At 37.2% G+C, this 55,833-nt stretch overlaps 2 protein-coding genes across 2 annotated transcripts; one reads left to right on the top strand and one right to left on the bottom strand.

Moving 5' to 3' along the window:
* Nucleotides 1-230: 230 nt before the first annotated feature.
* Nucleotides 231-27,008, top strand: LOC115410231 (ubiquitin carboxyl-terminal hydrolase 31-like). The gene is made up of 15 exons (XM_030121783.1): nt 231-1,894; nt 10,942-11,079; nt 11,309-11,397; nt 12,989-13,081; nt 13,353-13,488; nt 13,615-13,765; nt 13,966-14,146; nt 14,237-14,348; nt 15,492-15,586; nt 17,050-17,127; nt 17,282-17,411; nt 20,446-20,791; nt 20,891-21,049; nt 22,920-23,072; nt 23,162-27,008. Exons 1-15 carry the CDS (start codon nt 1,355-1,357, stop codon nt 24,685-24,687), a joined length of 3,927 nt encoding a protein of 1,308 aa, XP_029977643.1. The 5' UTR covers nt 231-1,354; the 3' UTR covers nt 24,688-27,008.
* A 10,145-nt stretch (nt 27,009-37,153) lies between these two features.
* Nucleotides 37,154-44,845, bottom strand: LOC115439213 (heparan sulfate glucosamine 3-O-sulfotransferase 2-like). The gene is made up of 2 exons (XM_030162999.1): nt 44,033-44,845; nt 37,154-38,387 (listed from the first exon to the last, which is right to left on the bottom strand). Exons 1-2 carry the CDS (start codon nt 44,521-44,523, stop codon nt 37,769-37,771), a joined length of 1,110 nt encoding a protein of 369 aa, XP_030018859.1. The 5' UTR covers nt 44,524-44,845; the 3' UTR covers nt 37,154-37,768.
* Between the last annotated feature and the right edge of the window lie 10,988 nt (nt 44,846-55,833).

The raw sequence follows: 55,833 nt of genomic DNA, 5'->3' as shown, positions 1-55,833 counted from the left end.
TATAAAGCTCCAAATTTACATATATCTGTAATTATATATGCCAAATATACATATTAAAACACTGTACGAAGACACAGAATTAGAACAACAATTAGTACAAAATGTACTAGACAGTATATTATCAATATGATCATTAAAGAAATATACATAATACGTGTGCAAAACATAGTTGAGTGTAATTATAATTTTGAGGTTATAATATATTGATATTTTCTAAAAATATCAAGTTTGATGATAATAATAATAATAATGTTAGGATTAATAACAATGCAAAAGGTGTGAAAATCCCTTCTTAGAACATGAAATCCCTCCTGGATGTCCGTCCTGGTCGGAGCCGGGCCAGAGAATCTCCATCCTGCTCCTGATCCTCATCCTGCTCCTGATCCTCATCCTGCTCCTCATCCTCCTGTACCTGCTCTCCTCCAACATGGACCAGTGTCGGGCCCTGACGTCAGCCGTCACCGCCCTGCCTGCAGTATCACTGACTACAGATGATGATGGAGAGCGGACAAGCGGCCTCCACATGAATCCCATCCGGAGGTGGGGGTTAAGACGCACGGACACCGAGATAACTATTTAAGAACTTTTCGGATGGGGACACCGAAACGTGCTCCTTTCACATCTGGCGCAGGAGGAGATGCTCATCAGGCCGTCATCGCGTGGGAGCGGCGGGCTGTGGCGCTCCGGTCGGGGGGTTCCTCACTGTGGCACAGCCAGTGTGCACACGATCTAGAGAAGACATCCACCGGGTAAACACCACCCAGCCGTCACCTTTTTTCGCGTTACCGTGGGTTGGCGACCAAACCGTGAAGGAATACCTTTGACAGGGTGGAGCTGCGGGTTCTTTAATAAATGATGAGGAATTCCACTCGAGTCGCTGTTGAATTGTGAAAGGTCGGTTTGATGCTTATGCCTGATGCCTGACACACACCGTGTCCGCTGATCCTCGACCCCACAGCCTTGTTTTTGTGTCCAAACAATGCCCCAGGTGATGTTATGTCACCGGACAGAGCGATAGGGATGATGTCTGCGGGCTGGTGCGGGACCACAGGCGTTCATGCAAAGCGTCCACACTGTGGCTCTCCACGGAGCCTGTTTATGCAATCCGACGCAGTGTTGCAAGTGGGCTGATTGTCTTTTTCATGGTACTCTCTCCACAGCATCCACGGGATATGATCCCCAGAACTGCCAGGCCTTTGTGTTTCTGTGAAATATGCCCAGGCCTTGCGTAAAACACCCGAAAACAGGAGAGATGGCACCGTGGGATGGCACGGCCGTGGAGATGCGCTAAAAGGGGCGCCCTTATTTTTTTGGATTTAAGGCATAAACACTGGGGACACCTATCAGACTGACCATGTCGAAAGTTGTGACAAACAAAGAGAAGAAATCCTTCAGTAAAAAGCTCTTCCGGAGGAGCTCGGTGCGCTCCGTGGGCAGCTTCATGAACAGAGTTCTCCGGACTCTGTCCACTCTGTCTCATTTCAGCACCGACGAACAGGCCGCCGAGGACGACAAGGACGACGCAACTTTGATCCCGACCACCACTGGGGGGTCGGTCCCGTCAGATGACAGCGACTGTGGGGGGTTCGTGTTCGGGGATAAGGTCCCAGGAGTCGCCGGCCTGAAGAACCACGGGAACACCTGCTTCATGAACGCCATCCTGCAGTGTCTGAGCAACACCGAGCTGTTCGCGGAGTACCTGGCCCTGGAGCAGTTCAAGGGGGGGGACACCACCAGCGGCAACGAGAAGTCCAAGTCCAACGGGGTCCTGGTGCAGAAGAAGGGGATCCAGCAGCTGCAGCAGGACTCCGGGGAGGTGACCGAGCAGCTGTCCGGGCTGGTCCGGGCCCTGTGGACCTTCGAGTACACACCTCAGCACAGCAGAGACTTCAAGGTGGGCTGGGGTTCCTGCAGGGTCTTCAGCTCTGGTTTAAAGGGCACCATTTATCATAGTATCAGATGTGTGGTAGCCTTTAGATCCATAATCCTCATCCTGCATACAGATTTAACACACACACACAGGGGGCCCGAGACTGATCTATGTGGGACACCAACACATTAGTAGTTACGAGGCTCATATTATAGCATATTATTTAAGGATTTTTACAGTTGGATATTGTGCAAACCGATATATGTTTAATCAGAAGTTCAACATATGTTAGTGCTTAAACCTTAAAGACAGACAACTATTTTTGTTGTGATCTAAAAATGTCTATTTCGCTACATCTAACCTTTTTAACCCTTTCATGCATGACTTATGAGAACCTTAGTTGAGTTTTTTTTTTTTTTGAGTGTTTTTATTCCTCCTTAGGCATGAAAAAAACAATGAGATTGAGGTTTTTTTTTTTTCCATAGATCTACAAAAATGTCCACTCAGCTACACCATGAATTTTATTTTTGAAGCAAAGAAACATGTATTTAAAACCCAATATCATAAAGTGATATGAAAACAGTGAAATGAAACCATGTTTAATGCAGCTAATCTGATGTTTTCTCACATTTGAACATATTCTAATACTAGTTATTATTCAGTTCATGAAGATAATATGCAAAAAAAACCAAAAAAAAACAAAACAAAAAACAAGAGTTGATTTCCACTCAAGAACCAATCAAGAACAGCAAAGTTACAGTAACTGTATGAATTGCAGTTTATGAGATGATGCATAAGCGTCCACTGTGTTGGTTGACATGGAATTAAAACAACTAAATCCATGAATATACAAGAGAACAGCTGTGGAATAGCTGTCCACTGTAGTGACCACTATGCATGAAAGGATTAAAGTGATTTATCAGACTTTTTACAATATCATCCCCACCATTCCACATTTTTTTAAATTGAAAATTTGGTATTTTCCCATATTAGTCACCATGGAGAGTAGCCACTATACCTGTGCAGTCTCTACATCACAGGTGTCAAACATGCAGCCCAGGGGCCAAATCTGGCCCACTAATGGTTCCATTCTGGCCCGCAGGATGAAAGTGCAAAAATTAACCTGAACAGTCAAGGCTGTCCAAATCATTTTGGTTTAGGTTCCACAAACAGACCAGTGAGATCTACAGTAAAAATAACAACACAATAACCCATAAATACTGACAACTGCAAATTTTCTTTGTGAAAAATGATGTGGAAAAAATTTAAGTGAAAAAAATAACATTACACTGTGAAAATATTTACATTTACAAAACTATTCTTTCACAATAAAACGCAAATAAATACATAAATAAAAACAAAGATAAACAACCCAAAATGTCCAATTTTAACAATATTCTGCCTGTTACTAAATGTTTTGTGCATTTATAGATCCACTGTGATCTGTAGTTGTGTTAATAATAAGAGACGTAATATTGTAGAAATTGTTCAAATTTTAGTTCCAAACTCCAAAATTTTAACAATATTCTGCCTGTTACCAAATGTGTATGTACCATTGTGTGTAATATACATGTATAAATAATAAGTCGAGGCATAATATTGTTAAAATTGCACTAATTTTTCATATGACATTTCTGTTTTTTCAGGTTATTCACATCTTTTTTGTAAAAAGGAAAATATTTTCATAATTTATTTATTTATTTATTTTTTGTTTTGAAATAATACAACGAAACAATGGTCCGCTTGAGATCAAATTAGGCTAAATATGGCCCCTTGACCAAAATGAGTTCGACACCCCTGCTCTACATTGACCCTTTCCTAAGTGATTTATCATCATTTATTATAATACTACTATTTTACAAATTTCACATTTTCCTATAGTTGATTTACTGATCATGTTGCTGTTCATAAAAGCAACAATACTAATAGTATATACTTTAATATATATTCAGTCACAACTTCAACATATTAGTACTTACCCCTAAAAGATCTACAGCTGTTTTTGTGGTGGCTTCCTCATAAAATTTTCTCTACATTCAACCTTCCTAATATTATTTATCGCCTTTTATTACAATGTCATCCTCAGCATTTAGCTTTTTTGAAAAACTGAAAGTCAGATTTTTTTTCTATATTTAATTTATTGATTATGTAGATGTCCATAAAAGCCAGTAAAAATAGTAAATTCAAGCTAGTAAAAGAGTAAATTCAAAGGTTATCATATCAAAACATGGAGCAAAAATGACTTTTTCAGCAAAATGTATCATAAAACAAGAGTCTATAACCAGTGCATTTGTCAAACTGCATAGGTTTTATTGATGAACCATTGTTGCAGAAAGTGTTGTCCAAATAGGTTGTGTCTGATGCCACTGAAAAGTTAAGTAAAGGCATTATAGGATTTATAGGATTAATGGTTCAAAAATTATTAAACATATTAAATCAGATGCTTTTTGGCTGTGTAGGGTTTTAAAGGTTAAACTCTTATGCATCATCCTTTGGTTCTATTATGATTTTCAGCAATTTCAAGATTTATTTGTATCATGAATATTTAATCATAAAATAGACGCTTCTATTAAAACTTTAACTGCGGGGCCATAGTATATTGATATTTTCTAAAAAGCACTAATTTAAAGTAGTCATTAGCCACACACTTATTGACAAAATGTGAAAAATGAGACTGACCCCATAAACCACATACCTCTGGGGTGTGTCTGTCGCCCAGTCTGTAACATTCAGGTTCATTCGACATATGGGAGTTCAGCAGAAGGATGCGGTCACTGTCCCTGTTCACTGATGTTTGAATCCCATGTAAACACATATAATGTTGCTGTGATAAAGGTTAGAATGGGGACTTAGTTGCGAAGTTGCATATCAAGCAGGATATTTGTTTATTTATAGGGAGACAAAGTACATTCAGGAGGGGAATATTGTCACAGATAGCTTGAGTGGATAAATATAAACATCTGAATCGATCAAGGACAGTTGTATTTTTAACCCTTTATTGATATGTGTTGTGTTTTTATATGTGAGTATACATTTACAGACAGATACTGGCTTTGAAAACACATTTAATACAAGAGCCAGGACCACAGTTTATGTAACATTCATCTTTATAATCTTTAGACTTTCGAGCGAAGTGTTTCTAGTCTGGTCACCTGAGTATAGGGTCTAATAAAACCCCACAGCCTCATTTACATAAGTGCTCCTGTCAATCCCACACACACCAGCTTTTGTTCCTGCTGCATCTGTGTTTTCTTTATTTCACCTTTATCCCACTCAAAAGTTTGCTTGTCACAGCCACAAAGGTTTGTTCTTTCACAGCTCTTTTTTGTCCGCTAACCCATTTTTCTTCTTTTAAAAGTTGAAAATACATAATAGGAACTGAATTAAACAGGGGGCCGTACAAAACATCGCTTATTCTTGACAGTGTTGCTATTTCTGTCCATTTTTTTTCCACCTTGGTCGCCAGCCAGAGTACAAAGTGTCTGATTGGATATAGATTATTCTCTTCAGAGTGAGAGGCCTTGAATATGTTCAACTGGGTAGCGGACTGTCAGGCACTTTGTTGAAGTATATTTTTTAAGATTTTATGTAAATTAAGTTTTCCATCAGCTGATTCAGAGCATATTCGGCGGATTGAAAAGTCTCTCCACAGTTTGTTATTGACTGGATTGTGCTCTGAAACATATACAGTCGCGGAAAAAATTATTAGACCATCAAAAGTCACCAAAAACAATGGTGATGCAATCAACTATTAACTCCTGTGTGACTAAAACAGACAGAAAAGAAAAGATGGAACGCCTAAAAGCACTGTTTTTGGCAGTGCAATGCCATAGCTATTGATGTAAGAAGTGAAGTGATTTTGGCTATTATCCCTATAATGCCAAACGTATCATATTTGATACATGAGTTTTGAAGCCCTCTACATGATCAGTGTGATATTTTTATTCTTGAAAAACCTGATGTATACAATTAGATACATGCAATACACAGATAATCCACCAGGGGGGAAGAATTTGTTCACCAGAGGCCTTTCCAGTGACACTACAAGATTGTCATTAAATGTAGGGTATGAGATCTTAGAAAAACAGTTTGAGCTAGCAACATTTTGAAAATACTCAATTCAAAAGTCCAAACCCCTTTCTTGAGACATCCCCCCGAAGCCACGCCTCCAGAGTACTTGCAAGTGCAATGCTTGTTCTCGAGGGTTCACGAGTGCTGCACAGCAACAATTCACCTGGCTCCGGTGGCTCCAGGTCCGGTCCCGATCCTTGCATACCTCATTCAGTCTCCTCCAACACCTCCGCTCTTACAAAACAGCCCCAGTTAATACTTATCTGGCTAACATTACATTTCCTAGTATTTAATGTTAGTGATAAAACAGTTTGCCAGTGAACTTTCCATCCTAATATAAGTAATATAGCCAAGCTCTGGCTCTGGCTTCATTTCCTGTACAAGTGCTCCAAGCCTCTGAGAACGCACGATTCATGCACGAAGAGCGGTACGCACAGAGGGGGGAAGGACAAATGGCAGTTGAGTTTGATAGACATATCATTGTTCAATCATTTTGATTTGGTGCTAAAAATGATTGGATAGTGTTTTTTCAGTCCTGTGTGTTCCACAGGTGACTACATTTTTTTTTTAATTTTTGTGTTAGAGCATTTAATTAATTGGTTGTAATCGGGGTGTGAAGGGGATTTTAAGTAATACAGTAAAAAAATGCTCCAGGAAAACATCTTGCACCCCTAATTTAATGAGGAAGGAGGCAGAATTTTGTCAGTTTTGAAAAGGAATTACCAATTTGTTAGACATGTTTGTGTCATATTATGTTTTTGTTTGTTCAAAAATAATAATATTTGAGCATTGAGACCTGATGTATCAAATATGATACAAAATTAAAACTCATACATGGAAATTGATACTTGAAAAAAAAAAATTGGGTTGTTCAGAAGGACCAATAAAGGCTCCAGTTTCAATGAACTGGAATTTTCTGTCAGTGATTTAATGGTTCAGGCTTTACAAGGTTATCAAGAAAACCATGGAAAATGGTTAGATATCAGCTCTTAAACTTAAAATTAAACTCTTATGAGCTATTTTTGTTATCATTATATTTGTCCAACCAAATGTACCTTTAGTTGTACCAGGCATTAAAATGAACAAAAAATGGAGGAAAAAAAGGGGTGGTCAAATAATTTTTTCTGTGACTGTACATCACAGCTTCAGATGCAAGTAGCTGAACTTTACTGAAGCATAGTGTACATTACAGCTCAGCGTGTGCTTGTTATGGTTTTGCGCTTGTTGTCTCAGACCGCAATCAGAGCCTAAACTGAGAGCACTTAAGATCATCCATAACGATAACACAGGGGAATTATCCACTGTGTCTCAGAATCCATTTACTCTCCCAGAAAGCCACTGGTTCGAGGATCATGTTGTTGTGCACCATCCAGGCTGCCGGATAGCACAACCTACACACCCTCACAGATGATGAGAGGAGACATCTACTAATTTGTTTGTTAATTTGACAGTATGATTGATAGTACAACCAATCTTGTAAATGGCAGTCATCTGTAATACAAGGTAATAAAGATATTGGAGTGTCAGTTTGCACTTGGTGTTAATAGCCTTCAACTCTTCTGTTATTTACACCCAACATGTACACAAAATAATGTTTAATGTTATATACAGTGTAAGTCTCTATGAGCTCAGTGCTGTTCAGGTTATATGGATCTTCTGGAGGAATCTATGTTTTTTCCTCCGTTCTTCAGTTTTAATTTCTGCATTTTGCTTTGTTTAGTCTAGTGATTCTCAATCTTTTTCTCTTGGACCCCCCTTTGGAGGACCAAAAATCTCCAGGCCCCCCTCAACCCCAACAATATCGTAACAGTGGTGCAATTATAATGTTTATTGAAAGAAACATTAATATTGTAATACTACTTGTTTGCGTTTCCTAGAATAATTTGTTGTGCAAATTAAAAATAACTTAGATTTTTGCTTGAATAATACAAATAAACTCAACAAGACTGCTCCCGGAGACAATATTTTTCCAAATAAAAATAGGAAATGCATAATTATCTTACATCTATGACAATAACGCTACCTTTTTTTTTAGAACAACAAAGAAATATTGGTAACAAAGATTAACATTTTAACAATATCAGTTGCTGTAATGAGCCGGTTTACATTGCACATCTCAGAACATTAAAGTACAAACTGTGCAAAAACAGAAACATTGCACATTTTTCTTTTCCAGTGCAATCCTTGTCCGTTCTCCAAACCTAAACTCTTTGTCTAGTCTAGTGACAGATCACCATGGCAGTAGATTAGTTTGTTGTACGTCCCTAAAATGAGTCCAGGGTGCTCCAACGCTAAAACATTAGTTCCACCTGCTACATGTTTTAACCTGAAGAAAAAAAAAAAACACGCAAGAGTGCTCCCATGCCCCCCTGGTAAGCCCTCGCACCCCACCTAGGGGGCCCACCCCACAGTTTGAGAAATACTGGTTTAGTGTAACCTTCAGAAGGTCATAGTTTGGGACAGATCTGAATTTTTAACACTGTTGCATGTACCATGTAATACTAGTCTCAGTCTTGTACAGTTGCAGGAAATATTACTAGACCACCCTTGTTTTCTTCAATTTCTTGTTCATTTTAATGCCTGGTACAACTAAAGGTACATTTGTTTGGATAAATATAACAATAACAACAAAAATAGCTCATAACAGTTTAATTTACGAGCTGATATCTAGTCATTTTCCATGTTTTCTTGATAATAACCAACCACTTCAGTTCTTAAATCAATAACTCTTGCATTGTACTGGCAAAAACAGTGCTTTTAGACATTCCGTGTTTTCTTTTCTGTCTGTTTTAGTCACATGATTCACACAGAAGTTAGTACTTGATTGTGTAACCGTTGTTTTTGATGACTTTTGATGGTCCAGTATGTGTAAATAGGACAGTTGGACATGGATATTGGTGCAAATAGTGATATCCAAATAGCACCTGCCTAAATATATTTGACTTTTTACAGGCTCTTTATTATAGTAATACTGTGTAATGAACTCAGTCATGTTATTTATCTGGTGATTTTAAATTTTAAAAAAAAAATCATTTTCATTTTTACTTTCAAAATCACAACAAGAAACTACAAGTTATCAGAAATAATAATAATAAAAAAAACAACAGGTAAAAACCAAAACAAAAAAAAAAGACAATAGCCATGAAGGAAAAACAAAAACTGATAGATGACAATAGACAAGAACAAAGTCAATAGGCAAAAATCACGAAAAAAAAAAAAAAAGACAATAGAAAAAATATACATGTGGTGATTTTATAGTAGTGGTGTGTGGTGTGTAGATGAGTATCAACATAGAGATAATGGAATCATTTCTTAAACTACCTTGACTTGGATTCATTTCCTGGACACATACTTTAACCACAGTGTACTTAATCCTATCTGTAAAATAATTTTCATCCTTCATTTTTTTTTATTCAGTTTGAGGACCTGTTCACAAATAACCTAACCTCCTGAGACCCTGCAATGTATTTTTGTCCTCTGTTGGGGACAAGAAAGTCACAGCTTTACTAAAAAAAAAGAAAAAAAAAAAAAAAACACTGTCCACTGCAAAGGATATTCCACAAAAAAACAACATGATAAAAAATGTAGCTGAAAAAATTGTTGTATCATGCTGTTTCTAATCAGGGCAATTATTTACAGAAAAAAACCAAAGCTTTTACTGTCTTGGGTCTCAGGAGGGTAATATAAATAGACAAATACAGATTTAATAGGAAAATTAGTTTTCTGAACATGTTATGTCTTTAATACTCACCTTCTCAAACCATTTGATTTTCATTTCTATTAGGGATTAAGAATCATATGGGATTATTTAACATATATTCCTTTTTCAACAATATTTTGGTGAATTGTTTAGCCTTACATTATTCAGCCTTTTTAATCCTGGTTATGGATGTTTAGCCAGATTCACAGAGAACTGAATTCTACTGAGTGTTTTCATTTTCACAGAGAGACAAGAATCATCAATGATAACACTTGGCAATAGATACCAGCTTCCCCAGAGAATACTGAATTCTCTCTGAATGTACTTGTATATTAACTACAACTCTAATAATTATAATCTACTTCTTGCACAGATATAAGTAAACAATTAAAAACCCACCGCAAAGTAGTAGTTTGGAAAAGATAATACAATTCTACACTGATATTAATGCTTTTTTGTGTAATTATTTTTATTTATTGTTGTTTATTCCCCCTTTTCTCAAGGAAATGAAGATATCTTCAGATAAAAAATAACTGTTAGAAACCTTTCTGTCCTTCATCACTTCAGCATTTTCATCATTTCATCATTTAATGAGTAGATTATCTTTGAACAAGGGCAAATTCAGTCATTAAAAAAACATACAAAAACTTTAAATAAGACACAGCAGATAAACACTGCCATTGATGAATGACATTTAATGAATGATATAACCAATAAAATGATGCATCCTTTATATACACAGTATATATTCTTACATTTGCATTATTTGTGTAAGAGCAAAACACTGTTAGTTGTGTATCAGTGCATGTCTTTGTCTTCGTGGTCCAGCACCAGTCTTAGGCGGGTTAGGTCTTTGTTTTGGTACAAAACGCTGATGCTGCCTTTCTGATGCTTCAAAACTGAGCACGACTATCCCATGAGACAAGCTTGGAGGGCACACAGCGCTCACTTTCCACATATCTTTGACCTTGCGTGACATGTGATAACCAGCGGGCAGAGGTGACTTCATAGCTGCCAGCCTGAGTGGCTCTGTGGAGGACGGACTGTTGTCGTCTCCCATCGCTAATTGTCACTGAGGTTAAGCTGTCGATTCTGAGCCCATGTCCTCCTCCATGTCCTCCTTCATGTCCTCCTCCGTGCCTGCCCCCTCGCCATCATCAGGTTTGCTGACCTTTAGGTTTTTGCTGATGATCATCCCGGTCAAATATAATGAATATTTAATGAGTAGGTGGTGCTGAAAAAAGGACATGTTACACAATGCTCCAGAACTAATTTGCTATGATTTGTTTTTCTGTTGAAGAATGTGGTGTCAAAGAGCGCCCTGCAGTTCAGAGGCAACTCTCAGCACGACGCCCAGGAATTCCTCCTCTGGCTGCTGGATAGAGTTCACGAAGACCTCAACAACATCGTGCACCCTGAGAGTAGAACCCCCAGAAAGGTAAACAGCAACCGGAGTCCATATTACATCTAGTCGAACTCCCCCACCAGTCTTTGTTTTGCGACTGGATGCTGTCTGTTTTGCTGAGCTTCATTGATTAACCATCAAAGTTAATGATTTTTGTACCCCACTATACACTGCGCTGTTAGTGAGCGCCGCTGTAATTTTACATGCATTATGTTTTGCTTGCCTGCCAATAATTATACGACCACTGTCTTTGTTTTTACAGCCTCCAGTAGAGGATGAAACTGTCCCTGAAGGATCTCCACTACCAGCACCTGGCTCTTTTGTACAGGAACTGTTTCAGGCACAATACAGGTGAAAGTGGTATCACCACAGAGGAGACCAAAAGCTTGGATTTATATTTACCAGCAATTCATATTAAATGTCCAGTGGGTAAGATTTAGAGGGATTTAAGAGGATAAAATTGCAGAATGGAATCACTGTGTTTTATCTTAGAATGCACCTTTTACACTGATCATGAACACTGTAACTGCTGAAGTAATAAATATAATAATAATGATGATTTTTTTTTTCATTACAATGACATCTCTTAGTGAGTTTTACATATAAGACAGGAAAGGTGATGTGTTGGAAGCAGCAAAATAGATACATTTAAAGCTGTGTATGACTTTTGTCAACAATATTTCATCAAATCTGTAAAACCCAGTTATAGCCAAGGTATCACAAATCCATAAGTCTTTCAGTGATTACTCACCTGAATCTCTTCCCTCACGGTGAACAATTTCGTAGTGTATTCCACCATAAACAGTCCATTCGTTTACAAACAGAGCTAGTAGGTCAATGGGGCATTTTTGGAAATTTGTCGCAACGTGCATTGGGGGAAGCGGAGCTCCACGCAGCTGTGGTAGCAAGAGGCAATGAAGCCATTTCCGTGTTTGTTGCTGCTGCGGCCATAATGCGGCTGCATGGAGTTGTTGAAAAAGTCACTGTCTCTTCAGTTTTCCCTGTTTTGATATAAAAACCTTTGAATTCACTCAGTGCTACAAGCACCTACTGTACATGGTCAGTAAATTAACCCATAAAGATCCAGTACTACTTTTGCGACAGCTCCCAAAAGATTTTTTTTCTCTATATTTAACCTTTCTGAAGTGATTTATCACTATTTATTGAAATATTATTTTCTGTGTTTTGCCTTCTTTTAGTGAAAAACTGGTATTTTTCTATATTTAATTTTCTGATCATGTAAAAGCTCAGATTAAAGTTCAGGGTTATTAAATCAAAAACAGAGAATACTGAAGAAAAAGTGACTTTTAAAGCAAAATCTATCATTAAACCCAGTGTCTCCATCCACTGTCATTTGTTAAACTCCATGGGTTTTACTGGTGAATCAATGTTGTGGAAGATGACAGTGTTTCCACGGTAACTACGGAGCCTCTGAACATCCAAATGGGTCATATCTAATGACCATGAAAAGATGACAAACTGTATTTTACAACAATTATTTACATGGTTTGATAGGATTAATGGATGAACAGGTATTAAACAGTTTAGATCAGTAGATGGTTTTGGTCGACAGTGGATGTTTGGGTCTTCATGGATAAAATATAAGAAAATACCTGATTTTCAGTGAGAAATGTAAAATACAGAAAATAATATGAAAATATAATAAATGGTGATGAATCACTCAACCAAGGTTAAATGTACAGAAAAAAGCCTGTGGAAGTCACCACAAAACTAGTTCTGGGTCTGGAAGTGGTGATAGACGCCACATTTCATCTCATATAAAGCCTTTTGGAAACATTATGCGAACACACGCCAGAACTTATCACAGTGTGCATTTGTGAGAGCCCTGCTAGATACGTTATGTGATACCGCTCAATTCAATGTGAACCACTAACAGTACTCTGCAGCTGCATTGCTTTATTCTCGTCGTGTCTCTGTGCAGGTCATCCTTGACTTGCCCTCACTGCCAGAAACAGAGCAACACCTTTGATCCGTTCCTCTGCATCTCACTGCCAATCCCTGTACCTCACACCCGGTAAGCACAGACTGTTCCTAAATTGTGACTAAAACTATATCTTTCAGACAAAAAAAAAAACCTGAACTCCAAAAATGTAAGTGACACAAGCTCCGGTCTAATTTTTGCTGGTGAATTTGACATTAGAAAGAGTGTCAAACCCAGCACAAACAAACCCAGTGAAACATCTGACAAGAGCGGCTAAAATTAGAAGACGCCGTCTATCTTTGAAACATCACTTTAGATGTGGTTATGAAACAGCCAATTAATGTGAGTCCCTCTGTTGGCGCAGGCCTCTGTATGTGACAGTGGTGTACCAAGGAAAATGTTCCCACTGTATGAGAGTTGGGGTGGCGGTGCCTCTGTCCGGCACTGTGTCCAGGCTGAGACAAGCTGTGGCTCAAGAGACCAAAATCCCAGCTCAACAGGTGCTGTCTCCTTTCAAAATGTCCCCAAAAGAAACATGTTCATGCTGCATTTTCTCATCTTTATCTTGGAGTTTGTTTATGTGACGGGTCGCTCATTTGATGCTTTCGTCCCCCGTCTCTTCTCAGATCGTCCTCACTGAAATGTACTATGACGGCTTTCACCGCTCCTTCTGCGACGACGACGACGACCTGGAGATCATTCAGGAGAGCGACTCAATCTTTGCCTTCGAGACACCTGAGCTATTCAGACCAGACCAGATCCGCTCAAAACGAGGCGGTACAACATCCTGTTCAATTCTCTGGAAATTAGTTTAGTTCTGTGTCTTATTAAGCCACTAGGAGTTTTAGATTCAATTAGAACCAGACTGTTATTGAGCTAATACCATATTCAGGATGCAGAGGACACACACTGACCAGCAGACAGTGGACGGTTGTTTTACTTGTCACGTCTTCACTTTTTGTGTGTGACTATAACAGGGAGTCCGCATGCAAATCTGAACCAGAACAACCTGAAGTACGGCACTGATAATAACAGGATATCCACACAAATACAAGAGCCTTCCAGTCCACCACAGAGCCCCAACAAGAACACTGGACAAGCAGAGAAGATTGTCCTGTTGGTATGCAACAGAGCCTGCGCTGGACAGCAAGGACGCAGGTACTTTAATAAAAGAAGCCGCGTAAGGATTAGACATGATCAAATAAACCTGAAGCACATGAAACTATTCTGTGTCTTACGTACCCGCAGGTTCGGTAATCCTTTCATTCTGTATTTGGAGCGAACTGTGACATGGGACATACTTCAGAAGGAGATCCTGGAGAAGATGAGACATCTTTTGCGTCCTGGAGTCATAGTGCAGGTACCATCCACACAGATCTATAGAATAGAAAAGAATGGAACAGAATAGAACAGAATACAATACAATACAATACAATGGAATACAATGGAATGTGATAGAATAGAATAGAATAGAATAGAATAGAATAGAATAGAATGGAATGGAATAGAATAGAATAGAATAGAATACGGTACAATACGATACGATTTGATGGGATAGAATAGAATAGAATAGAATAGAATAGAATAGAATAGAATAGAATACGGTACAATACGATACGATTTGATGGGATAGAATAGAATAGAATATTGTACGTTATGATACGATGGAATAGAGTAGAATAGAATAGAATAGAATACGGTACGGTATGATACGATACTATTTGATGGGATAGAATAGAATAGAATAGAATAGAATAGAATAGAATACAATACAATACAATACAATACAATACAATACAATACAATACAACAGACTAGAGTAGAATAGAGTAGAGAAGAATACAGTACAATATGATGAGATGGGATAGAATAGAATAGAATAGAATACAATTGCCTTTATTATCATTGGGTCTAGAATGAAATTAGGAATGTTTTTCCAGTCAGTGCAACAATTTTAATAAAGCACCAATACTTCAGAAAACAAGAATAGAGTAAATACGAAATTACAAAAACTAAAAATAAGATAAGAAAATAGAATATAACATTTTATAAATGTAAGATAAGAATAGAGCTAAGGAGCATAAAAAGTAGAATATGAAAAAATATGTATCGACACAATATTTGCAATATTAACAGAAAGTGACAGTATGTATATCTATGAACAATATTAACAGTATGTATTATCTATGAAAACAGTATGTATATCCATATCTATAAGTTTGTAATTCTGCCTACTTGTTTTCATGGCAAGAAAAACAAATGTGAACATCCCATGTAAGAACTGGGAATGTTTAACATATTTGAAAAAAAAAAAAAATGAAACACTATGTATATCTATAAACTCAAGTCTCTATAAAATAGTGCATTTATGTTTTGATAAATATTGAATAAATATTGCATTTTTATTGCAGAACAGAAGATTTTTGCATGACTTTATACAGTATTTTTTTCGTATAGTATCAGATGTACTGTTTATTTCAGTTATGTTCCTTTTGCTCTGTAGGTAGGGCCTTTTACACTGCGTGTGGTGGGAGTGGTCGGAATCACGTATCTCCTGCCTCAAGAGGAGCAGCCGCTTTGCCATCCCTCTGTGGAGAGGTAATGCCCCTTATCATCACTAGGGGGAAGTGTTAGCATACTTGTTTAATGGTGATTATGTTGTATAAGAGGAATGAAGAGCTGCAGTAGTGAATATGTTGTAAAAATAGTTAAGTTTTTAGTGACTATTATGTAGACTGGTTTAAAGTAGGGGATTCACACAAAATTACTTACCTCTACTAACAAATGAAGAAGAAAATAAGATGTATAAGGTCAAATTTACTATAGTACAGGACTTATTTAGCAGCATTTTTTTTTTTTTTTTTTGCATATTTATAGTTTTATGATCCCGAAGGTTCCATTTCAATATTAATTCCATGAACTTATTTGAACTTGGTGTAGAGATTTTAAGTTTTGATGCCTCATTTGCAGATCAGCGACATTTTTATTGCAGAACAGAAGATTTTTGCATGACTTGATACAGTATTTTTTTCATATAGTATCAGATGTACTGTTTATTATAAACAAATGTGGAACCTGGAACATGAACCTTTATGGACATGTCATACTTTACAGACTGGAAAGAGACAATGGAGTTGACAGAAATGTTGTAGAAATCGGAGAAACCAGTAGTATCTACAGAGTTTAAGAACAGGCTAGAAAGTAGGACAAGAAAAAGTAGGAAGGTAGGAAGGCTGGTTTCACTGGAATATAAGAAAAACTAACAAAAGAAAAGTCAATTCATAAATTAATTCCACCTCTAATTAAATCTTAAGGAATCACTGTAGACATGTCCTCTATTTCAGTGAAGTTGAGAGCACAGTAAAACAGAACAGCTTCATAAAATTGATATTATTCAACAAACTAGAGAGCAGGATACCATGTTTGGAACAGAAACAGTTTTATAGTTAAAATTTACTGCATAGTGTAAAGTGTTCCACGTATATTATATCCCAAGGAACAAAAAACTTAAAAAAACAAAAACCAAAACCAAAAAAACTTAAAAGAAAAAACATAAAGATTACTGAGACTGAAAAAAAAAAACATTGTCAAAAAGCTGAGCTGGATGAAGCAGCTGTTTATTTTTTAATTTATTTTACTATCCATAATATTATTAATGTAATTTGTTTCTGTCATGTGTTGCCTTTTTACTGTGTTAACTTATTTTTGCAAATAACTGCCTTGTTGTTTTTTAAAATGGTTCTTTGTTGCTCCTTTTAACTGAAAGATGTCCTTGAGTCTTATTATTATAATTATGCCATAATAGTATAGTATTGCAAAATGGAATGGAATAGCTGTTTTAATATCATGTCATGTCAAAACAACATACTCCAGCTGGTGTGCATTGCCATTGGACTCACAAAGAAATATGGTATAAAAGATAAAATGTAAAAATGTAAATTATTATTATTGTTCTGTACTCACAATTATTATTACAAATACTAGTATTAGTATTAGTGTCTATCATGTCAATATTAACTGAATTTTAATTGTAACATGGGTTTTTGTCTCTTTTTTAACAGAGCTTTTAAGTCTTGTGGTCCTGGGGGGCCGCCTCATGTCAAAATTGTTGTCGAATGGGACAAGGAGACGAAAGACTAGTAAGTGAAATATTGCAAAGACAGACATGCATAGTTTACCGAGGACACACACATGATGCCTTTGATGTGTAGTGTGTTACGACTCCTTTCAGACCTGTGCTTTTAACAGATACATTATACGTTAGCTGTGATCTTCATGTGCTGTTGTTCACAGTCTATTTAAAAGAACGGAAGATGAATACATCCCAGATGCTGAGAGTGTGCGTCAAGTTAAAGAACAGCACCTGCAGCCTCAGACCTGTTCACTTGCCCAGTGCTTTCAGCTCTACACCAAAGAGGAACAGGTAGGAAAGACCACCAGACCACAAAACCCACTAGTACTGACAAAACCAGAATATCAGATCAGGGTTTTTATTTGTTCAATCAAATTCTTTGATTCCTGCTTATATTCATCCCTAGTTTCAGTCAGTCTCTCCAAATTGAAGTAAGAATTCCCATAAAATAAAATGTACTTGTATCTTAAGGGACGAGGAGAAGCATTTAACCACTAGATGGCAGTAAAGTTTTTCCCATTTCTAATCACAATCAGAATCAGAATACTTTATTAATCCCAGAAGGACATTATTGTGTGTTACAGTCCCTCCATTCAAGTATAATGAAAGTAGCAGGAAAGAAACAATACATGAACAATACAGAAAATAACCAAATAAATTATATATATATATATATATATATATATATATATATATATATATATATATATATATATATATATATATATATACAGTACAGGCCAAAAGTTTGGACACACCTTCTCATTCTTCGCATTTTCTTTATTTTCATGACTATTTACATTGTAGATTCTCACTGAAGGCATCAAAACTATGAATGAACACATGTGGAATTATGTACTTAACAAAAAAGTGTGAAATAACTGAAAACATCTCTTATATTCTAGTTTCTTCAAAGTAGCCACCCTTAGCTCTGATGACTGCCTTGCACACCCTTGGCATTCTCTTGATGAACATCAAGAGGTAGTCACCTGAAATGGTTTCCACTTCATAGCTGTGCCTTGTCAGGGTTACTTAGTGGAATTTCTTGCCTTATTGATGGGGTTGGGACCATCAGTTGTGTTGTGCAGAAGTCAGGTTGATGCACAGCTGACAGCCCTACTGGACAACTGTTAGAATGCATATTATGGCGAGAACCAATCAGCTAAGTAAAGACAAACGAGTGGCCATCATTACTTTAAGAAATGAAGGTCAGTCAGTCTAGAAAATTTCAAAAACTTTGAATGTGTCCCCAAGTGCAGTCGCAAAAACCATCAAGCGCTCCAACGAAACTGGCTCACATGAGGACCGCCCCAGGAAAGGAAGACCAAGAGTCACCTCTGATGCTGAAGATAAGTTCATCTGAGTCACCAGCCTCAGAAATCGCAAATTAACAGCAGCTCAGATTAGAGACCAGATGAATACCACACAGAGCTCTAGCAACAGACACATCTCTACAACAACTGTTAAGAGGAGACTGCGTGAATCAGGCCTTCATGGTCAAATAGCTGCTAGGAAACCACTGCTCAGGAGAGGCAACAAACAGAAGAGATTTATTTGGGCCAAGAAACCCAAGGAATGGACATTAGACCAGTGGAAATCTGTGCTTTGGTCTGATGAGTCCAAATTTGAGATCTTTGGATCCAACCGCCGTGTCTTTGTGCGACGCAGAAAAGGTGAACGGATGGATGCTACATGCCTGGTTCCCACCGTGAAGCATGGAGGGGGAGGTGTGATGGTGTGGGGGTGCTTTGCTGGTGACGCTGTTGGGGATTTATTCAAGATTGAAGGCAACCTGAATCAGCATGGCTACCACAGCATCCTGAAGTGACATGCCATTCCATCCGGTTTGCGTTTAGTTGGACCATCATTTATGTTTCAACAGGACAATGACCCCAAACACACCTCCAGGCTGTGTGAGGGATATTTGACCAAGAAGGAGAGTGATGGAGTGCTGCGCCAGATGACCTGGCCTCCACAGTCACCGGACCTGAACCCAATCGAGATGGTTTGGGGTGAGCTGGACCGCAGAGTGAAGGCAAAAGGGCCAACAAGTGCTAAGCATCTCTGGGAACTTCTTCAAGACTGTTAGGAAACCATTTCAGGTGACTACCTCTTGATGCTCATCAAGAGAATGGCAAGAGTGTGCAAAGCAGTCATCAGAGCTAAGGGTGGCTACTTTGAAGAAACTAGAATATAAGAGATGTTTTCAGTTATTTCACACTTTTTTGTTAAGTACATAATTCCACATGTGTTCATTCATAGTTTTGATGCCTTCAGTGAGAATCTACAATGTAAATAGTCAAGAAAATGCAAAGAATGAGAAGGTGTGTCCAAACTTTTGGCCTGTACTGTATATATATATATATATATATATATATATATATATATATATATATATATATATATATAAATGAACTTATATAACTCTGAATAGATAGATAGATAGATCGATCAAATATACATATTAAAACACTCTATTAAGACACAATTAGAACAGCAATTTGTACAATATGTAGGAGACAATATATTATCCATATGATAATTAAAGAAATATACATTAATAACTGTGCAAAAATATTGTTGTATCCAACATTATGTGGTTTTAATGAAGATCTAATCTTTATTATAATAAAAATATTAACTGGTTATTGTACATAGCAACATAAGAAACATAAAACATGAGCTTAAAGGGGTCATATTTTGCTAAACCCACTTTTATTAGTCTTTGGTTCATTTATTTGTGTATTTGGACCCTAATAGTTCAAAATTTTGAATTTGAACCCTCCAGGTGCTGCAAAGCTATCTTTATATTCATTTCGCAAAAATCAAGTGGATTTCTACAACCTGGTTTAATTCCTGCTTAATTTGTTACGTTTATAACTAGTTCCATCACGACATTTGCACATATAAGGTCAAGACTTCCGACAAACTTTTCTCAGAGTACGATATAATTGTTTGTCAGCAGCAGTGGTTGTAGTAAAAACTAAAAATATGTCCAAACTTTGAGCCGATTACCTAAAATGTTCAGTTGTTGGTTGAATGGGACAGAGCAGCACAGCCAGCAACCTGGAGGGGGTGGGGCATGAAGTGGATCATTTGTATTTAAAGGGCCAGCGCTCAAAATGACCTTTCTGGTGTCATTACTCAGAAATAGGGTTGAAGATGGACCTGTGGAGTTGAACTAATGAAGAATTAAAACCCAAGCATTTACAGTTTACGTAGACCACAGGGAAATGTTTTGAAATGCATAATTTCATTTAAAAAAGCAAAATATCACTCCTTTAAGTTGAGTGAGTAACACCCATTTGTTCCTTGTTCCTCCCAGCTTGCTCCTGATGATGCTTGGCGATGTCCTCACTGTAAGCAGCTCCAACAGGGAAGCATCAAGCTCAGTCTGTGGACGCTGCCCGACATCCTCATCCTTCACCTGAAACGCTTCAGGCAGGACGGGGATCGACGGATGAAGATGCAGAACATGGTGAAGTTCCCCCTCTCAGGCATGGACATGGCACCACATATGGTCAAGAGGAGCCAGAGCAGCTGGAGCCTGCCCTCACACTGGTCACCGTGGAGACGACCTTACGGGATGGGCCGCGATCCTGAGGACTACCTGTATGACCTGTATGCAGTGTGTAACCATCACGGCACCATGCAGGGAGGACACTACACAGGTTAAAGAGCTGCACGACACCGGCACTGGAGTAACTGTGACTCACTGTGATTCACTTTAACCTGATGATGTTCTTCTCTCATTGTCCTTTGTCTTGTAGCTCATTGTAAGAACTCCATTGATGGGCAGTGGTATTGCTTTGATGACAGTGACGTTCATCCCATTTCTGAAGATGAAGTCTGTAAACAAACTGCTTACATCTTATTTTATCAAAGACGCGCCACAATTCCATCTTGGTCTGCCAACAGTTCTGTGGGGGGTAAGATCTGTTGCAATTAGTAATGCATTTATTTTAATTCAATTGACAGCAACAACACATACACCGTTGCCCATGAAGTCAGACATAAATATTTTTACCTTCTTTTTTTTTGTTTGTTCCTTTTTTTTTATTGAAGTGTATACAAGAGAAACAAACGTACATACATATACCAGGGCACACTGATGTCAACATTAACCATGTTTATATACACCATTCGATTTAGATTTGCATATTTTTAAGAGCAAATAACAATAAAACTCAACAAACAATACAATGAAAAGAATACTAAGACATAGTCTGTATAAAATAATTAAACTGGTCACATAAACATAAGAAAATATAAGAATAAATAAAAGAAAAAATAAAAATAAATAAAAGAGAAAAAAGGAAGGGAATTATTTTGTCTCAAAAAAAAAAAAAAACCTTCATAAATGGTTGCCATTTATTGTAGAATTCGTTCAAGTTTCCCCATTTTGAATATCTAATTTTCTCTACTTTTTAAAAGGACACAACCTCGTTAATCCATTGTCTACTGGAAGGGGCTGTTGTGGATTTCCAGTATTTTTACCTCTTCTCATGAACTAATTGACTGATAAATAAAATGTGTCTGGGACTGAATATGTAATCATTGCACCAGGTCAAAGGTTATAACTGATGTGTATAAATAGGAAAAAAGAGAAATCTGAAAACAAAATGATTCTAACTTTATGGGCAAAAGTTATAAACACTGTTAAATCTGAAAAGAATTCAAATCATGCATTGTACATAACGCTTACCAGCTAATTTAACTATAAATAATTATAACCAAATACTGTGCATGAAATAAGTGTAAATCTTTGCACTTGTAGCACACATAGGTCCTTAGAAATACTTATTAACATTATAAAGTGTTAAGACTATAAAAGTGTTATAATAAAATATACAATCATAATAGAATCATAAACATTTTTTTTTTACTTAAAATCTTATTAGAATCTTGCTAACAGTTCATAGACTTTGTAAAAATATTAATAATAATAATTTCACAATATTAAAATGTTTTTGAGTTTTGTTAAATTGTTTATAATTGCATTGCAAACATATATTTAATATCATGGCATTGTCAATGACATTTTAAATGTAAGAATTAAAGCTGCAGAGCCAAAACGAAATGGAAAACACCAGAATGTGAAAATACACGTTTCTGCTGCAGCTTTCTTCAAAATAGAAAGTTAAATATAAATGACCTGATGCTGTTAAAAAATTAAAGCCACTTCTCCAAGTTTCTGTGTCATGACACGGAGTAGAGAAGTAGAACTGTGTCCAGGTCTGATCAGCAAGTGTTATTCTAGCTGTAAATCACATATTTAGACAAATTAGACAAAAAATGAGGGTCACACTAAAAAAAACAAACAAAACTATCACATTTTTTTGTTGATTTATTAAGATTAATACATATACTGTTAGGTACTTAGTAATAATAAACAATGATTTTTGGAGCTGACTGGATCCTTTATAATGCACTTACACCAACTATGATGCTGTTACAGTCAATAAATCTATGTGTGAAACACTTACAATTAAAAGCAGTTCACAAGGCTTTTATTATTATTAAAGTTTCTTATTGGTGCTTGTAAATGTCCTGTAATCGAATAATAAATAAAGCAATGCAGGGGAGCCAATTTTGGCAGGTAACTGGAGCTCCAGTGGTACATACAAACTGAAATGCTTCTCTCTTCACACATTAAACAACCCCCCCCCGCATCCACCTGTAGACTCTAATGGCAGAATTAGTACTCTTCTAAACACATCTTACTAAATATCTAACACAGACTAGCACCTTCTTTATTATCATATGCACATTGTAACCACAGTCTGCTTGGCTCTTTAGGATCAACCAGTTCCTCTTTGTGTGAGCACTGGATAAGTCGGTTGATGGGTAGTCGCCCTCCCAGCCAGGCCTCCTCTGGTTCTTCCAGACGTACCTCACTGGCCTCTCTGTCTGAGTCGGCTGAGTTTGCTGGTGAAAGGAGTGAAGATGATGGTAAGAGACGCATCCAAAAACACTCATTTCCCCTTTCGAATTGCTCGCTTCAGCAGTGAAAACTCCACTGTTTGTTTTCCACCGTGCAGGGTTATCGAGCCGACCAGCCGTGAGAGGCATGCAAAGACAAACATTCCCCTCCAGATCTTCCATTGCCAGCCCATTAGTGCTCAGTGAGAACGGCACTAAACCATCCTGGTCCCACTCTGCTAAGCTCCAGCTCCGTTCCAACTCACCCTCACGCTTCTCCCTCGAATCCCACTCCTCCTCGCCGACCCTGGAGAGGATTGGGGAGGTGGTTGATACCAAGCTGTCAACCTCCTGCTTCAGTGGGTCACCTAAGCCAGACAGACCGTCAGGGGGCAAGTTGTCCCTTTCAGCTTTGGATGGTAATCCAGGCGGTAAGAGGCTGATCGAGCAGGTACATTCCAAGGCTGTGGCTCAAGCAGAGCAGAGGAGCTGTGGTCAGACAGGGGATAACAACAACACTGTCTCTGGTGCTGAATCTGTGAGTCCTCGACATGGAGGGACTGCAAAGGAGCTGAAGCCCAGGAATGGGGCTACAGATGGTGCTGGGGTCAAAAGGACCTCCACTAAGACTGGGATGGAGAGTGAACGAAGTCCCAAGAAACGAGCTGCCACCTCATCAACATCCTCCAGCTCTCTGTCTCCTGCGTCCCCAGCCATCGACAAGTCTCGAATCCAGAACAAGAGCGCAGCATCACCATCTGTCCCCAGGGACAAAGGTGATGTCCCCAAACCTGCTAAGGCTGCCTCCTCTAGAACAGGAACCCCCTCAAAGAAAGGCTCCCCGCAAACCCAGGATGCTTTACATCCTGACTCTGCCCAACAGAGGAAGACCGGATCTCCTGGGTCACAGAGCTCACACCCTCAGAGGAGGGCGTCCCCCAGAGCAGGGGGGGACAAAAGCTCAGCCTCAGGAAGGACTAGAGCAGCAGACAGGAGCGCGAGCCGTGAATCGTCACGGGCCAATGCGGTTTCAGAGAAGAAGGTTAGCCATGGGGGTCCTCCCTCCAGGTCTGGTGCTGCAGGGAAGGCAGAGGGCAGACCGGGTCGAGCTGCAGAGAACAGGGCAGCGGGTCGGAGCTCGAGCAGTAGCTCCTCCATGACCAGTCTTCGATCCTCAAGTGTGGGTGTTTCTTCTGCAAGTGCAGCTCTGCCATCCAGGGCACCTCGAAGGAACAGTAAGACAGAGGACAAAGGCTTGTCCTTCTTCAAAAGTGCTCTGAGGCCCAAAGAGGCACGGAAGTCAACTGATGGTGGGAAAGCAGGGGCTGCCGAAGGTAAGGGGAGTCCAGAGGATGGGGGTGGGGATGCAGGGATCCCACATGGAGCTAGCAAGAAAGCCCAGAATGTGGCTTCAGAAGCGCAGGCTAATCTGACCACAGCCAAAGACAAGGAGGCCTCGAAAACAGCGGCTGCAGCTAAACATTCACTGCTGCCGTCCACAAAATCCAAACTGTCTGGAGCAGAAACGACCACCCAGTCGTCCGCCAATGCAAAAGACGCTTCAAAGAAAGAGCCTGCCAAAAAGACAATGCAGTCTCGGAAGATTCCTATCAACTCTACACAAACTAGCCAGAGGTCGAAATAAAGTTATCTGAAATGGGGTCTGATAACATTCTCTCATGTGCAGCTGTGGGTGTTTTAACCATTTAAAGTAGACGTGTGTCTGAGCAACATCTTTAAAGCACCTGTAGCTTTTCAGTGGTTACTGAACACCAGCTGCCATATCGGACACTTACTGTCCACATTGTTAAATAGTTATTTAGGAATGGATTTTAATGAAGCACTTTGTATGGATTGCAATGATTTTGAGGAATATTATACTGTATTGTAAATAAGCATGGACTGCACATGTATTGAAATTATTGCCTTGGTCTGTCTGTAGCATAGCTGGGAGAAATCCATCTCAATAGGAGGTGAAAATAAAAGTGACTTTGCACAAGATGGAAAGAAATGGTAGAAGGAAACCTTTTGAAATACAAACAAGGACTAATCAGTCACCAAAGGAAGTTTACTGGCAATTTTTAACATGCTGATGCAGTGAAACACTGAATTATTTCCAAAAATCTCTTATGTACAGCTCTCCTTCAATATTGAGAGCTATATGTCAACAACAAACATCAGTGCCTCAGATAATCATAGTATTTAATCTAAATTGTATAACTGCAGGTGTTGGTAAATTTATATTAAAATTTTAATATTTATTAAGCACTGAAAATGTAATTTCAAGTAAAACACAATTAAGCCTATTTAACCTGAACTGCTGTTTACATATGCTCCTTGATGTAGTAATTGTGCAACAGCCTTTAAAGTATTTTTGTGCAGCCACATCAGGTTGTTATGGGGGAGAAACGACAGGGAGCGGTGCAGGAATGAAACATGTTGTTGCTGTTAAATGTCTGGAGACCTTGGCTTGTAATGGCTCTTAAATGTTTGTGTTTATTTACCAGTAATAACCTATTACCCCTCAGACAACCTTCCACCCATCACCACTTCTGCCCTCCAGCTGCTGATGCCAACACTTAACTGCAGTGCCCATGGCCTCATGGGTATCGGCCTCTTCAGACTGCCAGACATCTCCAAACATTCCTCTCAGATGAACACAGGGTTTTATGTAAAAAGCCACTATTCGCACAGGCCGTATATTCACAAACAGCTGGGATGCCTTGGTTCAACACCATACATGTACATAGAACATTATGGTGCGTTTGAGTCGGCCTGTCCTCCGTCTTCATGTATGACATCACAGCTTGCGCACATCTTTAGCTTGCATTACAAAGTAGATGAACACTGAACGCACTAACATAGATTGAGAAAAGAGATCACCCTTCATGAATTATAAGACAGTTGTTGCATGATAAATTGCTTATGCATGCACTTAACTATGCAAGCAAACTCTTGCTAATGCCCACAGTGAGTATGTAGAAGTGCTACTCTTGGATGTGTATATATTTCTAACTGTATATTTTTCCAAATGCCAGCATCAGAGAGCATGTTAAGGCATCCTTTATTAAAGCTTTGTTTGCACATTTCTTCAAAGTAATACACATTTTGTATGAATGATAAGTATTGCTCATTCACCCTCTCAAAGTAAATCAACTCACTTGCAAATGAATATTTTCTGTATCGTATTCATTTGTTTTACGAGTTTTTCCTCACAGTTCCAACTTTTAGGAAATTTCAATGAGAGCTTTTTATATGGATTTGGCAACAAAACATTGCCACGGTTTACAAGTTGACTTATGACTTTCAATAACTGTATCAGCTTTAAAAATCTGAGTTTAATTCGAAACTCATCTGAGAAATTTCAATGTAAAAGTGGGGTTTTATACAGAGCTGTTTACCGGGTCTACGTATGGTTAAGCAGTAGTAGAGTCCGATAACACAACTATCACTGTGCAAGATCTAACACAAATGCTAATAATTTATTTCCAGAGTTAGAATCATGTACGATAGAAGTAGAGGTTTATTGAATGTTTAAGTGGAGTGTTCATCAGTAGCCCGAGCAGTCACACCACAAGCTTTGGATATTTATAGCTGGCACATTTTGCAGAATACAACAAAACCTTCTGCTCCAGTGCCTGGTGACTACAGTGTGTTGACGCTGTGGCATTACAACACATGCAGTACTATGACAATAAACTGACCTTATGTTTGCAACATCAACATTGTCGTTGATGACACGAACGGGATGTATAAATACAGTGAAATGTTTAAAAAAAAAAAGATTTATTTTCAAAATTGCATGAGAATCTTTTTTATTTTTTTCCATTTTTATTCTGTGATATAATGATTTTCTAAGTTTGCAGTGTTCATCTGTTCGGTGGAAGAAAGCTGTGTCTGATGGCATTGTTTTAGGAATGCAAAGAGAAAATAAACGTATGTCATTAAATAACTTTTACAGGACAAGTGTAGGTTTTGATGGTTTGCTTAACATTTTTCATCAGCCCCTTTTATTGTGCGTTTTGTTGTTCAGTTTTATATTTCTCCACTTGGTGGAGCTCAGCATTTGCCTGAATATCTCAGTGGATACAAAACATAATGAGTTGGGCAAATAAGGCAACACTCAACTTGAATTTGTCCCTGAGATATGCCCTTCACTTTGAACTTGTGGGATTATTAAGATATATAGCAGCGTCCAATCTAATACTGTCAGTAAGGGAGATGATATGTTATTAAACCACAGCACCATCATTTATTTAGAGCTGATTCAATTGTGGTTTTATTAGTTTGGCCCAAGGCTGGGCATATTAAGAGTTAATGCTCCCTCTTTGTCTTTCTGTTCTTGTAATTTTGTATAACAGTCATCAGTTGAGGGGAATTACATTTTCACCCTCACTTCTCACCTCTTGAGCATTCTGAGAGGTGATGAAATCTTTAAAAAAAAATTGCCTTTTCCGTGCCACACGTTTTTCTTCACAGGAAACAGGAATCCTCCTTGTTGTATACATAATCAGAAAAGAGCATATATGAAGGGAAAGGATGGGGTTGTTTGATTAATGCGTGTATTAATGTAATTAGAAAATTCACAGCCTGCAACCCTGCACAAGATCATTCTGTAAAGGAGCCAGGCTCATCTTGTGCTCAGATCAATAATCATTTGCCAATTGTATCAGTTCCAAGAGAACATCATTAGTAAAACCTCAACGGAGAATTCTGCAACTTTTATCTGGATTTAACACACAAACGGTGACATTACCCTCCTTGACTCCCTAACATAATGCATCTAACATACAGAATTAGTTCACATGTTTTCCTTTTGGTGCATTAATGTGCTTCATGCGTTGTAGAAAAGGCAATTTAATCGTATTGATCAGTCCAATCTTGGCGTCTCCTGGGGCCGAATCCAGTCCTTAATGCCGATGCTAAGTCTCCAGTTTGAGACGGTGTCACTGGATAGAAAAACACCATGAATGGGGTCTTCAAGATTAGCTTTCAATTTTTCCCCAGCTGCAATTTGGAAGGGTCAAACCTTTGACCGGAGTGGAGACAATATCATTAATAACTCCCAACGACTATAGAACAGACCCACAACATCGCAAAGTTTGGGAAGGTGCAATGTTTTTGCTCAAGGTCAAAGAGTGTTGACATAAAAGTTGTGTGATTTATATTAAAACAGACAACAATATTTGTTGCTTTTTCACCATATCTTATAACAGAGGTGTCAAACATGTGGCCTGTGGGCCAAAACCAGCCTGCCAAAGGTTCCAAACGGCCCATGGAATGAATTTGTGAAGTGCAAAAATTACACTGAAGGGATTAACAATGAAGGGTATCAAACTTGTTTTAGTTCAGGTTCCACATACAGACCAATATAATCCAGTAAAATAAAAGCATAATCTACAAATAACTGACAGCTACAAATTTTCTTCTTGATTTAATATGAAAAAATAACACTACACTATGAAAATATTTACATTTACAAACTATCCCATAACAATAAAATGTGAATAACCTGAACAAATATTAACAACCTGAAATGTCTTAAGAAAATTATGTACAATTTTACCAATATTCTGCCTTTTACTAAATATTTTATCCATTTGTAGATCCACTGTGAACTGTAAATTGTGTTAAAAATAAGCTACGATGTAATATTGTAGAAATTATTCTTATTTTAGTTCCAAACGCCAAAATTTTAACAATATTATGCCTGTTTCCACATGTTTGTGTAACATTGTATGTAATGCACATGTATAAATGATAAATTGATGCATAATATTCTTAAAATTACATTTATTTTTCTTATAAAATTTCAGTTTTTTCAGGTTATTTACATTATTTTGTGAAAGTTTGTAGGTTTTTTTTTTTTTGTTTTTTTTGCACTAAAACAAAGAGGAAATGTTGTCATTATTTATCAGTTATTATGTTATTATTTAACTGATCCGGCCAACTTGAGATCAAATTGGGCTGAATGTGACCCCTTACACAGCATGATGATGTCATACACTAAACACACAATAAAGCCCCTTTAAAAAATACATTTACTTGAATTGTTACTTACTGAATTCATTTGAGGTTGCAGTTCAGGTGTTTATGATACCACTGAATATTTTTACATCAGCAGGTTTTTATGTTTCTCGTTAACAGACCTTTATACGAACCATGGACACAAAACACAGAAAAACAGAGGATTATGGGTCCTTTGAGATGCCTTAAATGCTGCATTAACATATTATTACTGAGTAGAAAACACAGGAAAAGTGTGAAATGAGCAGACACTCAGAAAACTGTCTACTGTGGATACACCTCAAGTCAGATATGATGATATTTATAGATCAGAAAGCATTCTCGTGTTCTATTTATTGCAAAAAATACCTTTTAAGTAATTTAATCATTGCTTGCTTTTCTTAGAACAAAACTGTGAGAACTGTCAGCAAAACAGATTGTCACCTACGATGTGTCATTCAAGATTTTTTTTTTTCCTTTTAGAACTGAATAGAAATTTCAAATGAAATTGACTATAAATATTAATTATTCCAGCACTAAATTATACAGTTTCTTAGCTTTTCTGAGCCTTTTTGTCGCTAACGATGTCTAATTTATTTGATCTGGAAGTAAAGTGGTGATATTTTTATGTGCGGCATATAAATCTAAAAGCATTTCATTAAAAGCCCTTGCAGATTTTTTTTTTTTTTTTTTTTTCCAGCTGCAGAACATTCAGTAGTTACACCGGTGATCTCTGCCCTGCTTTTATTTCTCACAGAAAACCTGTCAAAGCGTCAAGCAAACAACACCTCGTACTTGAGAAATTGCAATAAAACAGCAAAATGTGATGGGTCACTGATGGATCTAACATGCTTCACATTTGTCTTGTTATTCTTATCCTACTCTCCTGGATTTCTTCATTGAAATATCTGAAAATGTATCACATTTAAACAACAACCCACACACAGCTGAATGTATTCTCCATGTGAGACTTGTCTTCACCAAACGAAAAACAAATTCAATTATTCACTTGTTTCAGGAGCAAGGATGTCAATTATTTCTCTTCTCTCGAGTCCAGTGATGCAGTACTTTAGTTTGCTTTTAATTGGAGATGAAAAATCTAGCAAGCCTTGAGTGCAGTCGGAAAGAGCTGCTTTTTAGGCGATGTAATATACATGACCTGTCATGTGGGACGTTCACGGCTGAATTACATAACCTCCAGCAGTGAGTGGTGCCTTGAAAACAACTTTAACGCCCAGTGAATGTGTGTTGTTGTTTTGCGGTCCGCAGGCGACTCCCTTGAGCTGCGGGATTAGTCCTCGTAGCACTTCTCAGGAACCATTTGAGTTCTTCATTATGGCGTCACAAAGCGAAGCAAGCGGCACAAGCGGCTTAAATGGGACCCGTATTTCCACTCAAAGCCATTTTTGATTTATTAATTCATTCATTGACATTTTAAGTAACTAGTGTTCTTTCTGCTTAAGATGGCAGAAGATGTACTTTCTAAAACCCCAACCTGCAAAATGTCTAAAACCCCGCAGCCATGTTCCTCCCACACACCGAACATTCATTTCTCCTACATAATGCACAGAAGTGGGTAGCTGGAATCCCAAGGCCTCGCCAACTCAGAGGACTCATCAGGATGCTAGAGAGCAAGGTGCGAAGTGTCAAAGTTGGACATACAGCCAGCGCATGTCTGCTACGCTTCCTCTGACACCCATCCTACACCATCGGCTGTGAGAGGAATGATTGACTGAGAGCTTGATTATGCTTTTTCCAGCCAGGTGGTTGGCAGGCTGAGAGGCGCATATCACCAGATTGCTGCATCAGCCAAAGTGTGAGGCCACAGTTTCTGGCATCAGTGTGTCTGGACTAACATCACAGGAATAATAAAAAGATGCAGGGATGTCAATCATCAACCAAAATGTGTCTGTTTAGTTGTTGATCCATTTTTTTCCCAGATTTTGTTGGCAGCAGTCTCTCTCCGTCTCATATCTTGTATCATTAGAGGCTTTTGCCTTTTGAGTAATGCTGAGATGGAAGACAGGCGAGGCTGCACGGCTAAAAAACTCGAGGTTCTCCAGTTCTTGTGGGAAAGGAGGAGGAGGGGGGGGAGTCTTTGATGTTGTGGAGTTTCATGGAGGCAAATAACACACTTTGATATTTCATAAGCCATCTCTGCTCAAAAAAGAGGCAAAAAAAACACAAACAAACACACAAATACATGCGCACATCTGCACACACACACACACACACACACACACACACACACACTGTCAAAGAAGAGGTTTGAATCGCCGCCCAGCTGGAAGATTTGCAGATACTTTGGCTACAGATATTCGTCTTGTTTCTGAAAGTTTCATTTTTTTTTCTCTCCCAGAAATATGGTGAGTGAATGTCTGTCCTGTTTGATTTTCTGAGGAAGATAAATTAGTGTTTGGATCAACATAAAAGGTAATGTATTCATAAAAGCTGTGATGAGTGCAGCTGTCTCCAGCATCTGACATCCAATCTGAGACACGCCGCCTGGGGAGGTTGGACCATCCTCCAGCCTCTCATGCACAGTGTGTGTCTGCATGTGTAAATGTGCCTACATTGATATTTATTGGCATAACAAACAACTTACAGTCTGATGGAATACAATTAAATATTTTGTTTGATATCGTCTAGAAGGATTATTTCTAAATGTCATAATCGTTTATGCTGACTTGGTAATTCATGACTTAGATCTAAACCAACAAAAATTTATATTTTGATGAAAAGCCAATGACTTTAGTCAACCTGTCAGTTAAACAATAAACACAGAATACATCAACTATTGCTTGACAGAACATTTGAGTGTTTTTTTTTTTGTTTTTGTTTTTTTTTTTGCATTTTACACATTTTTTATTGCACTGCAGGTTTTAGAACAATTGCACTTTTATTAAACATCTGTAAATCATTCCTGTATTTATTTTATTTTTACATACTCAACACTTTCAGTCCAAATTATTATTTTATATTTAATTAAAGCACAATGTATTACCTTTGTGTATAACATCACCTGAGTGTTTGTTTGTTAAGTTTATTTCAGACACAAACATAATACACAACATAGGAAAAAAGGAGAAAAAACAAAAGAAACAAAACAAAAAAAACAAAAAAAACAAACAAACAAAAAAATAGAAATAGAAACACGTGACCTTGTTTAGCTTCGTTCATGGTTTTATGTATACTCTTAGTGTATGCCTCTTGTGTGTATTTCTGGTTTTGTGAAATACACTGTTATTATCACTTGTGCTCATATACACTAGAAACAAAAAGTTAAGAATATTTCTTTTTTTTTTTTTTTTGGCTTTTTTTTGGGTAATTTTTGCCATTTGTAAATAAAACTATGTCTGTTTATTAAAAAAATGTGTTTCAATTCACACACAAAAAAGTAAAACACGCTGTGCAAGAATCCCAACTGGAAAAAAATAGCCCAAAAATTAAAAATATCCTTAACTTTTTGTTTGTAGTGTATTTTCTTGCCTGCTTACTTTGCTTATATTTGTGCTTTAAATAGTAGAATAGTAATGGTTGATTCCTGTATTGTGACGTGCACATGAAAATAATAATAATAGTGGTAATTATAGTACAAAAAAGGGTTTTTATGAGGGGTTTTTTTGTGCATATTTTCCGTTTCTGTCAAAGCGTGGCTTCTTTTAACTCAACATCCCCTCTCAATTATCATTCATCTGCAGTTTGTCTTCACTTTAATAAAAAAGGGTTTATTCTTGCTTCGTGTGTACAGTATGATTCAAGGCTTTTACAAGGGAGGGATATGTCTTCACTGGAGCAGACTGCACTGCTAATAGTGATTCTGATACCAGTGAAAGAACTATAAGAGCTTTCTAAACATGAGTCAGATCCACTACTGCTGATTTTCTCCTGCATAGAAAGAGCTGCCACACAATGTAAACCCCCATCGCTATACTAATGCGCCGCGTGTCAACTCAGGTGTGGTCTGGAGTCCAGGGGTTGCTGATACATCAGATGTGTTTTGGTTTGCTGTGGATGTGAGGTTCATCTGGAGGCAGCCTTGGGATGAGGCTTGTTATTCTCCTCAGTGAGACATGAGGCACGCACTCTAATTAGAACACATCTCCTGGTGAGAGAGATGCTGAGGTCTGACTACTTCTCCAATCTAATCAGTTCCCTACCTCACTTTAGCTACTCCACAGAAAACAGACTCTCGCTCGTCTGACAAATGGATGCAACAACAAGGAGACGCCACACAATAACTGCTTCTAATTTGGAGGACTTTGCAGAATTTCACAGATCTGAATCTTAAAAGGCCACGTGCTCAAAACAGAAAAAAAAAAACTTCACATCTTTGCCATCTTTCTCTCACTCTCTGTTGGAGACAAGTTAAAATAGAGTGGGCAGGTGGTGGCTGATTTGTAACATAAATGCAAAGATCTGAAGGCAAAAAAAAAAAAAATCTTGCTGCATTTAGATGGGCTGCCAGGGATAAACTATCCCTTTTTTTTTTTTTGAAAAGAAAAAAGTCAAAGATGATGCATCATGATAACAGTCCACATTTATAAATATCATTCCCTTAAAACCTCATGTTTAAAACACTTCCCTCCTTGGCCTCTCTGGTTTCCTCCATGAGCTTAATGGAGAACATCACATGCATGCTTTTATTAAGTGTCATCCCTACAGACTGCGGTTCTTACATTGGTCTGCAAATAGTTGTAGAACATGTATCATTACGTACTTGAGACTGTGCCACAGTTGTCAGCACTTCATTTTAATTTGGCTCCTAAGCCACTGGTGATTTCGACCGCTGGGACACCCTGTCGGCTGCAGAAGTTAAACTATTCTGAAGCGTTAGGACTGAGCGAGGAACACTGCTGAATCTCAGCCTCTGCAGTGTCAGCTGCTGTCTCAATTGAATACCCGTGGAACCTCATTCTATCTCGTGTGAGCATCCCGAGCAAAGGGCGAGAAATGCTGTATAAATTGGCTACTATTTTAATTCATTGCAGCTTAAATAGAGCATGCATGTAAAATGCCATCCCTGCAAGGCATGCATGAACACGTACATGTAACAATGACTGTGACATTAATATTTCAGGGAGGAATACCTTTTCAAGTAATCATATGCACTTGGTTCTAACTTGTTTCTAAGCCCATTAAAAATCCAAAAGAGTAAATATTTGAAGCCACATTAAAAAAGCAACTAAAAATGAGTAGCACTTTAATTCATAAATGTGATCTAACAAAGGCAAAAGGCAAACGTTAAACATATATGCTTTTTATATGTCTTGTTATTGGGATAAAGTAAAGATCTGTTGAGTATTTTATCATAAAATTATTTGATTATATTGAATTAAAGCCCACAAATGCAGCGGGTCCACCAGACCCATCAACACTGGCTGAATAACAAAAATATGAACACACAAGGGTTAAGCATCTGAGAGTGTTGTGGCAACTAAAAACAAGTAGCACTTTAATTCATAAATGTGATCTAACAAAGGCAAAAAGCAAATATTAAACATATGTGCTTTTTATGTTTCTTGTAATTGGGATAAAGTAAAGATCTGTTGAGTATTTTAACATATAATTATTTAATTAAGTTGAATTAAAAACCCACAAATGCAGCGGGTCCACCAGACCCATCAACACTGGCTGAAGAACAAAAATATAAAAACCATGCAAGGGTTAAGCAGCTGAGACTGCTGTGGCATTTATACACTATGCAACCGCTGTGGTCGATTTTATTTAGATTATTTATTCTTTTGGACCATTTCCCATCAATATTACAAGCTTACAATGATCACAATATTGAGAAATCTTTTCTAGACCTCTGTAACCTCTCTGTAAAACTCTGAGGACACTGACTGATAAAACAGAACAATGTACGGGGCTCATGTCCTTGAAGCTTTATTACTAGTCTCAGCAATAATGAGTTCTTATCAACAGTATACAAAAGCATTGGCTGATCCTTTCAGCTCCTTCAGGTAGTTTTGAGCACTTATTAATTAAAACGATACTGGACAGGAATAAAAAGATGGGCAATGAATTAAGAAACCATCCTGAATTAAAGATGTTTTGTTCAATAATTTCCAAAGATAGAGTATGGATGGGTGTAAATGGTTAATTTACTCATGATGTTTCATAACAACAGGAAAATATTAATTACCACAATATTCACACATCAGCTTTAACAAATACTCATTAAGCTTAACAAGCACCTCATTAGCTCCAGTGCAAATAGGTCATGTCATAGTGCTGTGAAATGCAAAGGATTTCATGATTTGCATGGGTTGGTTCCTGAGGGAATTCATATTTGAGAAGAAAGCTGGATGTGAGTAAGAGACAGAAAAGGAGAGAGAGAGAGAGAGATTTGACCTGGAAGCAATCTCTGGAGAGCCGTTCACTTGCAGAGTCTAATCAGACTCTGGCTGGTGCTTGTTCTAGGGGATTGCTCCTCTCCAGCCCTCAGGCCTAATTAGGACCCATGTGTACCATGCAGAGAGTTACCGTTCACAGTGACGACTGGATAGACGCTCACCTGTGTGTGTGCTCAACAAGCCACAGAAATGAGCTGCTGGTGAGCATGATGACAAAAAAAAAAGGGCATCAGAGGTGGTGGAGCCACTCTGCCTACACTCCCCACCTGGAGGTCGCATGAGTTTAATGAATGTGAGGACAAGGAGAGAGGAAAGCGAATGGAAGAGAAGCTGTGAGGAGAGACGGGAAACAGAGAGGACACGTCTGGGCTGAGACAGGGGGGTCACAGCGAGTGGTCTTTCATGAATTTTTCTCTTAACAATGTACCGTGTCCGTTTACAGACGAGGAAACAGACAGCAGGGATGAGGCGGAAAAAGATGGAGCACATTCTGTAGCGGAATAAAACTTGGAGGTTTTTTGGTTTTTCCTGAGCTTGACTTTCTGTATCGCTATGTCAAGCACCAAGATATCTTCAAAGCATACTCTGTTACATGCACATTTCAAGAGAGCTTTAGATGAAGTAGTATTCAAACAGATAAAAGTACTAGACTTCTGAGGTATGTAGATAACAGAGAGGAGCAACGTGTCCTACATTTTACCGGGAGCAAAATCATTATTAATGAGTTATATTAGTTAAGAAAACAGCTCCTCTGAGGTCAATGTTCTGCTGTCTATTATTTTGGATATTGGAAGGAAATGCATTAAATTGCTGAGTAAGTCTCTTGTGTCTGTGAGAACTTCACCGAACTCATGCAAACTCCAGTATATGGGATGCACCTGTATCTGTTTATGTTGGCGCAGGATATAAATTTGTTGATATTGATTTAATTCTCGCTCACTGTTGTGCATTATGAGTTCTGCACTTTAATGGATGTACTACTGCGCAAATAGTATTAGAGTGCAATTTAAAGGATAACACATACACTTGCATCCCCTTTTTTGTTCATCACAAAGTGCTTACTGCTCTGTTTTTGCAGCAATGTACGAGTTTGGTTTGAGTGTGAGACTGAGTGGCTTTAGTATTCACAGCATGTAGCCAAATCTAAACTTTTCACTGCAATCATGTGACACGCAGTCCCAGAATCTATTTGATAACCTGCCACGACTAGGTGTTCCCTGCTTTGTCTTTGAAAAGTGATTGAAATTCCTCACACCTACGCCCACTCATCCACCTACAAACCACTGAGGCACACAACACACCTTACAGAATGCAATAAACCTCAAAAGATACATGTTTTTTTCTCATAGGGAACACTGGTGAATAATGTAAAAACCCCAATGTGTTTAAAAACGCAGTCGGATTGTTGTAATTTTAAAGGGAATGTGAGATTAAAACTATAATCATGGTGCAAATTTTCAGTTTACAGAAAAAAATAAATGAAGTAAAGGCAGAGAGTATGTGGTTTTAAAAGTGCTTTATGTTCTTTGTCAAGGTCAAAACCCCAGATGAGACAGAATGAATCATTTCATTTGATGCATTTGTGCTTCTGTTTCATTTAATGACATTAATGAACAAGCATTGTGAGTAAGGCAGTGTGTTAACACCTTCGTAACAAAAATATAAATGTGGATTTTGCAAATAAAGAACAGAGTATAAAGTGAAGTGCTGCTTCGGAGAGCGTACGGTAAGTTATCAGATTCATGCTTTTTTTTTTTTTTTTTTTTTTTTTTTATTACCTGAAATGGAGAATATCTAATCTAAGTAATATTCGCTGGTTCATTCTTGTGGTATGGCTTTACATTTCAGATTTACCACCACAGTGCTGCAGCTTAATTCTGCTCTCCCTGAAGACTTCACTGACATTTTCCAAGGTCTTGCTTTCAAACCCTGCCTTGATTAGTGAAGCAGGTTTTAAGAGGAACTAATCCCAGTCCCTGGAAATTCCTCTTTTTTATATATATATATATATATATATATATATAAACCAGTCAGCAAATAGGGAATCTAGTCAGCAAAAATAGACAGGAACAGAAATAATGTGATCCTAAAGCTGGAATGATGGCTCTATTTAGCAACAAACAGGATGCTGATGCTGGCTGGTAACTGATCATTACAAGTGCAGTATCATCTTCGATTTGACTCTTTTTAGTAGGAACACTTCAAAAGATAATACTGCCTCTGCTGTTTTACCTCAAACCTGTCTGGAAACTGCTGATAGTTAGTTACCCAGATTAGCCAAGACGTATCACAGTCGACAAACAATTTCTGGAGGAACATTCGTTGAATACATAAATCTTTCTCCGTCTTTTTAAAAATACATCACTCCCACTTAAAATCATGACCTACCATTTCATAAAACTTGACATTGTACGGCCTATAGAAATCTCGCAGCTGTTCAATAGCATCTCGGTCTATCTGCACATGAGTCCTACCCTTGGACTTGCCCAGGCACCGGGGCGAGCCACTGCTCTCTGGCTTTTTAAGGCAAGGGAAGCCTTTGGTACGGTTAAAATAGAAGTGTTTGTCTGTCACTATACGTTTCAACCCGAGGAAGTCTTGTACCCGTGCCAACTCTCCTGCTGGGTCTGTGATAAGACGCTCTCCGCTAACAAAGTGGATCTGAGCCAGAGGGAAGAAGCGGAGCCAGTTTTCAAGGTGCAGAGCGTACAGGCCGATCCGAATGGCGTTCCAGGATGTGTCCACGATGCCCAGGCTCTGGTTTCTGAATGCTAGCTCCTGGAAGCTCGGCAGCTCAGGAGTTTTAGACAAAGTCTGGGTGTAATCTGATATTGCACGTGTGACAGGATCACGTACCACCACAATAAGCTTTGTATCTCGGGACATGTCGGAGATCCGATGCGGCGTCTCTTTTGTCACAAAGTAGCTTGGCGTCTTCTCCATCGTGATTTGGCTTTCAAGAGTCCTTGGCATTAAACCTCTGGGTGAGAAATGAAAACACAAAGTAAAGATTCCAGTAAAATAAATCTTTCTCATTTACATTCACATTATGTGTTCTTAGAATCACTTTTTTTTTAACCCATAGAGACCCAAACAGCCACCAGTGACACAAGCCATCTACTAATTGAAACTGTTTAACCCATAAAGACCCAAACAACCACTGTAGACCGAAACCATCTGCTGATCTAATATGTCTAATACCTGTTGATCCACTAATCCTATCAATCCATGTAAATAACTGGTGCAAAATACAGTTTATCGTCTTTTCATGGTCATCAGATATGACCCATTGGGACGTTCAGAGGCTCCGTAGTTAACATGAAAACACCGTCATCTTGTACAACACTGATTCACCAGTCAAACTCATGGAGTTGGATCAATGACAGTGGATGGACACACTGGGTTTATGTTCAATTAATGAGAGATTTACTTAAAAAAAAAAAAAAAAAGTAACTTTTTCTTCAGTTTTCTCTGTTTTGATAAAGTAACCTTTAAATTTATTCTGAGCTTCAATGAACATCTACATGATCAATGAATTAAAGGAAAATACCTGATTTACAGTGAAAAAAGATCAAATAAAGAGAACGATATTATAATAAATGGGGATAAATCACTTACAAAAGGTTAAATAGAGAGAAAACTTTGTTTGGGTACAAAAGTAGTACTGGATCTTTATGGGTTAATACCTGTTGATCCACTAATCCTGTCAATACATGTAAATAATTGGTGTAAAACGCAGTTTGTCATCTTTTCATGGTCATCAGATATGACCCATTTGGACGTTCAGAGGCTCCGTAGTGAACGTAGAAACACCGCCATCTTCTACAACATTGATTCATGTTTTTTCATTCAGTTAGCAATGTCTTTGCTGAAAAAGTAACTTTTTCTTACTTTTTATCTGTTTGATATAATTACCTCTGCCAGGACATATTGTGATCACTTTGCTTTGCGTGTTTGTTTGTTTGTTTGTTTGTTAGCAAGATAACTCAAAAAGTTATGGATGGATTTTCATGAAAATTTTCAGGAATTGTTGATACTGGCACAAGGAAGAAATTATTAAATTTTGGTGGTGACTCTAGTTTTCATGAACATCTACATGATCTGTGAATTAAATACAGGGAAACACATGATTTGCACCAAAAAATGCAAAAATACAGAATATAATATTATTTAACCCTGTAAACCCTGAACCATTAAATCAATGACAGAAAATTCCAGTTGTTTGAAACTGGAGCTTTTATTGGTCCTTCTGAACAAGCAAAAAAAATATTTTTCAAATATCCATTTCCATGTATGATTTTAAATTTTGTATCATGTTACATCAGGTCTCAATGCTCAAATATTATTATTTTTGAACAAACAAAAACATAATATAACACAAACATGAACACAAACATCAAACAAATTGGTAATTTCTTTTCAAAATTGGTAAGGTCTGCCCCCTGACAATCTTGTAGTGTCACTGGAAAGGCCTCTGGTGAATGAATTCCTCCCCCCGGTGGATTATCTGTGTATTGCATGTATCTAATTGTATACATCCGGTTTTTCAAGAAAAAAATATCAACTGATCATATAGAGGGCTTCAAAACTCATGTATCAAATATGATACGTTCGGCATTATAGGGTTAAAAAAAATCGGTGATAAATCAGTTAAGAAGGGTAGAAAAAGAGAAAAATCCCTTGGGGAACTGCCCCAAAAGTAGCAGTGGGTCTTTATGGGTTAAATAAACACTAAAGCCAACACATTCAGACACACAGGACATGATGTCCTTGCATTCACTCTGTCAAAAAGGAGAAAAAAAGTATGTATTAAATGTCTATTTAGGACAGGATTTCACACAAAACCACAACATCTGAGAAGCTGTGAACCCAGTTTCATGATGTAAATGATAATAGGACCACTGAAGGAAAGTCATAGTGGTCTGTGTCACAGGAGACTCATCTCGTAGACAGCTCTCCTGTGCATCAGCCCAGCGTGGTTCAAGAGTAATAAATCACCAGGAATACAAACAGAACACATATAGCATAGAGTGACTCTGTTGGGTTACTTGTGGGTTTAAAAAGTAGGCCATCGTGGTCTTTGAAAGAAGTGAATTGAACAGGTAGGCCATCACAGCATGAAAGTTTACATCAGAAAACAAGGTCACACACTGAACACCCAGTGAATTTAAGACAATATGGATAAAAATGTTAATGCCAATTGTTTATATCAGCCTTCGCATTATCTAAATGCAATGTAACAGACCTGATGAGCAAATAGGTCTTTTCACCTTCTCAAATCGATGGTTGAAAAACAAAACCTTCCATCTGAAAAATGCACTGTTTGACAAAATTTGACATATCTTGTTGTATTCTTGCAGAATGTTATTTGTAAAAACCAATCTAGTCCAAACACAGCATATTATTTACAGGGTATTGTTATCGGATGGCATTCCTGCAAGAGAACAGCAAGTATTTTTTTTAAAATGTTTTCTCATCAAAGCTTGGAGGTTTTTGTTTTTTCGACCATTGGATTATACTCTCCAGGGGTTCCCAAATCCAAATGTTCCAATACTCTAATTCCAATTATACAACAGTTCTCATTTCGTCTTCATTTCTTTTGTCAGATTTATCAATCGTGAAAATGATCGTTTCTGCAGCCATACATTTTCAGTTTGGCCATTTTTGTTGAGTTTATACGAGACTTGAAAAACAAATGTTTATTTCCAAAAGCATCCTGAAAAGTCAGTGGGTTTGCACCTGACCTTTTTGCAACAGTTCTGACAGCTGACAATCAGACTTGGGTTAATAGGCGAGGGTTCACATCTCTAAGACACATCTCTGAGATAAAAGGGCTTCAGCCGCCAACAACCCTGAAGAGTGCCAATTAGTGAAGATACTTTGAGTATATAATTATTTTATAATACTACTGATACATATGCCTCCTGCAGGCTACATGGCAGCCAGTTATTAGCATGAGCTGTATTTAGCTGTATATGTGTGAAAGTGTGTGTGTGAGTGTGTGAGTGTGTGTGTGTGTGTGTGTGTGTGTGTGTGTGTGTGCATTTCTTACGAGGTTTAAATATCTAATTAATAACTTTGAATACAGTGATTATGGATATATATTTTTTTATATATAAGACATGTTGATGCACTGTAGATTTTTTTTTTCCAAAGCAGTTCAACACTTTGTTAAAGATGCAGCATTGTAGTAGATTCAAATTAACAGCTGATTGACTTTATAATTCATTTGGCAGTAAACAAAAAGCATGATTACCATAAACAAACAAGACAATAGCTCAGAGGCCTGGCAGCTACATTTTTCACTGACTGCAGTGTACAGTCTGTGCCTCCAGAGGTTGGTTTTTATGAGAAATGTGATGAACTGCTCTACATTAAAAAGAAATGCCACAGGTCTGCCCGTGTAAACAGAGCTCAGGCCTCCAAAATGGCTCGAATTAAGACAGTGGAGAAGAGTAGACAAACCGCAGACGACAAATCCATGAAAAAGAGAAGGAAAAAAAGCAGTGACTGTCCTCTGGAAAACTTGCCCATGGAGGGTTAGTTCTGAAGGAGTACAACACTTCAGTTTTGACAGCTGAAGGCAGGAGACAGAGGCACCAACTTATCAGATTTCAAGTATTTTCATCAAGTATTTTAAGGAAAACTGCACACATAAACAAACACTACACTACAATACTTTGACATCATTTTATGTTAACTAAAATGTCAAATATGTCAAACCACGATTCAATTCTTTCAATACAAGGGCTTTAAAAAACCAAAAAATCTCATATCAGTGGCATCTACAGTGAAAAGCCTTGATTTCTTGATGTTTGTTTTAACATACAGTCATGGCCAAAATTATAAAAAGCACTTAGCATAGTTAAGAGATTCATCTGTGTATGTGTGCTTAACTGGCCACTGAAATACCCATAAATTGAATGAAAAATCTCTAAAGTCATCATTAGGCTCTATAAACCATAGAACAGAGCCAACATATGGAGATTTAGATCACTTACCTTATAAAAAAAATACTCTGTCAGTGTCACATAATCATGTTCTTTCACAGAAAAAACAATTTCCTTGTGCAATCATGGTTAAACTGATGTTGATGCAGGAGTCTTAGAACACAGCGATTCTGTTGAAATGTGGCCTAACCTGCTCATCAGGTAAATATTAAGACTAAAAGCAGATAAAAACAGTAGCACTTCATCTGATATGTGTTGTGACCATCTGTGTGTTTTCTGAACATTATGAAATGAAATCATGTTGCAAAGTCAATATGTTCAGATCTCTCAGGTGTTCTTATTATTTTGGCCACCGCTGTATGAGCAGTGGCGCAGACAGACATGCACCTGTGCAGGTGAGACATTCATCATTATGCTCTATAAACCATAGAACAGAGCCAACATATGGAGATTTAGATCATTTACCTAATAAAGAAAACACTGTCAGTGTCACATAATCATGTTCTTTCACAGAAAAAGCGATTTCCTTGTGCAATCATGGTTAAACTGATGTTGATGCAAGAGTCTTAAAGCACAGTGATTCTGTTGAAATGTGGCCTAACCTGCTCATCAGGTAAATGTTTAGATTAAAAGTAGATACAAACAGTAGCACTTCATCTGATACGTATTGTGAGCATCTGTGTGTTTTATGAACGTTATGAAATGAAACCATGTTGCAAAGGCCAAAAAAAAAAAAAAAAGTCAATATTTTCATATGTCTCACACTGTAAAAAATGACAGTAGAATTAACACCAAAAAGTTGTAAACTTGCAACATAACAAAACTGTAAGTGACAATACAATGCAAAGTTGTCTATTTGAAAATATTTTTGAGTTAACGATTTAATCAAATATAGCTGTAGTTTTTACAGGAAGAGTATGTGAACAAAACCAGATTTGGAAGTAGAAATGATGTATTTCTATTGTTTTTAGAAAATAAAACTGTAAATTGAAAAACAATGTGGTGCCGTTTGAATTGCAAGACCATAATGTTGAAATAACAGCATATTTGCTTTCACATATATATATATATATATATATATATATATATATATATATATATATATATATATATATATACACACACACACACACACACACACACACACACACATATATAAAGTTATAAAAAAAGTAAACATTTAACAATGTAACATTTTAAATTTGTAAATTAATGGGTTGGTAGAGTTGGTAGAGTGGCTCGTCCAATAACCAAAGGGTTGGTGGTTCAAATCCTGGCTCTGACTGCCCATATGTCCAAGTGTTCATGGAAGACACTGAACCCTAAACTGGTCCCAGTTGGACCTGGTGGTTTTGGAAAGAGCTTTGGACACCATGAAGGTGGAGAAAATGTGCTAAATAAGTGCAGTCCATTTACCAGTTAAATCTACATGTTTAAAATGTTAAATCTACATGTTACTCCGCAAATATGTTTACAGTTGGATGTGTTTTTTACAGTATTGTTCTGGAAACCACAGCTGCCAGTTGTTGTTTTTTTTTCGTAAAAACAACAGGATTTTTTTTTTTTTTTTTTTTTTTTTTTTTTTACAGTACAGGTGTTCTTATTATTTTGGCCACCACTGTATGCGCAGTGGCGCAGACAGACATGCACCTGTGCAGGTGAGACATGCTCTTACCTGTACCACTCCAGTCCTCTGTCATAGTTCCTGTCGAAAAAGTGCGTTTCGGTTCCAGCTGCGCGAACATCTGGATGAATCCTAATAAACTCCAGAACAGCTCTGGTTCCTCCCTTTTTCACCCCGACTATAATGGCATTTGGTAACTTTTTATTCCCAAACTTTAAATTACCCAAAGGAGGGCTGGGTGTGTCGTTCCTGACTGTGTGCAGACTGGTTAAAGGTTTGATCCGAGACGCGTCGACGCTGTTGGGTTTGGGTTCCCGCGGCAGGACGCACGACAGGGATTTGTGCAGGCGCCTTTTGCCTCCATCGGCCAGGACGCGCTGACAGCTGGGCGGAGGATCACCTGACTTCTGCATGATGGTGTCAGCGGGGAATAACACACAGTAGCATAAATATGAGATAAAAAGGGATAGTAAGCAAATGGATGTTCTTGTGAGCCTGTGTGAGAAGGGAAGGAGTCGACTGAAGAGGAGGACGCATGCCATCTCTCCATAGATACGAACAGTGCATGATTCTCTAATGGGTTTTGCGCTCCATCCTTTTGTGATTATGGCTCAAAGCTGTCCGCTGCCTCCGAAGCAGGTAAAAATAAATAAATAAATAAATCACACAACTTTTAGTCTGTTGCCATCCAACACTTCCATCATCACTTCTACGCGCAGCACATGAGCAAAATCCATCTGCGTCCTCGCTCTTAAGTTCTGTGGCTGAAAAGACATCCTTGGAAATAACATCCTCCTGTTTAACTCCTGGATGTGACTGCGATCTTTGTGCACGAAAAGCAAAAAAAAAAGGGTGAAACTCCCTCTCTGGCAACTTCAGCGGACTGACAGCTCCAAGCCGACTAAGCGACAGAAAAATATTTCAACATGCTGACGTCAGAGCATCTTTGCATGTCCAGAGAAGAATTCAGCTCAGTCTGACTTCAACCAGCTCCAGCCTTTTACATCTGCTGTAGTTCACCAAAGAAAACTCCTCCTGGTCCAGTGAACATATCAAAAACACTATATTATGAGACATATTCCAACAGATTTATTGTTGTATGGGCAGTGAGAGAGCAGCTCTAAAACCTAATATCCAGTGAGACAGCAGTGAAGATTAAGAAGCAGCAGCAGCAGCATGTTGAAAGTACAAAGTCTGACATTAAACACATCTGAACACATGCATTATTAAAACCTTCTATGATCCTCAACCAGCAGCAAATCAACACTCCATCCAGATGAAGCTGGCTCTGCAGTGTTGGGGATTTTTCAGTTCTGCTGCTCAAAGAAAAAAAAAAAAAAAAAAAAAAAAAATCACTGCACTGTAGCTTCCTCCTGTCTGTTTATGTGACTGCATGCAGGTTCATTTCTAGCCATTACATTTTTAACCCATAAGTGTTACTTTTATGACAGTTCCCACATTATTTTTTTTCCCTCTTAAGTGCTTCATCACCATTTATTAGAATATTATTCTCTGCATTTTTGCCTCCTTGTTTTATTTGGTATTAGTTTATTGTTCTTATTTGTTGTTGTTTTTAATTGTACAGCTTTTTATGTTTTTAATCCATTCTTGTATCTTATTCTTTTATTCAGGTTTTATCTATTCTTCTGGTTTTTTTTTTATTTAGCTATTTTGTTTTTTTGTTTATTTTTATGTACAGTACGTTGGTCCACTGTGGTTGTTTTAAAGTGCTTTACAAATAAAGTTGGATTGGATCCTTTACATTTTTTAGTGTAAATGATGTATTTTCCTATATTTCATTTATGTATCATGTAGATGTTCATTAAAGCTCAGAGTAAATTCAAAGGTTATTAGATCAGAGACAGAAAAAAACCGAAGAAAAGTTGAGTTTTTCCGCATAAATATCAATTATGTAATGTAAAAACAAGTGTCTCCATCGACTGTCATTGATCCAACTCTATAGGTTTTACTGGTGAATCAATGTTGTAGAAGATGACGGTGTTTCCACGTTTACTGACAACTATGAAAGGATGACGAATTGCATTTTGCACCAATTATTTACATATATTGATAGAATTAGTGGATCAACAGGTTTGAAACAGTTTAGATCAGTAGATAGTTTAGGTCACCAGTGGATTTTTGGGTCTTTGTGGGTTAAATTACATATGTTAGAACTGTGTGTAAGATAAGATAAGATAAGATAAGATAAGATAAGATAAGATAAGATAAGATAAGATAAGTCCTTTATTAGTCCAAATTCACAGCAGCAGTAGTGGAGTACAAACAAAGCACACCAGAGCAAAAAAGAGCAAAATCAAAAATACAGACAAATCAAAAGTGTTATGAATACTATTTACAGCTGTGCACATGCTGATAATGCCACAGGTTGGATAAGGGAGATACTCATACGTACACCTATACACACATATCTACCTATATAAATATATATATAGACATGTAAGTGTATGTGTGTGTTTTCAGTTAGTTGTTCACTCTGAGGTCACAGCTTAAGTCATGAGGAGAAGACTCCATCTTAACCCATAAGGACCCAGTGTGACTTTTGTGGCACTTCCCAAATTAATTTTTCTCTCTATTTAACCTTTCCTAAGTCATTTGTCATCATTTATTATAATATTATCCTCTGAATTTAGCATTTTTTCCAGTGAAAGTCATCATTTTCCTATATTTAATTGACTGATTACGAAGATGTTCATAAAAGCTCAGAATAAAGTCAAAGGTTATTGTATTAAAACAGAAAAAACTGGGAAAAAAGGAGACTTTTTCAGTAAAATCTATCATTAACTGAACATAAACCAAGTGTCTCCATCCACTGTCATTGATCCAACTCTATGGATTTTACTGGTGAATCAATGTTGTAGAAGATGATGGTGTTTTCATGTTAACTACGGAGCCTCTGAACGTCCAAATAAGTCATATCTGATGACCATGAAAAGATGACAAACTGTATTTTACACCAATTATTTACATGGATTGATAGGATTAGTGGATCAACAGGTATTAACCCATGATGATCCAGTGCTACTTTTGTGTCAGTTCACGAATGAATTTCTCTCTCTATTTAACCTTTTCTAAGTAATTTGTCGCCATTTATTATAATATTTTCCTCTGATTTTTGCATTTTTTCCAGTGAAAATCGTCTATTTCCTATATTCAATTGACTGATTATGAAGATGTTCATAAAACCTCGGAGTAAAGTCAAAGGTTATTGTATCAAAACAGAAAAAAATGGAAGAGAAGTGACTTTTTCAGTAAAATATAGCATTAACTGAACATAAACCAAGTGTCTCCATCCACTGTCATTGATCCAACTCTATGGGCTTTACTGGTGAATCAATGTTGTAGAAGATGACGGTGTTTCCACGTTCACTGACGACTATGGAAGGATGAGACATTGTATTTTACACCGATTATTTACATGTATTGATAGGATTAGTGGATCAGCAGTTTAGTTTGCTTTTGGTCAATGCTGGATGTTTGGGTCTTTATGGGTTAATACACTTAATCATGTCAGGAGATATCACTTTTCGAAATGCGTGCTCTCAAACAAAGGCACAGGAAGAGAAGAAGAGCTTTGGGGCTCGGTTGGTAAATCTGTGACCCACCGTCTGCATTGTTGCACAACCTCAAACCAGAAATCTGTCTCTGGCCGTGTCTTGCATCACTCTGCTCTCTGTGAAAGGAATTGTTGGTGTGAGCACAGCGTGGAGGCCGGGTCATCCCTCTTAGTTTCCTGATGACTGATACAAATGCAGACAAGCCCGAGGTGGAAACAGAAAAGCATAAAAACTCCCAGGACTGCAGAGACGCACAGGGAGGAGTTGAGGTGTCACGGCGGCGCTCCCGCGGGTGTATGCGCCCAATCTCAGAGGCCTCTGATTAAAGAATGATTTATAGGGGCTGGTCGGAGAGGCCCGCTCAGCAATCCGTCTAGTGAATGAGATTTTTCCTCAGGAAGAGGGCGGGTAAATCAAACCTTGGGGTGAGAAACCTGCCCAGCTCTGCGATAGGGAGGGTGATTAAATGTTATAATCACCTCTGCTGAGTGTACAGCTGGTATTTGCAGTAACACTATCAAAGATACTGAAACCTAAACTCACTTCACCTTTAGCTCAATTTATGGCACTCACCGTGTCTTGTTCAAGGTTCTACAGAAATACAGAGACAATAACAACAGACAAACAATAGTGATCTCTTATTTTTCTCTCATTATAAACATGTATTAAAGAAGACTTCCACCCAGTTAGATTCATCATGCTTTTTTTTTTTTTTTTTCGGACTGACATGACAGCAGCAGCATGTGTTTTTCTGTTTATTGCTGGTAGGCTTTATGGAGATCACGGTTTGACCGCTCCATCAGTAGCACGGCTCATCTGTCAAAGGTAAGTGAAGCCTGAGGGCAGATGTCAGCTCATCCTCAATCTGATCAGACACTGAGTGCACATACAAATGATGCACACTGCTGTACACAGACCCCACCTACTGGAAAGAGAATACAACCACTAAACTGTTCAGTTAGTGACAACATAAATTCACAAATGTGCTATAAATCTATCTGTTTGCAATCTTTTATGTGATAGTGACAACAAGTAGAATCGAACAAACGGTTTTGGTATTTCCAATTAACCCTTTCATGCATAGTGGTCACTACAGTGGACAGTTATTCTACAGCTGTTCTCTTATATATTCATGGATTTTATTGTTTTAGTTCCATTTCAGCCAACACAGTGGACGCCTATGCATATGCCCCATACACTGCAGTTCATATCATTACTGTAACTGTGCTGTTGTCGATAAACCTGATCTGCAGTTACATGTTTGAGTGTAAATCAATTGTTTCTTACTGTAAATAAACTGTATTTAACCATTTTTCTTAAACAAAAAGGTTTATTTTTGCACATTAACTCCATAAAGTGAGTAATAACTAATATTAGAGTATGCTAAATTGTGACAAAACACCAGATTAGCAGCATATAAAAAAATTATTTCATAGTTTTCACTCAGTATATCAGTAAATACTTTTCTTTGCTTCTAAAATGAAATACATGATGTCAAGCTGAGTGGATATTTTTGCAACTCCATGAAAAATAGGTTCATATAAAAAATTTTCAAAGAGGAATAAAAACACTCAATATCTTGATTAGGGTCAAAACATGGTATTCAAAATCTCTCTGATGGGACATTTTAGAGACAATTTGACCCACATTTTTACTTTTAAATTCATTTTTGCTTCAGTTAGATCACAAGGGATTATCCAAAACAAAGAGCTACTTTATATTGAAATAAATGTTGGAATGGCAATCAATTAAAGTTCGCTCTTTGACTGGACATTACTGTGTTTGGACCCATTAAGGTTCTCATAATTCATGCATGAAAGGGTTAATTACTTATATATCTTTTTTGCATGTATTATTATTATTATTGTTATTGTTATTATTATTATTATTATTATTATTACAAGTTCTTCTTATCTCACTTATGTTATTTTGTGCTTTAAAGCAAAAACTAAAATAAATCACTTACTTCTGACCCCAGTTGTGCAGTTAAATCCATTATAATCCCATTTTTCTCATACAGTTTTTTATGAATCAATCCATCTACTAACTATGGCTGCTCTGATCACATTTCAAAAGTGAAGAACGATCTAAAGATAATGTTGTATAAACTTCTAAAACTTTCCACATCTGATATAATGCTGAGCAGCAGGTCATAATCTGACATATTATCCATCAAAAGGGATTGGTGTGCCTTCAGACTGATCTTTTTTTTTTTTTTTTTTTTGTGCGGGGAAAATAAAGACAAAGGGATGAACATCACAAACCACCAGGTGAATTTTTCAACCAAAAAGATAAATCAACAATAAAATAGTGTGTATTTGTGTGGCAATATATATGACTTATTAGAATGTATCTAATTTTCTATTGGTTTAATTCTTTAACTGTGCAGAGTTTGACACAAATGTCCTTATAATGAACCATGCAGCAATGTGGCCACCTGCCGGTCATATTATGACACTGCACCCACAGTTCTTTACCTCAAACTATCAAAAGTGAAAGCATTTAGGGCTTGGTATCTCATTTCCTGCACTGTTAAAAGACACATCGACGCCATCGATTAAAACACGGGTTAATCCTTCCTAAAAACATGGCTCGCAATAGTAAGTAACCTTATAATACTGTGTTATTAATATAGATTTAAATGAAATATGCACAATGGAGTTGCTGTACAGATATGAAAGTATGCCCTAAAGGGTTTATACATGCGCAATGTGAAACAATTCCACTACAAGGAAATGGTATGTACGCATTAAATGTCCTTTAAGTATGAAAAGTAAAAGTACTCATTTTGCAGTAAAATTATTAAACTTTGTTGTATATTTTTACATTCTGTTACCGCAGAATTCATTTTATTACTGCACCGTGTCGTAGTAGCTGTAATCTACAATGCATCATATCCTGTATGCTCAAAGTTAGTAAACACAGCCCTGTTTTAGCTTTTTATTCATGATTTCATGCATTTTACAGTTAATTCTACAGAGTGTTTTGTTCAGGAGAAGAATTTTCACTCCACTCGTGTTTACATGCACACTATTCTGTTTGTTTGTTTGTTTGTTTGTTGTTTTTTTTTGGCCTAATTCCGAAAAAGACAGTCTTTCAAATTGGATGTTTTCGTGGGCAATAAACATGAATATTCCACTAATATTCCTATTTACAGCAGATTTGAAAACCCAATCACAATAACGTTTTATTCAGCATTTCCATTAGTGACAAACACTCCACTCTGTAAAGTCAGTTTCCTTCTTTTGTTTCTTCCGGAGGGGGTGCGCCTTTTTTCGTATTTACTCATAACACTATACATATTGACATCCTTGTTATAATGTTCAACAGTAGGTGTTTTTCTTCGTCTGATCACAAATGTGGGCTTTTTCAGAGGAGCATCCATCTGTTCCATAGAGGATCTTTGTTTGTACTCCAGATGAACATAAACAGCAGAGGTGTCAAACTCATTTGAATTCAGAGGCCAAATACTGAACAATTTGATCTTAAGTGGGCCAGATCAGTAAAATAATAATGTAATAACTCATAAATAATGACAACTCCAAACAACAGTATGCCTCATCTTCTCATTACACATGGGCATTACAACTTACAGATCACAAAGATACAAAACTTTTAGTAATGAGGATGATATTGTTAAGATTTTGGAGTTTGGATCTAAAACACCCTTGACTAAGATGCCCTTGACTTAATAGCTAATGTGTAAATAGTGATTGATTGGTTGATGTATTTATTTTAACATGAATGTCAAAACAGAAGAAACAAAACACTGAAGACATAAGACATATAATACATATTTGAAAAGGAGTGAGAAGTATATATAAACTCCCACCCCTTTTCCTTATGTAATTAATAACAATAATAATCTTCCTAGTCTAAGCATGTCTATACTATATTCTATAAATGACTGATACTTACTAAATTATTTGGTTCCCGGCTTTATATTATTATGTACAAATATAGTATGATTTACATAACACATAACACAATAACACATATATGTAAATACATATTCATACACAGATCTATACATACACACACACACACACACACACACACACACACACTAGGGCTGCACGATTAATTGATTTTAAATCGAAATCGGATTTTTTAATTAGGACGATTTTTAAAAAAGGGAAATTGTGAAATTGATTTTGTCTTTTTCATGCCTCCTGCGGGCTACCATACATTTTTAAAAAATTATTTATTTAGTTCTCTTACTTGCTAAATTTTTCATTTACAAATGTAAGTTCTGTAACACAAAATCAAATATTATTTATTTTTTGAAAGATGTTGAACTTTATTTAAAGCTGTTAGATAAATATGGAAACAAAAAGGCTCTAAAAACCATCAGTATTTACTCTGATTTGGACATTGTATTGTAGTGTATTCCCCCCGGCAAACTTGTTATGTTATTTTCTTGTTGTGTGCATTGTTTGTATAGTCTACTTCAATAAAAATTTAATGAAAAAAAAAAAAAAAAACTTCTATAGGTTCATCACGTGATACCATCACAGATTTGAGGTTAGAGCAGTGCCTTGCATTGTGGGCTGCTCACAAAAACGACATGCTGACTTCTGTTGTCTTTTGTAGTTTAACCCAAAAATCGAAATCAAAATCGAAAATCGAGTTTTTAGAGGGAAAAATCGGGATTTTATTTTTTGCCAAAATTGTGCAGCCCTAACACACACACACACACACACACACACACACACGCACACACACACACACACACACACACCTATACATACATACACATACACATACACATACCACATACTTGTACTTCTTTACAACACCCAGTGATACCCAACACCTCCCTCTGAAAAATTGTGTCTTTGTACTTCCTTTTAAATTGTTTCATCCCATGGACCGGATTGGAACCTTAGGTGGGCTGGTTTTGGCCCACGGACCATATGTTTGACACCCCTGATAAACAGGGTCATTTGTCACCACATATAGTAATATGTGTAAATTAGATTCATTTTCTGAATGGGGTGTGTATGGGTGTGTATGGGTCAATATAGAATTGAGGGACTTTTTGAGTTCCCTTTACAGGGTAACATAGTTGACAGGTATAGTTGACATTTTGCTGTTTTCAGGCCTAAAATCAACATAACCATAACACCACATGGTTTTTACAGAAAGATTCTTCTAAATACTATAAATACAACTGAGTAAAATGGGCTCTGTGCACAGCCCCACTACTTCCTGAACTTCAGGTGGATCCTTTATTTCCTGTCTGTTATTACTGGACACACAAATTAACCCAGGTGTGTCTGCTACTTCTTGTTGTGACAGATTAATTAGACACACCTGGATGAATCAGTGTGTCCAATAATGAAAGACAGGAAATAAAGGAGCCGCCTGAAGTTCAGGAAGTAGTGAGACTGTGCAAAGAGCACATGGAAAGTTATTTGTAAAGATATTGTAGTAACACTGTTAACAAAAGAGTGTGATAAATACACACTTGACTCACACTCTACTTCATATTAAATAACTAAGAAAGAGGAGAAAGAACATGTCTTGGAGTCTTTCCAGTGTTTTCTTCAGGAGGAAATGACATCATGTGGAGCAGGTCATGTGATTTGGAATTAACACACTTCCTTCAGAGGTGTTTTTGTAATGGGTAACTTAGGTGAAAGTGATTTCTCGGACACAGATAGCTACAATTTTTTAATATAATTTGATATATTGCCAAAAAAGAAATATCTGTCATGATTATCTCAACATAATAAAAAGAACCCAATTAAAACAAGAAAAGCACTCGGAGGGCACAGACCTCCGCCAAGACAGATCTGTCCCCCCGCCAGATCACCACCAGAATTTAATCATTTGTTCCTTGTGTCAGTATCAACATTTCCTGAAAATTTCATGAAAATCCATCCATAACTTTTTGAGTTATCTCGCTAACAAACAAACAAACAAACAAAGTAAAATGATCACAGTACCTCCTGGCGGAGATAACAATTATTGAAAAAGCTCATTTTATTATTTTTAGCTAATTAGAAGGTGGTTGTTATGAAATTCGGATTATTATCATTTAGTTGACATTTTAGTAGATACAGTCATTTATTAATTATTTATCAATCATTTATTAGGAAGTGATTGTTTCCATATCAAATAATTATGGAATATTAAAATTCATGAACATAAGGAACTTTTTTTCTTTTTTTTTTTTTAACAAAGATGTGTGCAAGATATATCCCATGGACTTCAAAAGTCCCTCAGTTATATATTATTGACCCATATATGTGTTCATGAAAACAGAATAATATTGGAATTTCCCATGTGTCTGGATCAGAAAATACTCGGTTCAGAAAAAGGAATTCAGAATATCAAATAATATACAGTTCACATGACCCCAGAATACATTCACTTTATGAAAAACAGCAGAATATTTGTGTGCATATACTCACACATACATGAAGATAATGAAACATGAACTGAAAATTAACCATTTTATACAATATTTACATCGTAGATGTAGTAAACATAGAAGTACCTCAAATATCAGTACAGGACATGATTAAAAGTACTTTGTTACACTTAAACTTGACTTTTATGGAGATAACATTAAAACTAAAACTTACATTTTCCCATTTATTTACTTTTTAAAAATTATACTAATCTGTTTTTTTCTTTTATTTTCCAGAAAAACTGAAAAAAATGTATATACATCTAGCTGGAGAGACCATGGACACCCATAAAAAGCTTATTAAAAGACTCAAGAGAAAAGGTGCCAGGATTGTGACAGACCCTAACGCCAGTGACGTAACCATCCTGTTTTGTCCGATTGTCAGTCGTTTTGAGACCGATGTAGAGTCAGCATTAGCCAGCCTGCCAGGTAACATGCAGAAAACCAGCACCAGCACACGAATACACACTTTTTTTCTTTGGTGTCGTAACGTCAGTCTGTTTCCTGTCTTGTTTTGTTCATACCAAAGAGTTAAGACGGGAGAAGGTGATAGTAGTGGCGCTGCATCACACGCATAACCCGGGGATAACTTTACCAATCTACAGGGACATTAACAACACGGCAGTCATTCTGTTGGTAGACTGTCTGTTCCATGAGGCCAAGGGACTTTTAGATTGTCAACAAAATAAAATGGCATTCAAGAAAGTCCGCAAAATGGTGAGTGTGTGAGAACTTTGTATTAAATGCTGTTAAAGTAATGAAATCAATGTTACATCTGTATTAGAGTTAATTTTTAACTTTTATTTTCAGTCACCATGTATTTATTAACACATTCATTCTTTTTTTTCTCTTTTTGCAGATGGGCTTCAGGAAGCACTTTAATCTTCTGTAAGGTAAAGGTATTTTAATAAAAACCAAAATATCTTAGTAGGCCTGGGTATCATTACTATTATCATTACACAGATGATCTTAGTGCTAAATGGTGTTCTTATTGGTTCTTTTTGTTTAAAGGGGTTATATGTAGTCTGTCTTTTTTCAAATATTGAAAAAACTACCTACAATTATTATTAAAGTAGTTAGAATAAAGAGCTATGGAGTTTTGCCAAAGATGTCACTGTGTTAGATAATAGAGGTATGAACCGAACGTATTTATATCGACTGTCTGAAAGATTTATTTGAGCACTAGAGGGAGTAGTGAGTCACTGCTATTCTCATGAGGAAAATAAGAAACAGGAAATACCTTTTAGAGTCAAAGAAAGTGACAAAATGATAAAAGTAGAAGCACTGTTATTTTCACCAGTAGACACAGATATAAATGAAAAGAATAGAGTTTGATGATGGAATCATAGCGTTTCATCTACATGGATAAATTTAGTTATTAAATGATTTGATTATGTTTTAAAGGGGTCATATTTTGCTAAACCCATTTTTATTAGTCTTTGGTTCATTTATTTGTGTATTTGGACCCTAATAGTTCATAAAGTTTGAATTTGAACCCTCCAGGTGCTGCAAAGCTATCTTTATATTCATTCTGGCAAAAATTGAGTGGATTTCTACAACCTCTTTTAATTCCTGCTTAATTTGTTACATTTTATAATTAGTTATGTCATGGTATTTGCACATATAACGTCAAGACTTCCAATGAACATTTCTCCGAGTACGCCATAATTGTTTGTCAGCAGCAGCGGTTGTAGTCCATACTCAAAATATGTACAATCTTAGAGCCGATTACCTAAAATGTTCAGTTGTTGGTTGTATTAACGAACAAAACTTGCTGAATGGGACATAAAGCACGGTCAACAACCTGGAGGGGGTGGGGCATGAAAGTGGCTCATTTGCATTTAAAGGGCCAGCGCTCA

The sequence above is a fragment of the Sphaeramia orbicularis genome, chromosome 19 (genome assembly GCF_902148855.1).
Source record: "Sphaeramia orbicularis chromosome 19, fSphaOr1.1, whole genome shotgun sequence".
NCBI classification, from domain to species: domain Eukaryota; kingdom Metazoa; phylum Chordata; class Actinopteri; order Kurtiformes; family Apogonidae; genus Sphaeramia; species Sphaeramia orbicularis.
Note: the sequence above shows the minus strand (reverse complement) of the source record. Positions and strands in the feature narration are given on the sequence as shown.

Excerpts from the sequence above, each read along its gene's own strand:
- LOC115439213 (XM_030162999.1), bottom strand. The coding sequence starts at position 44,523 with ATGGCATGCGTCCTCCTCTTCAGTCGACTCCTTCCCTTCTCACACAGG. Across the intron at positions 38,388-44,032 it reads AGAGGACTGGAGTGGTACAG|AGGTTTAATGCCAAGGACTC; the intron begins GTAAGAGCATGT and ends TTTCTCACCCAG.
- LOC115410231 (XM_030121783.1), top strand. The coding sequence starts at position 1,355 with ATGTCGAAAGTTGTGACAAACAAAGAGAAGAAATCCTTCAGTAAAAAG. Across the intron at positions 11,398-12,988 it reads CTGTTTCAGGCACAATACAG|GTCATCCTTGACTTGCCCTC; the intron begins GTGAAAGTGGTA and ends GTCTCTGTGCAG. Across the intron at positions 13,766-13,965 it reads GATCCGCTCAAAACGAGGCG|GGAGTCCGCATGCAAATCTG; the intron begins GTACAACATCCT and ends TGACTATAACAG.